The 71,206-nt window shown below is 46.3% G+C and overlaps 5 protein-coding genes and 1 pseudogene across 5 annotated transcripts in view; 4 read left to right on the top strand and 2 right to left on the bottom strand.

Annotated features, from left to right (window-relative positions):
- The window catches only part of LOC121270344 (zinc finger protein 271-like), an 18,351-nt gene extending 16,807 nt beyond the window's left edge, over window positions 1–1,544 (top strand). Inside the window, exon 3 of the mRNA XM_041175636.1 lies at window positions 672–1,544. Within this exon, the coding sequence (XP_041031570.1) occupies window positions 672–1,382 (711 nt within the window). The 3' untranslated portion in view covers window positions 1,383–1,544. The remainder of the gene's footprint in view (window positions 1–671) is intronic.
- Window positions 1,545–9,640: 8,096 nt separating this feature from the next.
- LOC121270343 (gastrula zinc finger protein XlCGF7.1-like) lies at window positions 9,641–12,337 on the top strand. Its single transcript, XM_041175635.1, has 2 exons — window positions 9,641–9,656; window positions 10,933–12,337. Exons 1-2 carry the CDS (start codon window positions 9,641–9,643, stop codon window positions 11,559–11,561), a joined length of 645 nt encoding a protein of 214 aa, XP_041031569.1. The 3' UTR covers window positions 11,562–12,337.
- A 7,475-nt stretch (window positions 12,338–19,812) lies between these two features.
- LOC121270533 lies at window positions 19,813–36,953 on the bottom strand (annotated as a pseudogene).
- Window positions 36,954–40,483: 3,530 nt separating this feature from the next.
- Window positions 40,484–55,913, bottom strand: LOC121270532 (gastrula zinc finger protein XlCGF26.1-like). Its single transcript, XM_041175899.1, has 2 exons — window positions 54,275–55,913; window positions 40,484–41,558 (listed from the first exon to the last, which is right to left on the bottom strand). Exons 1-2 carry the CDS (start codon window positions 55,187–55,189, stop codon window positions 40,704–40,706), a joined length of 1,770 nt encoding a protein of 589 aa, XP_041031833.1. The 5' UTR covers window positions 55,190–55,913; the 3' UTR covers window positions 40,484–40,703.
- A 1,189-nt stretch (window positions 55,914–57,102) lies between these two features.
- LOC121270531 (gastrula zinc finger protein XlCGF49.1-like) lies at window positions 57,103–60,593 on the top strand (the record flags this gene model as incomplete). The annotated part of the gene is made up of 2 exons (XM_041175898.1): window positions 57,103–57,734; window positions 60,481–60,593. A coding segment is annotated over one exon (624 nt), but the record flags the coding sequence as incomplete, so codon positions are not given.
- A 244-nt stretch (window positions 60,594–60,837) lies between these two features.
- Window positions 60,838–70,808, top strand: LOC121270341 (zinc finger protein 271-like). Its single transcript, XM_041175634.1, has 4 exons — window positions 60,838–61,513; window positions 62,444–62,514; window positions 68,795–68,861; window positions 69,867–70,808. The coding sequence occupies exons 1-4, from the start codon at window positions 60,845–60,847 to the stop codon at window positions 70,437–70,439; spliced, it is 1,380 nt and encodes a 459-aa protein (XP_041031568.1). The 5' UTR covers window positions 60,838–60,844; the 3' UTR covers window positions 70,440–70,808.
- The last annotated feature ends 398 nt before the right edge of the window (window positions 70,809–71,206 follow it).

The raw sequence follows: 71,206 nt of genomic DNA, 5'->3' as shown, positions 1-71,206 counted from the left end.
GGTTATTCTGACCGCTGGCCTCCCTCCCATGGTCTTATCCGTGTCTGGGTGGCTCTGGAGAGGGAGCATGTGGTGTCCACCCGTACGGTTGATGCCTTCCACCACCAATGGGTACCTCAGGGTACAGAGTGTCTCACAGACACTGGAAACAACATTCTGGTTTAGTTAGGAAGGTTCTCTAAACTCTTGTTTGGACTTTGATGCTGATTTTGGCTTCTTTCAGTTTGACTGGATGACGTGTTTGGGGAAAACAAGAGAGTTGAAAGAATGTTCCATAGAAACTAGAATTGTCCATTCTGAATTTCTATCCTGTTCTTGCTGAACTTTGTAAACTCCTCTTACAGGATATTAGAAGACAAGGATTTACGGACCGGGAACTCAAACCAAACATCATAATCAGTATCTGATCGAGATACTTGATTCATCAGAACCTGAATATCATCGGCCTTTGAATGTGGAAGGAGGAACATTTGCCTGTTCTGTCTGTGGGAAAAGATTTCAAACATCAGTGTGACTGGAAAATCACCGAGACACACACACCCAAGTGAGAGTGGTCCAGTGAACTGACTGTGGAAAGAGCTTTCACCAGTTACACAGCCTGAAAAAAAATCACACCATTCACAGCGGGGAGAAACCGCACACTTGTTCTATGTGAAAGAGCCTTCAACTGATTGTCCAACCTGGAGAGAAGCAATGACACCCACACCATGGAGAAACCATGGAAATGTGGGGACTGTGGGAAGGGATTCAATTATCCGTACCAGCTGGAAATCCATCGACGCAGTCACACCGGGGAGAGGCCGTTCACCTGCTCCATCTGTGGGAAGGGATTCGCAGAGACATCCAAGCTCCATATCCACATGCGAGTTCACACCGGGGAGAGGCCATTCCCCTGCTCGGTGTGTGGGAAGGAATTCGCACAGTTATCTAGTCTGCTGACACACCAACGTGTTCACACTGATAAGAGACCTTTCAAATGTTCGGAATGTGAGAAGAGTTTCAAAAGCAGAAGTGAGGTGGTCACACACCAGCGCACACACACCGGGGAGAGGCCGTTCACCTGCTCCGAGTGTGGGAAGGGATTCACACAGTCATCCACCCTGCGGAAACACCAGAGAACTCACACCGGGGAGAGGCCGTTCACCTGCTCAGTGTGTGGGAAGGGATTCGCTCAGTCATCCAGTCTGGTGGAGCACCAAAGAGTTCACACTGGGGAGAGACCGTTCATCTGCTCCGTGTGTGGGAAGGGATTCACCCATTCTTTCAACTTGCTGAGACACCAGCGAGTTCACACTGGGGAGAGACCGTTCACCTGCTCTGTGTGCGGGAAAGAGTTCACTCGTTCATCCAACTTTGTGACTCACCAGCGAATTCACAAGTGACTTCAGGTGCTGGTTTCTGCTGTTATTGCTGTTGTTAATCATCCAAACTGAACTGCGTTTGTTCAGACCATTGGAGTTTATTTTTCTGATGTTCGTAGCCCAATAACTGAGCCGGTGTTTAATATTCAGGATAAATGTCAAATGAATTTGATTTGTTTTAAACACGTTGTTGTTGATTTTTGTCTTTCCCACCTGAGTGTTTAACATCACCAGGCTGGAGCTCAGAAAGGACAATCTTGGGGAGGATCATACGGCAGGAACAGAACTTCAGCCTAGACACAGCCCTTCAGGGTCACACTGAGAGGGACAAATGGCACTTTGGTCTTTCTCATCTCTCTTCACTGACAGCAAAGTCAGTGGATTAATCCTGAAGGATTTTCCACTCAAGCTAAATGTTTTCAAAGCTAAGTTTTCAATCTGCTCTGGCAGGATTTAAGCCTCACATCTCCAGGGTCTGGATTACTGATCCAGTAACATAACCACGAGGCTACCATACCCTAATTTATTTGGAGATCAAATGTCTGTTGTTTAATTGTAGCAGCAGTTAACAAGCTCCTGTAAACTCCTCCTCATTTAATTACAGACTTTAATCAATTTATTTCTCAGAAGGTTTATTTTAAACAAAAAAAAACCTGCCTTAAAATGATAGATTTGAGACTGCCACACAAACATGTTAACCCATCACAGAATAATTACCGCAGTCATTTTCAGACTGGAAACTTAAACCTGCCGTTTCGTTCTCAGTCAGGAACAGATCACAGTTTTACACCAATCTCTGCTTTGACAGCACGTTTCCAGCATTCACTGTTGTTCTTCCTGACTCTAAACTCAGTTGGGAAGGAGCCTTCTGTTCCGTGTCTAGGAGCTCTGAAACATTGAAGAGAGTGGCTGGGACACATTTCTGAATCCTGAAATGTTTTGTCTCCTTTGGTTGGGTGTCAGTTTTTGACTGATTACACTCGTGTGCGACACATTGGAACATTAAAGGTGCTATGTAAAAACAAGTTGTTGTTGATGTGCTCCCATTGGCCTCAGTGTTACCAGACAGAATCAGCCAGGGACGATGGCTATGCTGCTCTGCATGGTTGAAATGCTGGCACCTCATCCTGTAGGATCACAATCCCAGAATTCCCACGTGTGAAGGCACTGGAGGGTAATCAGTAACTGGGACTGAACCCCACCATCACACGGCATTTTCAGTACAGGATCACAATCCCAGAATTCCCACTTGTGAAGGTATTGGAGGGTAATCAGTAACTGACTGAACCCCACTATCACACAGGAACCTCAGTATAGGGTCACAATCCCAGAATTCCCACTTGTGAAGGTACTGGAGGGTAATCAGTAACTGACTGAATCCCACCATCACACGGCTTTTTCAGTATAGGATCACAATCCCAGAATTAGCAGTTGTGAAGGTACTGGAGGGTAATCAGTGACTGGGAATGAACCCCACTAATACACAGCATCTACAAGACAGAAAGGGAGAATAATCGGAGACTGCATATTGTGTCCGTGCCAATGGGGATGGGTCGTTTTGTACCATGTGGAGATTCCTGGGTATGATCATCCGCCCTTGTCTTCTGCTGGTTCGGCAGCTGAAGGAAACCATTTGGCTCATTGTGCCTGTGCCAGCTCTTTAGTATAGCGATCGAATTCGCCTCACTCCCCTCTTTACACATAGCCTTGGACATTTCTTCCCCTTATCCATTGCTCTCTTGAATGCTGCTGTCGAGCCTGCTTCCATTACCCATACTGGCCTGTAAGTGTGACGGAAGCAGACTCTATGCAAAGCTCCCGGTCACAACAACTCACTGGATTAAAAAAATATTATTTTGGCAATCTCCTCACTCTTTGGTCTTGTGTTTGCTTCTGCCCCGGACACACTTTCTCCTTATTTAGTCTGTCAAAACTGTTCATGATTTTGAACGCCTCGATCGTATCTCCTCTTAAACCCTTTTTACTCCAGGGAAAACAAACCCAGTGCTCTCATCTCTCCATAGAACATTCTGGTAAACCTCGCCTTCACCTTCTCTAAAGCCTTGACTTCCTTCCCAAAGCGTGATTCCAGAATTGAATGCCCGACCCCAGCAGAGGTCTAAATCCATGCGCTATAAAATTGTGCGTTAACTCACTTAACATAAAAGTTTAAAACCAATTGGTTAAAGTCTGTGTTAAAATACCAGCTGGACGATTCACAAGAGCCTGTAAATTGCTAACACAATTACACAACAGTCAATTTGAGCCATTTTGCAGTAATCCCCTCTTGTGTCATTCCACTCTGGAGGGGTTTCCTGCACAGGCTCCTGCTGCGCGCCCCCCCACTTCCTTGCCCTCACGCCATGGCGTTCCGACCTGCTGTCTGGGGTGGGCAGGGAATCCCATCGGGAGGCCCTCTGCATGGGAGTCCTCCCCTTTTCCATCAGGGATTTGGCCTGGAGGGTGTTGCACGCAGCGGTCCCCCGAAATAGAAGGGTTACGTAGGTTCACTGACTTCCAGGTCTGCCTGTAATTTTCGCAACCTTGCATCCATGTTCCACGTATGTGCAGGATGAGTGAGGTCGCAGCCCCTGTTTCACTACCTAAAGGGGCTGCTCCTCAAGTTTTGCTTGCCCTTCAGCCCCACACTCCTGAACTTTGGTCACTTGGTGTGCAGGGTGGGGGTGCAAACATGATAGATGACCTCTTCCTGGGCCTCGCCAAGCTGGCCTCAACATGCCCAGGCACTTGAGGGGGGGTCGTTCGACCTGACTGCCTATGCTTCTCTTCCATGATTAAATCCATGGCTGGCTGTCCCTGCAGAGGGAGTACGCAGTGTCCGCTGATAGGCTTGAGGCCTTCTGTGAGCAGTAGGGTGCCGCAGTGACTGGAGTGCATCATCAGCCCTGGAAATAATATTTCCATTTCATTGTAGAGGTTTCTGTTCAAGTTTATGGTTTCTTGTTTGTCTCAGGACCTCTCTAAGGGCTGGTTCTTCAGTTGATTGACTTATTTGTTTATTTGATTTACTCAAAAGAGTTTACAACAGTCACCTGATCTCCAGGCAGAGAAGTTTCTGGTAGCCGAGTGGTTAAATTATTGGATTAGTCATCCAGAAGCTGGAATATTCCACAAGAGCAGTTGAGCAATTTAAATGCAGTTAATTGAAAAGATCTGGAATTAAATGCTGCCGGGAAACTACTGGATTGTTAGCAACATCCATCTGGTCCAGTCAGATCCTTCAGGAAAGGAAACCTGCCACCTGAACTTCATCTGACCTCCAGCCGACTCCAGAACCAGAGCAAACTCATTGACTCTTAATTGCCCTCAAATAGTCATGTAAGCCACTCAATTATATCAAAACCAATAGGATAATCCAGACAGATGGCCAAAGTGGACTGGGAGCAGCTATTTGTAGGAAAGTCTACATCAGACCGGTGGGAGTCATTCAAAAAGGAAATAGTGAGAGCTCAGGGCCAATATGTTCTTGTAAAGGTGAAGGGTGGGACCAGCAAGTCCAGGGAACCCGGGATGTGAAGGGATATAGAGGATTGGTTAAGGAAAAAGTGGAGGCTTATGGCAGATACAGAGAGCTGAAAACAGCGGAAGCCCTGGCGGAGTATAGAAAGCGTAGGGGAATACTTAGAAATGTAATTAGGAGAGTGAAGTGGGAGCATGAAAAAACACTGGCAGGCAATGTAAAGGAAAATCTCAAGGCATTTTATAAACATATTAAGGGCAAGAGGATAACCAGGGGAAGAGTAGGGCCCATTAGAGACCAAAGTGGCAACCTGTGGAGCCGAAGGATGTATGTGAGGTTTTAAATGATTCCTTTTCATCTGTGATCACTATGGAGAAGGACGATGTAGGTGTAGAAATCAGGGAGGGGGGACTGTGATATACTTGAACAAATTAGCATTGAAAGGGAGGAAGTATTAGCGGTTTTATAAGTGGATAAATCCCCAGGCCCAGATGAGATGTATCCCAGGCTGCTATGTGAGGCAAGGGAGGAGATTGCAGGGGCTCTGACGCTAATTTTCAAATCCTCCCTGGCCACAGGAGAGGTGCCAGAGGACTGGAGGTCAGCAAATGCGGTACCATTATTCAAGAAGGGCAGTAGGGATAAACCAGGTAATTACAGGCCAGTGAGTCTAACATCAGTGGTCGGGAAACTATTGGAAAAAGGTCTGAGGGACAGGATTAATCTCCACTTGGAGAGGCAGGGATTAATCAGAGATAGTCAACATGGCTTTGTCAGGGGGAGATCATGTCCAACAAATTGTAGATGAGGGTAGTTCAGTTGATGTAGTCTACATGGACTTCAGGAAGGCTTTTGACAAGGTCCCTCGTGGGAGAATGTTCAAGAAGGTATGGGATCCAGGGCAATTTGGCAAATTGGACCCAAGATTGGTTTAGTGGCAGGAGGCAGAGGGGATTGGTCGAAGGTTGTTTTTGCGACTGGAAGTCTGTGGCGAGTGGTGTACCGCCGGGAGTGGTTCTGGGACCCTTGCTGTTTGTAGTTTACATTAATGAGTTAGGCGTGAATATAGGAGGTATGATCAGTAGGTTCGCAGATGACACAAAAAATTGGTGGTGATGCACTTTGGGAGGACTGACACGGCAAGGGAATACACAATGAATGGTAGGACCCCAGGGAGTACAGAGGGTCAGAGGGACCTTGGTGTACATGTCCATAGAGCCCCGAAGGCAGTAGAACAGGTAGAAAAGGTGGTTAAAAACAAAAAAACTGCGGATGCTGGAAATCCAAAACAAAAAAAAGAATTACCTGGAAAAACTCAGCAGGTCTGACAGCATCGGCGGAGAAGAAAAGAGTTGACGTTTCGAGTCCTCATGACCCTTCGACAGAACTTGAGTTCTGTTGAAGGGTCATGAGGACTCGAAACGTCAACTCTTCTCCGCCGATGCTGCCAGAAAAGGTGGTTAAGAAGGCATATGGGATATCTGCCTTTATTAGCCAAGGCATTGAATACAAGAGCAGGGAGGTTATGTTGGGGCTGTATAAAATGCTAGGCCACAGCTGGAGTATTATGTGCAGTTCTGGTCGCCACACCATAGGAAGGATGTGATTGCACTGGAGAGGGTGCAGAGGAAATTCACCAGGATGTCGCCTGGGCTGGAGCGTTTCAGCTATGAAGAGAGACTTGATAGTCTAAGGTTGTTTTCCTTAGAGCAGAGAGGGCTGAAGGGGGACCTGATAAGAAGTATACAAAATTATGAAGGGCATAGGTAGGAAGAAACTTTTCCACTTAGCCAAGGTGTCAATAACCAGGGGGCATAGATTTAAGGTAAGGAAGTTTAGAGGGGATTTGAGGAAAAGATTTTTCACCCAGAGGTTGGTCGGAATCTGGAACACACTGCCTGAGGGGGATGGTAGAGGCAGGAACCCTCGCAACATTTAAGAAGTATTTAGAGGAGCACTTGAAACGTCATAGCATACAGGGCTACAGGCCAAGTACCAGGAATTGGGATTAGAATTGATAGGTGCTTAATGGCTGGCATGGACACAATGGTTTCATGCTGTATGACTCTGTAGCTTTTGGAGGGAAAATTCACACGCTGCCCTGTGTATTTTGAGCCACGGTTTTGAAATACTGTCATTCTGATTTTAAGGCTTCCTGGAATAATTCACTGAACCAAATTTGCCCATCAAAAAGCAACAACAAACCATATCCTCATCTGAATGAATGTGATTATACAAACAAGAATGCTTATATCATTTCACCCCTTTAAACCTGATTCAGCACATCCCCTCTGCTCATACTACAAGAGATTGTCTTTGAGATCAGTTGTTCCTTTACAGTCTGTGCAGTTCTGAATGATGACAGCATTTATCTTCTCCCTAATCTTTTTTTTTTGAAAAATATACTTTATTCATACAATATCTGGGAGAAAATTCCAAACCATTTCAAAATCACCATCACATAAGTACAATCAGATTCAACTTTTACACATGGATCACAAGGTGCATCAATACAATCAATGAATATTACAATCATTTCAATATGGTCAATGCAGACAATCAGACAATGTTATTGGAGTTATCAACATACATCATGTTGCACTCTGAGCTGCTTCGATACACTTATAATACAATTAGTATTCAACGCATACATTCATTTTGAGCTGTACAGCCTGAGGGGCTCTATACAGTTCCCAGTCCCTCGGTGCACTGTGGCAGAAAGGTCTTAGACAGCGACCTTTCCCCATTGGGCCTTTGTGGCGGCTGCCCCAAGCTTCAGTGCATCCCTCAGCACGTAGTTCTGGACCTTGGAATGTGCCAGTCTGCAGCACTCGGTCGGGGACAACACTTTGCGCTGGAAGACCAAGTTTCGGTCAGACCAAAGAGCGTCTTTCACCGATTTGATGATCCTCCAGCTGCAGTTGATGTTTGTCTCGGTGTGTGTCCCTGGGAACAGCCCATAGAGCACAGAGTCCTGTGTCGGAACTGCTCGGGATGAACCTCGACAGAAACCATTGCATCTCTCTCCAGACCTTCTTTGCAAAGCACAATCCACAAGGAGGTGAACAATGGTCTCTTCCCCACCATAGCCACCTCGAGGGCAATGTGCAGAGGGGCTAAGACTCCTGGCATGTTGGAAGGATCTGACAGGGACGGCCTTTCTCACCACCAGCCAAGCTACGTCTTGGTGCTTGTTGGAAAGTTCTGGCGATGAGGCATTCTGCCAAATGACTTTGACAGTCTGCTCAATGAACCATCCCACCAGGTCCACCCTCTCCTTTTCCCGCAGGGCCAACCACCGCCTGATGGACTTGTGGTCAAAGGTGTTTCTGTGCATAAGTTTTTCCACCAGGGACAGGTGGTACGGCACGATCCAACTACTTGGAGCGTTCCGCGGCAGCGTGGCCAGACCCATCCTTCGTAACACTGGGGACAGGTAGAACCTCAGCATGTAGTGACACTTGGTGTTTGCATACTGAGGGTCTACGCACCGCTTGATGCAGCCGCACACAAAGGTGGCCATCAGTATGAGGGCGATGTTGGGCACGTTTTTTCCCCCTTTATCTAGAGGCTTGTACATCGCATCCCTGCGGACAAGATCCATTTTCGACCTCCAGATAAAGCGAAAATTGGCTCGGGTGATCGCCATCACGCAGGAGTCTGGAATGGGCCAGCAATGGGTACAGCAACAGCGAGAGAGCCTCACACCTGATGACCAGGTTCTTACCCGCAATGGAGAGGGAGTGTCGCTCCCACACGCCCAGTTTTCTTTGCACCATAGACACTCGCTCCTTCCAGTTTCTAACACATGCCCTGGTCCCTCTGAACCATATCCCCAGCACCTTCAGTTCGTCAGTCCTGACAGTGAAGGGGACAAAGGATCGGTCAGCCCAGTCCCCAAAGAACATGGCCTCGCTCTTTCTACGATTTACCTTGGCTCCCGAGGCCAGTTCAAAATGTGGATCAGTCTGCGCACCAACAGCGGATCCGAGCAGACGACGGCGACATCTGAACCTTTCTGTTGTCCATTTATTGAAAACAGGGACTCTCTTTGTTCTAATGGTGACATTCCTTGTTTGCCCAGTTATTCCTTGAAGTCAGCCCTTGAATTGTTTGTGCATTGTTTCATCATGTTCCCACATTTCACTAACAAATGTTGAAATGTTTGCTCCACACCCACAGGGTTTCATCTGTTTAAAGCCACAAACAGAAAGGTCCAGTTTTCTCCTGGAGTTTGAGACAAATCAGCTTCCAAAATGATGCAGAGTTTCAGCCAATGAGATTGATCCGGGCTCAGCCCCGCCCCCATTCATTCCGATTGGTTGGAGGACCGGCCGCTCCCGCTCGGTCCTCCAGCCCCGCCCCCTAATCCTATTGGTCCGGACCTGCCGCCCATCACTCCCCGGGCATTGTGAGCTGGAGCAAGCGCAGTCCATCCTTACGGACGGTAAGAGAGCTCAAGCGAGCGGGTTTAAAATTGAGGTTTTACAAAGATCGAATGCGGATCCAGAGCCCAAAACAAACCCGTTAGCATAAACTGAGGCGGCGGGTGTGTTGCGAGGCTTCATAAACGTCCGATATCGGCCCCAGAACTCTCTGTAAGAAGCCAACCCGGCTCCGCGTTTGAACGGAGCGGGGCGTCTGTGCTCGGGCCTTCCTGAGGGGGACAGGCCCGGGTTTACCTCCGCCATCTTTATAGGGGGCGATGAGCAAGGGGGCGCATGCGTGATCGCCATTTTTTTAGGGGGCAATCAGGAACAAGACGTACGCGCGGCCACCATCTTGAAGCCTAACCCGGATGAATAAGTGTCAAGGTGTGAAATGAATGGGTGGCTGGATATAAGCGGGTCAGGGTTACAGTCAGCAACAACAACAACTCCTATTTACATAGCACCTTTAACATCATAAATCATCCAAGTGCACTTCACAGAAAAATAAAACCAAGTGTGACACAGACACATGAGGAGACATTAGGGCAGATGATGAAAAGCTTGACCAATGAGGTAGATTTTTAGCATTATTATAATGGTCGGTTGAACTGAACTTAAGTGTTGCTGAAAAAAGGTACACGATGTCGAAGCTTTTCGTCTTGCACTCATCAGGACAGACACAAGAATTCCAAATTTCAAAGGGAACAATAACTTATGCTGCTCGGTTGGCCAGTCAGCTCTGATTGGTCAGGGTGTTGCCATGGAGGATGCACCAGGGAGCTACTGTCCCCCATCCTTTTGATTAATTAGCAAAAAAAGGTGCCATGTCTGGACATGTACCTCTTGCCTGCAGAGGACAGGCCCCTGTGTGTGAATATATGGAGCTTCTAGTGTGAGGAAGTGAGGCACATTACGAGCCCGACTGATAATCTTTGGAATTTGCCAATCTGTCCCTGATGAGTGCAAGACAAAAGGTTTTGGCAGTATTTCTCTTTTTACAGCAATGCGCAGTGTGGTAGACAGACGGAGAGGCATAGGGAGAGAATTTCAGACATTGGGGCAGAGGGGAGTGAAGGCCTGGTCACTTATAGTGGAGCGATTAAAATAGGGAATGCACAAGAGGCCAGAATTAAAGCAGCGCAGATATCTCGAAGAGTTATGGGGGTACAGGAGATTACAGGGATTGGGAGGGACAAGACCATGGAGGGATTTGTACAAATTTGTTAAAAAGATACAGAAAAATAGTCTCCAATATTTTATCTGCATTTCAGCCCAGGGAGGAGGGGGAGTGTGTGGGACGGGGATTTACAACTTTGGAGAAACAAGAGAGGGAACAATGTGCCAGAGAAACTAGAATTTTCTGTTCAGAATATCCATCCTGCACTGACAGTGATGATCTTTGTAAACTCCTTTTACAGGATATTAGGAGGGACGGATTTGCAGACAGAAATCTCAAACCAAACATCACATCAAGATCTGACAGATTCACTCGATTCATCAGGACCTGAACATCATCGGCCTCTGTAAGTGGAAGGAAAAAGGCTTGTCTGTTTCTGTCTGTGGGAAAAGTTTTCAAACATCAGTGTGACTGGAAAAGCACCGAGAAACACATACCCAAGTGAGAGTGTTCCAGTGAACTGACTGTGGAAAGAGCTTTAACCAGTTACACAGCCTGAAAAAACATCACAACATTCACAGTGGGGAGAAACTGTTCGTGTGTTCTGTGTTTGTACAGGGCTTCAACCGATTTCCAACCTGGAGAAACATGATGACACTGACACCACAGAGAAACCGTGGAAATGTGGGGACTGTGGAAAGGCATTCACTTGCCCTTCCAAGCTGGAGACTCATCGGCGCACCCACACCGGGGAGAGGCCGTTCACCTGCTCCGTATGTTGGAAGGAGTTCACTCAATCATCCTGTCTAGCATTACACCAGCGAGTTCACACTGGGGAGAGACCATACATCTGCTCTGTGTGTGGGAAGGGATTCATTCAGATGTATAACCTAGAATTACACCGGCGGGTTCACACTGGGGAGAGGCCATTCACCTGCTCCGTGTGTGGGAAGCGATTCATTAATTCATCCAACCTGGTGACGCACCAGCGAGTCCACACCGAGGAGAGGCCGTTCAGCTGCACTGACTGTGGAAAGAGCTTCAGGCATTCATCCACCCTCAAAGCACATCAGCGACTTCACACTGGAGAGAGGCCATTCACCTGCTCAGAGTGCGGGAAGGGATTCACTACCTCATCCCACCTGATGACACACCAGCGCGTTCACGAGTGACTGCAGGGATTGGATTCCACTGTTGTTGCTGCTGTTCATCACATTAATTGTGATTGTTCAGGTTTGTTTCTGCTAATGTTAATAATCCCTGTAACTGGGTTGGAATTTAATATTCTGAATCTATAGCTGATTGTGTTCTCGGGCCTGCAGTGTCCCTTTTAAGAACCGCTGTCCATGATCTTTCCCCAAAATTCAGGAACTCTCATCAGAAATAGTTTAGAACAAGCTCATGAACTTTTACTTCAATCCGAAATTGATCTTTGGTACAAAATCTACAGTTCAGTGTCTGAGAGGTTCCACTGATTAACATCTCCAGTCAGAAGGTGCTGATTAAATCCTGCTGACAATTCTTACTGACTTACACATTACGCACAGTGACACCTCCATTACCCACCAGAAAGAAGGGGAATGGGAATTGGAGAATTGAGAGACCCCAAATGTTAACCTTCCCGTCTGGTACAGAAATCCCCTCAGCACGGGAATGGGGACAAGTCCAATCCAATGAACAGACTGTAAGAAATCGCTGTCTAATAATCTTATAAAATCTTCAGCGGTTTATGGAACATTATTGGTATAGCTCACTCTCTTGCTCTTGTGAAGAAAGCTTCCTTAGCAGCTTGCTGGTTGACAAACACAGGACATATGGAACATATATGAACATACGAATTAGGAGCAGGAGTAGGCCACTCGGCCCCTCAAACCTGCTCTGCCGTTAAATAAGATCATGGATGATCAGAATATAACCTCAACCTCACATTCCTGCCTATCCCCAATAACCTTTCAGCCCCTTGTTAATCAAGAATCTATCTAGCTCTGCCTTAAAAATATTCCAAGACTCTGCTTCCACCGCCTTTTGAGGAAGAGAGTTCCAAAGACTAACCACCCTCTGAGAGAAAAAAACTTCTCATCTGTCTTAAATTAGTTACCCCTTATTTTTAAACAGTGACCCCCTAGTTCTAGATTCTCCCACAAGAGGAAACATCCTCTGCACATCCGCCCTGTCAAGACCCCTCAGGATCTTAAAGATTTCAATTAAGTCGCCTCTTACTCTTCTAAACTCCAGCGGATACAAGCCTAACCTTTCCAGCCTTTCCTCATAAGACAGCTTGCCTATTGCTGATATTAAAGCAAAATACTGCGGATACTGGAATTCTGAAATAAAAACAGAAAATGCTGGATAAACGCTAACTCTGTTTCTCTCTCCACAGATGCTGTCAGACCTGCTGAGTTTTTCCAGCATTTTCTGTTTTCATTCCTGATATTAGTCTAGTAAACTTTCTCTGAACTGCTTCTAACACTTTGACATCTTTCTTTAAATAAGGTGACCAATACTGTACACAGTACTTCAGATGTGGTCTCACCAGTGCCCTGTACAACTGAAGCATCACCCCCCTACTTTTGTATTCAATTCTGCTTGCAATAAAGGATAACATTCTATTCGCTTTCCTAATTACCTGCTGTACCTGCATGTTAACCTTTTGTGATTTATCCTCTGAATCTCAAAGCTCTGCAATCTCTCACCATTTAGATAATAAGCTTTTTTATTCTTTCTGTCAAACTGAACGATTTCACATTTGCCCACGTTATACTCCATTTGCTAGATCTTTGCCCACTCACTTAACTATTTATGTCACTTTGTAGCCTCCTTATGTCTGCTTCACAATTTACTTTCCAACCTATATTTGTGTTTTCAGCAAATTTAGCAACTATTCCTTTGGCCCCTTCATCCAACTCATGAATAGAAATTGTAAAAAGTTGAGGCCTCAGCACTGATCCCTGTGGCACACCACTCATCACATCCTGCCAACCAGAAAATGACCCATTTATGCCAACTCTCTGCTTCCTGTTAGCTAACCAATCTCTTATCCATGCCAATATGTCACCCCCTACCCCATGAACTTTTATTTTCTGCAGTAACCTTTGATGTGGCACTTTATCAAATGCCTTCTGGAAGTCTAAGTATAGTACATCCACCGGTTCCCCTTTATCTACAGCACATGTGACTCCTTCAAAGGACAGGCCTGTTATCTCTGCCAAGAAGATGACTCTAACACAGGCCCTGAAACAAGACATTTGTAACACTGACACGATTGGAGCTCATGACCCATACGCAAACAAACTGTCTGTGTAAAGGTTAAAACAGGCTCTTGAGAGCAAGAAGATTTAAAAGTGATCCATACTGGCTTCAGCCCAGCACCCACACTCTGGCTCACATCAGTTAACCGTTGAGAGGAGACATCGGCCACCAGCTACAGAGACCAGCACTCAATCTGCATCATCTGTCCGTTTGTCCTCAGGGATCGGTAGACTGTTCTCACTTGTCGTGGGTCATGTATTTCTTTCTGTCCATTATGTATCATTTTTAATCTGTTGCTTCTTAATAAACTAATTTAAAATCATTTATGAGCGCGATCCCTTTTTTTGGGTAATGTGATTCCCGGGTCAAAATGCTTCTGTGCAGTTCTGGTCACCATCTTATAGAAAAGATATCGAGACACTGGAGAGGGAGCAGCGAAGATTTATAATGATGATACCAGGAATGTGTAAGTTTATATATCAGGTAAGGATTGACAGGCTGGGTCTCTTCTCTCTTGAGAAATGAAGGCTCCAGGTGACCTAATTGAAGTCCTTCAAATGATGAAAAGTTTTGATAGAGAGGCTACAGAGAGAATGTTTCCTCTTGTGGGGAAGAGCATAACTCGAGACCATCAACGTAAGATAGTCACCAAGAAATCCAATAGGGAATTCAGAAGAAACTTCTTCATCCAGAGAGTGGTGAGAATGCGGAACTCACTACCACAGGGAGTGGGTGAAGTGAATGGTACAGATGTATTTAAGGGGAAACTAGACAAGCACAAGAGGGAGAAGGGAGTTGAGGGTTACAATGGTAGATTTAAGTGAGGAGTGATGGGAGGAGGCTCCTTTGGAGCATAAACACTGACCTGGACTGGTTGTGTCAAGTGGCCTGTTTCTGTGTCATGTGTCCAATGTAATTTCATTCCTGAACGGTCTGGTTCTAACTTTTAGACTATGCCACCTATTCCTTGACTGGCAAACCAGCGGAAATAATTTATTTTTACCCTCTCTTCCTCATCACAGTGACATCACAGGAAAGCTGTGACCTGATTGGTTGGTAGGAAATCTGCAACAAATTTGAAAAAAAAAACTCTGCAAAGCTAATTAATAAATTAATTATCTAAGTAGAGGTGGCTGGGCAGGTGATGGGCTGTAGCTGTATGATGTGGGAGCTGGCAGATCCCATTGCGAGCCACAGTGACCACATCTGCAGCAAGTGTTGGTTGCTGGAGGAACTCTGGCTCAGAATTGATGAGCTGGAGTCCGAGATCTGGACGCTGCAGCACATCCGGGAGGGGGAGGAGTTACCTGGACACTTTGTATCAGGAGGCGGTCACACCCAGTAGATTACGTATCTCGAGTCCAGTCAGTGGTCAGGGTCAGCAGCGTGTGACTGCAAGTGAGGCAGGTAGAGGGATCCTGTGTTCAGGAACAGAGGAGCCTCAGCTCTTGACCTTGTCCAAAAGGTACGAGGTATTTGCTCCCTGTGTGGATGAGGAAGAGGGCTGTAGGGAGGATGAGCCAGCTGACCATGGCACAGGAGGCCATTCAAGAGGGGGGAGCGAAAGGGCAAGTGGTAGTTGTAGGGGATTCTATAATTAGGGGAATTGATAACTTCCTTTGTAAGCAGGATCGAGTCCCGCATGGTATGTTGCCTGCCCGATGCCAAGTTGAGGGACATCTCTGGCTGGCTTGAAAGGATATTGGAGAGGGAGGGGGAGGATCCATTACTAAGGAGAAGGTGTTAGGAAAACTGAAAGGTCTGAAGGTGGATAAATCAGCTGGACCAGATGGATTACACCCCAGAGTTCTGAAGGAGATAGCTGAAGAGATAGTGGAGGTGTTAGTGGCGATCTTTCAGGGATCACTGGAGTCAGGGAGGGTCCCAGAGGACTGGAAAATTGCTAATGTAACCCCCCTGTTCAAGAAGGGAGTGAGGCAAAAGACGGGAAATTACAGGCTGATTAGCCTGACCTCGGTCGTTGGTAAGATCTTAGAGTCCATTATTAAGGATGAGATTTCAGAATACTTGGAAGTGCATGGTAAAATAGGGCAAAGTCAGCATGATTTAATCAAGATGAGGTCATGCCTGACAAATCTGTTAGAATTCTTGAGGAGGTAACGAGTAGGTTAGACAAAGGAGAGCCAATGGATGTTATTTACTTGGACTTCCAGAAGGCCTTTGACAAGGTGCCCACACAGGAGGCTGCTCCGTAAGACGAGAGCCCATGGTGTTAGAGGCAAGGTACTAGCATGGATAGAAGATTGGCTGTCTGGCAGGAGGCGGAGTGGGGATAAGGGGGTCCTTCTCAGGATGGCAGCCTGTGACTAGTGGAGTTCCGCAGGGGTCAGTATTGGGACCACAACTTTTCACTTCATACATTAATGATCTAGATGAAGGAACTGAGGGCATCCTGGCTAAGTTTGCAGATGATACAAAGATAGGTGGAGGGACAGGTAGTATTGAGGAGGTGAGAAGTCTGCAGAAGGATTTGGAGAATGGGCAAAGAAATGGCAGATGGAATACAACGTGGGGAAGTGTGAGGTCATGCACTTTGGTAGGAAGAATAGAGGCATAGATTATTTTCTAAATGGGGAGAGAATTCAGAAGTCTGGAGTGCAAAGGGACTTGGGAGTCCTAGTCCAGGATTCTCTTAAGGTTAACTTGCAGGTTGTGTCGGTAGTTAGGAAGGCAAATGAAATGTTGGCATTTATTTCGAGAGGAATAGAATATAAAAGCAGAGATGTGCTGCTGAGGCTTTATAAGGCTCTGATCAGACCACATTTAGAATATTGTGAGCAATGTTGGGCCCAATATCTCAGGAAGGATGTGCTGGCCCTGGAGAGGGTCCAGAGGAGGTTCAGGAGAATGATCCCAGGAATGAAAGGCTTAACATATGAGAAACGTTTGAGGACTCTGGGTCTATACTCGATGGCGTTTAGAAGGATGAGGGGGGATCTGATTGAAACTTACAGAATACTGAAAGGCCTGGATAGAGTGGATGTGGGGAAGATGTTTCCATTAGTAGGAGAGACTAGGACCTGAGGGTACAGCTTCAGAGTAAAGGGAAGACCTTTTAGAACAGAGATGAGGAGAAACTTCTTTAGCCAGAGAGTGGTGAATCTATGGAATTCATTGCCACAGAAGGCTGTGGAGGCCAGGTCATTGAGTGTATTTAAGACCGAGATAGATAGGTTCTTGATTGGTAAGGGGATCAAAGGTTACGGGGAGAAGGCGGGAGAATGGGGTTGAGAAACTTATCAGCCATGATTGAATGGCGGAGCAGACTTGATGGGCCGAGTGGCCTAATTTCTGCTCCTATATCTCATGGTCTTAATATGTTTGATTCTGTTGGTACTGCCAGTGTTAATCACACGGAACTGAACCATGTTTATTCTGATAATTGTGGTTTATTTCTACTGATGTTAATCTCTGTAACTGGGCTGGAGTTTCTTTCAGACACACAGTATGTCAAGTCTTTGATTTCTCCAGGATAAGAGGGTGTTATTGATGTCCTGTTACCGACTATTCTTTTTTTGGATCTTCTCTCCTTTTGAACTCCCAATTATTTCAGCTCTCGTACCTTTAGTTACCATCATGGGCAAGTCCCAGCTCCCACAGAATCACACAGTGCAGAAGAGGCCCTTCGAGTCTGCACCGACAGGTGAGAAACACCTGACCTACCTAACCCCATTTACCAGCACTTGGCCCATAGCCATGAATGTTATGACATGCCAAATGATCATCCAGGTACTTTTTAAAGGATGTGAGGCAAACCGCTTCCACCACCCTCCCAGGCAGCGCATTCCAGACCGTCACCACCCTCTGAGTAAAAAAAGCTTTTCCTCACATTGCCCCCCCCCTTAAACCTCCCCATTCCTCTTAGAGTGTCTCTCCGCACCTCAAGATCCAGGGAAGTTTTCAGTATTAAAAACAGAAAATTTTGGAAATAATAATCCATACTTTTCCAAGATTTTGTCCTGGATTATTGGCTTCAACTTTTTCCCCATTGCTGATTTTGACTGTTTTCGCTGTGTTTTTGAACAGGGATGTAACATTTATAATCTCTCAGCCCTTTGGCACCATTACCATACAAGGAGGATTGGAAGATTGTGGCCAGAGCCTCCACAAGTTCCATCTGAAGGACACTGTCTCTCACGGTGCAGCAGTCCCTCAATGGCACACTGGAGTGTCAGCCTAGATAATGTGCTCAGGTTTATTAATATTTCCTGTTGTTATCGATGTGGATCATTATGAAACAATGGACTCTTATGATGTCATCCAGTCCTGGTGCGATGATGTCATGAAGACTATTAAATAAGAGCAGAACCAAAAGTGCCCAAAGGTGCTTCTGAGGAGTTGCATAAGGAAAAAAAATTGACATGGGGCTACATAGGGCAATATTCGATCAGATGGCCAAAAGCTTGATTGGAGAGGGAGATTTTTAACAAGATTTTTAATCAGGAGAGAGATGAATAGTTTAGGGAGGGAATTTCAGAGTTTCACGCCTAGGCCCTGCCACCAATGGGGGGAGTAATTAAAATCAGGGATGTTCAAGTGGCCAGAATGAGAAGCGCAGATATCTCAGAGGCTGTGAAACTGGAGATTACAGAGATAGGGAAGGACGAGGCCATGGAGGAATTTGAAAACAAGGATGTGAATTTTAAACCTGATGTATTTGCTTGACCTGGAGGTGATGTCGGGCGGTCAGCACATGGGGTGATGGGCGAATGGGACTTGGCATGAGAAAGAACATGGGCAGCAGAGCTCTGGATAATCTCATGTTTCTGTATGGTGGGGGCGGTGGGTGACAGGGTGAATGTGAGAGTCTGGTCAGGAATGTATTGGAATCGTCAAGTCTAAAGGTAACACGGGTATGGTTGAGGGTTTCAGCAGCAGATGAGCTGGGGTGGGTTGGAGACAGATGACATTATGGAAATTGAAATATCTGGTATAGTGATGGTGTGGATGTGTGGTCAGAAAATTATTTTGGGGTCAAATATGACACCAAGATTGTGAAGAGTGTGGTTCAGCCTCAGACAGTTCCCAGGGAGAGGGATGGACTCGGTAGTTAGGGAACGGAATTTGTAGCGGTGACTGAAGACAATGGCTTTGGTCTTCCCAATTTTTAATTGGAGGAAATTTCTGCTCATCCAGTGGAGGAATGGAGAGGGATGGTGGGGAGGTAGAGCTGGGCTAGTCTACATGTGTAAACTAACACGGTGCTTTTGGATGATGTCGCCTAGTGGCAGCATGTAGATGAGAAATAGGAGGGACCAAGGATAGATCCTTGGGGGACACCAAGTACAAGGACTTTGGAGAGGAAATGGAGGTTGGAGATGGGGGCAGTTATTTGCAAAGACCGTGGGGGGTCAAAGGTTTTTTTTTAGGATGGGAGATGACAGTGGATTTAAAGGTGAGAGGGACAGTGTCAGAAGAGAGAGAGAACTGTTTATAGTATCAGCTAACATGCAGAAACTGGATGGTCAGCAGTTTGGTGAGAATGGGGTCAAGGGAGCAGAAGGCGGGCCTTATGGCCGAGATGAGCTCTGACAGGGCTTGACAGGAGATAAGAGGGAAACTGGGCAAAGGTGTGAGTTCAGAACTTGGTAAAAAGGGATTTTAGAGGCAACAGAAAATGCTGGAAAAACTCAGCAGGTCTGACAGCATCTGTGAAGAGAGAAACAGAGCCAACGAATTGAGTCTGTATGTCTCTTCTTCTGAGCTGTTTTACTCTCTTCACAGATGCTGTCAAACCTGCTGAGTTTTTCCAGCATTTCCTGTTACTTCAGATTTCCAGCGTCCACAGTATTTTGCTTTGACTTTAGAGACAGTTTGTCCCAGTGGGCTAGCGGACGGGAGGGAAGCAGCAGAGGCAACTGATCAGATTGACTCAATCTCAGTGACAAAGAAGCTCCATGAGCTCCTCACACTTCTGGTTGGAGCTGTGGATGGAGGAGACAGGAAAGATGGTGAGCTCTTCGAAGGGAACTAACTTGTGTTGGAGATATTTAAAAAAAGACTCAACACAGTACGTTTAACACAAAGTCGATTTACTTGATTTTTATCCAGAATATTCTCCCTTATAACTGGGCTGGAGTTTACAAACATCAGCAGCAACTGACCCCAACGAACACGGCTCAGCCCCGGATGCGATTTAACAGCAGGAACCAATCACTGTCGTTACTTGTGAACCCGCTGGTGCGTCAGCAGGTTGAAAAACTGAGTGAATCCCTTTCCGCACTCTGAGCAGATGAACAGCCTTTCCCCAGTGTGAGTGCGCTGGTGCCTATGCATGGTGGATGACTGAGCGAATCTCTTCCCACACTCGGGACAGGTGAACGGCCTCTCCCCCGTGTGAACCCTCTGGTGGCTCAGCAGGGTGGACGACTGAGTGAACCCCTTCCCGCACTCGGAGCAGGTGAACGGCCTCTCCCCCGTGTGAACCCGCTGGTGCGTAAGCAGGGTGGACGACTGGTTGAATCCCTCCCCGCACTCGGGGCAGGTGAACGGCTTCTCTCCGCTGTGAGTGCGCTGGTGGGCAGCGAGTTGAGATGATCGCCTGAACCCAGTCCCGCAGTGCGAGCACCTGAACAGACCCTCGTCGGTGTGAACGTGCTGGTGGCGCATCAGCTCCCTGGAACCTTTAAAGCACTTCCCGCAGTCTGGGCACTTGAAGGGCCTCTCGTCGGTGTGAACCCGCTGGTGGGTCAGCAGGTTGGCCGAGAAAATGAACCCCTTCCCGCACTCGGAGCAGGTGAACGGCCTCTCCCGGGTGTGAACCCGCTGGTGCGTCAGCAGATTCGTCGACTGAGTGAACCCCTTCCCACAGTCGGGGCAGGTGAAGGGCCTCTCCCCGGTGTGAGTGCGCTGGTGGGCCAGCAGGGTGGACGACTTACTAAACCCCTTCCCGCAGTCAGAGCAGATGAAGGGCCTCTCCCCGGTGTGAGTGCGCTGATGGATTTCCAGCTCTGACGGGTAGTCAAATCCCTTCCCACAGTCCCCGCACTTCCACGGCTTCTCCCTGCTCTGACCGCACTTATGCTCTGACAGGTCAGATGATCGGCCGAAGCCTCGTCCACACGCGGAACACGTGCACGGTGTCTCCTCGCCTTCCATGCTCAAGTTCCACTGACGCCCGGGCCGCGATAAATTCGGTGGCTCCGTCAGATTTTGATGGGACGTCTTTGTTTCCCCGTTTCCCGACTGCAAAATCCTCCCCCTTCTAATACCCTGTGAAATTGTTTTGAAACAGAGAAAAGGGGAGTGAGAGAGAACCCACAAAAACACAGAGAGGCAAGGTTGTGAGATTGAGCTGAATGAATCTGGTCATTTGTAGGGATGGCACAAGGCAAAAGTGACCACGAAAACTGCTGGATTGTCGTAAACCGGTTCACTGACGTCCTTCAGGGAAGGGAACCTGCTTCCCGGCCTGGGCCTACACAAGACTCTGGGCCTACACAAGACTCTGGGCCTACACAAGACTCTGGGCCTACACAAGACTTTGGGCCTACACAAGACTCTGGGCCTACACAAGACTCTGGGCCTACACAAGACTCTGGGCCTACACAAGACTCTGGGCTCTAAAGGAGGAGAAGGATGGAGAGAGGGAGAGAGAAGCGGGAAAGGCGGGAGATGAAAGAGGAATTTTACGTTTCTACAATTCAACCGTAACTTTGACAGAATACTCCAAACCCTTAACAACCACCACCTAGAAGGATCAGGGGAGCAGGTGCATGTGGACACTCTCACCTCCAAATTACCCTCCCCAAGTCACACACCGTCCCTGACTTCTGTGACATCCAGTACTGGATGAGCAGAAATTTCCTCCATTTGAATATTGGGAGGCCAAAGCCATTGTCTTCAGTCCCCGCTACAAACTCCACTCCCCAGTCGCCGACTCCATCTCTCTCCCTGGTAACTGTCTGGGGCTGAACCAGACTGGTCACAACCACAAAGGCACGCGTGCACAGCCGAGACGAGCTTCCAACCGCCTATCAGCATCATCACCAAGACCGCCTATTTCCACCTCAGTAACATCGCCCCCGACTCTACCCCCATCTCAGCTTACCTGCTGCTGAAACTCTCACCCATCCCTTTGTTACTTCAAGATTTAACTGTCCTAATGCACTCCCAAACAACCTCCTGAATTCAACCTCCCTGTGATCTTGAGGTCACCCAAAACTCTAGAGCCCGCCTGCTTATTCACCGCATGATGTGTTCACCCATCACCCCGTGCTCGCTGACCTGCAAAGGTTCCCAGTTAATAAGCAATTAAATTTTTAAAATTCCTCCCTGGCCCCTTCCTGTCTCTGTAACCTCCTTGAGACTCACAACCCTCCAAGGTCTTTGCGCTCCCCTCATTCTGACCTCCTGAGCATTCCCGATTTTAACTGTTTGACCTTTGGAGGCTGCGCCTTCAGCTGCCAAAGGCATAAACTGTGGAACTTCTTTCCTAAACCTCTCCGCCTCTCTATCTCACTTTCCTTCTTTAAGATACTCCTCAAAACCTACCTCTTTGACCAAACCTTTGGACACCTGCCCTAATATCTCTTCATGGGGCTCAGTGTCACATGTTGCTTTAGAACACACCTGTGTAACACCTTGAAATGTTCTGTTACACAAAAGGCGCTATATAAATGCAAATTGGTGTTTGTTTTAAAAAAAATTCATTTACAGGTTGCAGGTGTTGCTGGCGAGGCCATTATTTATTGCCCACCCCTAATTGCCCCTTGAGAAGGTGGTGATGAGCTGCCTTCTTGAACCACTGCAATCCATGTGGTGTAGGTACACCCACTGTGCTGTTAGGGAAGGAGTTCCAGGAGTTTGACCTGGCGACAGTGAAGGAACAGTGATATATTTCCAAGTCAGGACGGTAAGTGGCTTGGAGGGGGACTTCCAGGTGGTGGTGTTCCCATCCATCTGCTGTGCTTGTCCTTCTCTAGATGGTAGCAATCGTGGGTATGGAAGGTGCTGCCTAAGGAGCCTTGGTGAATTTCCGCAGTGAATCTTGTAGATGGTACACCCTGCTGTCACTGTGCGTTGGAGGTGGAGAGAGTGGGTGTTAGAGGTTGTGGATGGGGTGCCCATAAAGCTGGCTGCTTTGGCCTGGATGGTGTCAATCTTCCTGAGTGTTGTGGGAGCTGCACTCATTCAGGCAAGCAGAGTATTCCATCACACTCTTGACTTGTGCTTGTCGATGGTGGACAGCTTTGGGAGTCAGGAGGTGAATTACTCATTGCACAATTCCTAGCCTCTGACCTGCTCTTGTAGCCACAGTATTTATATGGCTAGTCCAGTTCAGTTTCTGGTCAATGGTAACACCCAGGATGTTGATACTGGGGGGGATTCAGTGATGGTAATGCCATTGAATGTCATGGGGCGATGGTTAGTTTCTCTCTTGTTGGAGATGGTCATTGCCTGGCACTTGTGTGGCGCGCATGTTACTTGTCACTTGTCAGCCCAAAGCCTGGATATTCTCCAGGTCTTGCTGCATTTGGACATGGACTGCTTCAGTATCTGATGAGCAGCAAATGGTGCTGAACATGGTGCAACCATCAGCGAACATCCTCACTTCTGACTTTATGATGGAAGGAAGATCATTGATGAAGATGGTTGGGCCTAGGACACTATCCTGACTACCTACTCCTGCAGTGATGTCCTGGAACTGAGATGATTGACCTCCAACAACCACAACCACCTTCCTTTGCACTCAGTATGACTCCAAACAGTGGAGAGTTTTCCCCTGATTCCCATTTTGACTCCAGTTTTGCAAGGGCTCCTTGATGCCACACTCAGTCAAATGAGGCCTTGATATCAAGGGCAGTCACTCTCACCTCACCTCTGGAGTTCAGCTCTTTTGTCATTGTTTGAGCCAAGGCTGTAATGTGGTCACGGAACCCAAACTGAGCGTCAGTGAGCAGGTTATTGCTAAGCAAGTGTCGCTTGACAGTACTGTTGATGACCCCCTTCCATCACTTTACTGATGATTGAGAGTAGACTGATGGGGTGGTAATTGGCCGGGGTTGGATTTGTCCTGCTTTTTGTGTACAGGACATACCTGGGCAATTTTCCACATAGCTGGGTAGATGCCAGTGTTGTAGCTGTACTGGAACAGCTTGGCTAGGGGCACACCAAGTTCTGGAGCACAAGTCTTCAGTACTATTGCCGGAATATTGTCAGGGCCCATAGCGTTAGCAGTGTCCAGTGTCTTCAGCTGTTCCTTGATTTCACATGGAGTGAATCGAATTGGCTGAAGAATGGCATCTGTGATGCTGGGGACCTCCAGAAGAGGCCGAGATGGATCATTCACTCGGGCTGAAGATTATTGCAAATGTTTCAGTCTTATCTTTTGCACTGATGTGCTGGGCTCCCCCAGCATTGAGTATGGGGATATTTGTGGAGCCTCCTCCTCCAGTGACTCGTTTAATTGCCCACCACCATTCACGACTGGATGTGGCAGGACTGCAGAGCTTAGATCTGATCCGTTGGCTGTGGAACCACCTACCTCTGCCTATCGCTTGTGGCTTATGCTGTCTGGCACACAAGTAGTCCTGTGTTGTAGCTTCACCAAGTTCACACCTAATTTTTACGTGTGCCTGGAGCTGCTCCTGGCACACGCTGCTGCATTCTTCATTGAACATATATCACCGTTCCTTCATTATAACTGGGTGAAAATCCTGTAACGCCTCATCTAACATCACTGAGAGCAGCTTCAGCACACGAACTGCAGAGGTTCAAGGTCAAACATCACCTTCTGCCCCAGTAACAGGGGATTGGCAATATCTGCAGCTGGTCTTGTTGGTGACCCCAAATGCCAAAAATACGTGTTAAAAATATGTATCTGTAAAACAGATAAAAAGTATCTGCTGAAATACTTATTCCTCTCACAATATCCTTTTCCATTATAGAGAAAGTGTCCCTTTAACAACCTGATCTCTCTTGGAATCTACCTCCCTTTGACAATTTCACATTGGAAATTGTTAGGTCTGACCGGGTTCCAAGGTCCTCGGGATTAAACCCAGCAGCTTCTCCTCCAGCTCAAACTGACTCAACAATGGAAAGGGAATTGGACAAGCACCTGAAGAGAAAGAAAATGCTGGGCTACGAGGAAAGAGCAGGGGAATGGGGCTAACTGATTTGCCCTTGCAGAGAACACAGGTGAAAGGACTCCTTTTGTATTATAATCATTCAACGATTCTATGATTCAACGAAAAAGGAGCAACACAGAAGGCCAGGGACCAACCTCTGCAGCCAACACCCACCCACCCTGACACAAATCAGTTCTTAATTGGTCCACCTCTGTTTGTAGACTCGGCTCTGTGAGAAACGCCTGCAATAAAACAAAAGAAAAATACTGCAGCTCCTGGAAATCAGAAAGAAAAAGGACAAATGCAGGAAACACTCAGAAGGTCAGGCAGTATCTGTGGAGAGAGAAACAGAGTTAAGCACGAGAGGAGCTGGGAGCTGAAGAGAAGCGCGAGAGGAGCCAGCAGTTGAAGATAAGCACGAGAGGAGTCGGGAGTTGAAGAGAAACGCGAGAGGAGTTGGGAGTTGAAGAGAAGCGCGAGAGGAGCTGGGAGTTGAAGAGAAATGCGAGAGGAGTCGGGAGTTGAAGAGAAGCGCGAGAGGAGTCGGGAGTTGAAGAGAAGCGCGAGTGGAGCTGGGAGTTGAAGAGAAGCGCGAGAGAAGTCGGGAGTTGAAGAGAAGCGCGAGAGGAGCCGGGAGTTGAAGAGAAGCGTGAGGAGCCGGGAGTAGAACAGGAGCGCGAGAGGAGTCGGGAGTTGAAGAGAAGCGCAAGAGGTGCCGGGAGTTGAAGAGAAGCGTGAGAGGAGCCGGGAATTGAAGAGAAGTGCGAGAGGAGCTGGGAGTTGAAGAGAAGCGCGAGAGGAGCCGTGAATTGAAGACAAGCACGAGTGGAGCCGGGAGTAGAACAGGAGCGCGAGAGGCGCCGGAGGTGAAGAGAAGCTGGGAGAGCAGAGGTGATTGAGGGAGTTCGGTGAGGAGGGAACAAGGTTATCCTTTGAGTGCTGTGAGTATGGTCGGTTAAGTATTTACTACTTTTGTTGCTCATAGTTTTTAAGCTCTTATTTTGTGGTTCAACCTTTGTAAGGGTTATATTCTGTAACAATGAGAAGCAGGGAATAAGAGCTCTAGAATAATTGATATTATTTTATATTAAGTATCTTCCAAAAGGTTCAATTTAATTTAAAGGGGTAAGTCAAGGCAGGAGAGCTCAAAGTTATGGTATGCTCCTCCTGCTCTATGTGGGGAACCAGGAACATTTCCAGTGCCCGCAGCCAGCATGTGTGCGGGAAGTGTCACCAGCTGCAGCTCCTGGGAACCTGGGTTTCGGAGCTGGAGCGGTGGCTGGCGACACTGTGGAGCATCCGCAAGGTGGAAAGTATATAGAGAGGTGGTTACACCGCAGGCTAAGAGTCCACAGGCAGGAAGGGAATGGGTGACCACCCCGCAAAGCAAGAAGACTAGGCAGGCAGTGCAGGAATCTCCTGTGGCTATTTCCTTGCAAAACAGATATACTGTTTTGGATACTGTTGGGGGGAATGGCCTCTCAGGGGAAAGCAGCAACAGCCAAATTTGTTGCATCATGGTTGGCTCTGATGCACAGGGGAGGGGTAAAAAGTGTGGGAATGCAATAGTTATAGGGGATTCAATTGTAAGGGGAATAGATAGGTGTTTCTATGGCTGCAAACGAGACTCCAGGATGGTACGTTGCCTCCCTGGTGCTCGGATCAAGGGTGTCTTTGAGCGGCTACAGGACATTCTGAAGGGGGCGGGTGAACACCAGTGGTCGTGGTACACATTGGTACAAACGACATAGGTAAAAAAAAAAAGGGATGAGGTCCTAAAAGCAGAATATAGGGAGTAAGGAAGTAAGTTGAAAAGTAGCACCTCAAAGGTAGTGATCTCAGGATTACTACCAGTGCCACGTGCGGGTCAGAGTAGAAATAGCAGGTTAGCAGGTTATATTGGATGAATATGTGGCTGAAGAGATGGTGTGAGGGGGAGGGTTTCACATTCCTGACATACTGGGACCAGTTCTGGGGGAGGTGGAACCTGTACAAACTGGACGGGTTACACTTGGACAGGACCGGGACTGATGTCCCAGGAGGAATATTTGCTAAAGTGGTTGGGGAGGGTTTAAACTAAAATGGCAGGGGGATGGGAACCTATGCAAGGAGTCAGGGGAAGGGGAATCAAGGACAAGAACAAAAGACAGAAAGGGGAATTAGAAAAGTGATAAGCAGAGAAATCAAGGGCAAGAATCAAACAGACCCTCAGTGAAAAATAGTGGGAACGGGACAAGTAATGTTAAAAAGACAAGTCTTAAGGCTTTCTGCCTTAACGCGAGGAGCATTCGGAATAAAGTGGATAATTAACCGCTCAAATAAATATGAACAAGTATGATATAGTCGAGATTACGGAGACATGGCTGCAGGGTGACCAGGGATGGGAACTGAACATCCAGGGGTATTCAGTGTTTGGGAAGAAGATAAAAAAGAAAAGGCAGTGGAGTTGCGTTGCTGGTTAAAGAGGAAATTAATGCAATAGTGAGGAAAGATATTAGCTCCAACAATGTGGAGTCTGTCTAGGTCGAGCTGAAAAACACCAAGGGGCAAAAAACATTAGCGGGGGTTGTATATAGACCTCCAAACTGTAGTGGTGATGCTGGTAATGGCATTAAACAGGAAATTAGAGAAGCATGCAATAAAGGAAGATCTGTAATTATGGGTGACTTTAATCTGCATATTGATTGGGCAAATCAAATTAATAACAGTACTGAAGAGGAGGAATTCCTGGAGTGTATACAGGATGGTTTTCTGGACCAATATGTTGAAGAACCAACTAGAGAACAGGCCATCCTAGATTGGGTATTGATTAATGAGAAAGGAATAATTGGCTATCTAGTTGATCAAGGCTTCTTGGGGATGAGCGACCATAATATGATAGAATTCTTCATCAAGATGGAGAGTGACGTAGTTGATTCTGAGACTAAGGTCCTGAGTCTTAATGAAGGAAACTACGATGGTATGAGGCGTGAATTGGCTATGATGGATTGGGAAACGTTACTTAAGGGGATAATGGTGGATAGGCAATGGCAAACAATCAAAGAGCAAGTGGGTGAACTACAACAATTGTTTATTCCCATCTGGCGCAAAAATAAAATAAAAAAGGTGGCTAAACCATGGCTTACAAGGGAAATTAGAGATAGTATTAGATCCAAGGAAGAAGCATACAAATTGGCCAGAAAAAGCAACAGACCTGATGATTGGCAGCAGTTTAGAATTCAGCAAAGGAGGACCAAGGGATTGATTAAGATGGGGAAAATAGAATACGAGTGTAAGCTTGCGGGGAACATAAAAACTGACTATAAAAGTCTCTGTAAGTATGTGAAGAGAAAAAGATTGGTGAATCTAAATGTAGGTCCCTTACATTCAGAAACAGGGGAATTTATAATGGGGAACAAAGAAATGGTTGAACAACTAAATACATGCTTTGGTTCTGTCTTCACAAAGGACACAAATAACATACCAGAAATGTTGGAGAACACAGGTTTAGAGAGAGGGAGGAACTGAAAGAAATCAATATTAGTAGCGAAATGGTGTTGGGGAAATTGATGGGATTGAAGGTGGATAAATACCCAGGGCCTGATAATCTACATCCCAGAATACTTAAGGAAGTGGCCCTAAAAATAGTGGATGCATTGGTGGTCATCTTCCGAGACTCTATAGACTCTGGAACAGTTCCTACAGATTGGAGGGTAGCTGATGTAACCCCACTATTTTAAAAGGGAGGTAGAGAGAAAACAGAGGATTATAGACCAGTCAGCCTGACGTCAGTAATGGGGAAAATTCTAGAGTCCATTATAAACGATTTAATAGTTGAGCACCTGGAAAACAGTGGCAGAATCGGACAGAGTCAGCATGGATCTATGAAAGGGAAATTATGCTTGACAAATCTACTGGAATTTTTCAAGGATGTAACTCGTAGAGTGGATGAGGGACAGCCGGTGGACATGGTTTATTTGGATTTTCAGAAGGCTTTCAACAAAGGCCCACATAAAAGATTGGCGAGTAAAATTAAAACGCATGGGATTGGGGGTAGTGAATTGAGATGGACAGAAAACTGGTTGGCAGTCAGGAAAGAAAGAGTAGCAATAAAAGGGTCTTTTACCAAATAGCAGGCAGTGACTAGTCGGGTACCGCAGGGATTGGTGCTGGGACCCCAGCTATTCACAAAACATATTACTGATTTAGATGAGGGAACTAAATGTAATATCTCCAAATTTGCAGAAGACACAAAGCTGGGTAGGAGGGTGAGCTGTGAGGAGGATGCAGAGATGCTTCAGTGTGATTTGGACAAGCTGGGTGAGTGGGCAAATGCATGGCAGATGCAGTATAATGTGGATGAATGTGAGGTTATTCACTTTGGTAGCAAAAGCAAGAAGGCAGATTATTATCTGAATGGCTATAAATTGAGAGAGAGAAATGTGCAACGAGACCTGGGTGTCCTCGAACAACAGTCGCTGAAGGTAAGCATGCATATGCAGCAAGTGGTAAAGAAGGCAAATGGTATGTTGGCCTTCATAGCGAGACGATTCGAGTACAGGAGCAGGGATGTCTTGCTGCACTTATACATGGACTTGGTGAGACCACCTGCACAATTGTGTGCAGTTTTGGTCTCCTTATCTGAGGAAGGATGTTCTTGTTATAGAGGGAGTGCAGCGAAGGTTTACCCGACTGATTCCTGGGATGGCGGGACTGGCATATGAGGAGAGATTGAGTCGGTTAGGATTATGTTTGCTGGGCTTCAGAAGAATGAGGGGGGATCTCATAGAAACCTATAAAATTCTAACAGGATTAGACAGGGTAGGTGCAGGAAGGATGTACCTGATGGTGGGGGAGTCCAGAACCAGGGGTCACAGTCTGAGAATATGGGGTAGACCATTTAGGACTGAAACGAGGAGAAATTTCTTCACCCAGAGAGTGGCGAGCCTGTGGAATTCACTACCACAGAAAGTAGTTGAGGCCAAAACATTGTATGTTTTCAAGAAGGAGTTAGATATAGCTCTTGGGATGAAAGGGATCAAAGGATATGGGGAGAAAATGGGAGCAGGCTATTGAGTTGGATGATCAGCCATGATCATAATGAATGGCGGAGCAGGCTCGAAGGGCCGAATGGCCTACTCCTGCCCCTATTTTCTATGTACTTTTCTACGAATGTTAACACTTCAGGGTATACAGAATGAATTATGGGGAATAAAAATGGTGCAACATTTGATGGTCAATATAAACTCAGAAACAGAAGAGAAATGGACGATAGTGCTAAAAGCAATTCCTGACTATGAAAGATACTGTGGGACGACAGAGCTGGGAAGTCAGTAGCACACGGTCGGAGGATGGGCAGCAGTAGAAATTTCATTTTGGCATGGTCTGCGGAAATAACAGTAAAATACTAAACAGAGCTAAAATACCCCCATTATTAGACACAGAGGAAGTTAGACAATGGCAGAGAGGCAATCAGCGAGGGCAAAAGCAATGGATCGACATGGATTCACATCCACAGTAAAGGAGTTGTACCAGCTCCAGGGTCATGAAGACTCTCACAGGTAACAGAGCATAGCACTAAAAGCTCTAAATTGTAGGTACAAAAGATAAATAATCAAAAATACTCACCTTTGTAACAATGCCACTGTTTTCAATTTTAAAATCTCCTGCTGGAGCCTGCAGCTGGAAAGATATCAGAAGCACTGGAATCAGAGAAAAATCTCCCAGTTGAGGAAATACCTGGGGAGCAGGGTGATGTCACTGAGCAATTGTCGGTGTGTGATGACATAACAGACACAGAATACAGAACATCTGGGTCTGTGCAAACCAGTGATCACCACACATTATGAAGGATGTGAGGGTCCTTGAGAGGGTGCAGAGGAGATTTACCAGAATGGTTCTGGGATGAAGGATTTTAGTCGCAATGTTAGGTTGGAGAAACTGGGATTGTTCTGCTTGGAGCAAAGGAGATTGATGGGAGATTTGATAGAGCTGTGCAAGTTTATAACATGCTTAGATATGGTATTAGTTAATCATAAAAGTATCACTGACACAGATTTAAGATTTTCGGTAAAATCTACAAGGGGGAATGTGAGGAGGGAATTTTACACTGTGAGTGTTCATGACCAGGAACTCAATGCTCAAACTCAAAGGTTGATAATATCCAGGTCCTGATACATCAAGTGGCTCAACTCAGACCTTAATGTGATCTTTGGTTCGAGTTTGCTGCGTGTAAATCCTCCCCTTCTAACCCCCTGGAAAAGGAGTTTGCTAACCCATCCCTGTCAGTCCAGGATAGAAATGCACAACATTCTCTCCTCCTGCTGACAGGGACAAAAATGACCGCGCATGCGCAGCCCTGCACATTGCTCCCGCTCAAAATGGCGGCCGTTAACCCGGGCCTTTCACCGGAGGCGCGATCCTGCAGCCTTGGCCCCACAGATCAAAACGCGGCACCGGTAGCTTCTTATTCTGGGTTCAGAGCCTCATCGGGCACTTACGAACCCGCCCCGTCCATCCGCCGGCTCCATCGCTCCCTCCACTCCGCCATCTCCCTTACCGCCTGAAGATGAGACAAAGAAGCGTCTTTCCATCGCCATTACCCGCACTGCGCATGCTCCAATTCACAATGCCCGGGGAGTGATGGACGGCAACTCCGGACCAATAGAAAGAGGGGGCGGGACTGGAGGAACGAGCGTGAACTTTTGGTCCTCCAACCAATCGGAGTGAATGAGGGGGCGGGGGCTGAGCCCGGATCTCCCTCATTGGCTGAAACTCTGCATCACTTTGGAAGCTGATTTGTCTCAAACTCCAGGAGAAAACTGGACCTTTCTGTTTGCGGCTTTAAACAGATGAAACCCAGTGGGTGTGGAGCAAACATTTCAACATTTGTTAGTGAAATGTGGCGAGATGATGAAACAATAATAAAAATAACATAAAATAAAAAGAAAATTTTCTGTTCTTCCTTCAGATTTCCAGCATCCACAGTATTTTGCTGTTATTTGAGTGATGAAACAATAACTAGGCAGACAGGGAAGGTCATCATTCAAACAGGAGAGTCCCTGGTTTCAATAAATGAACAACGGAAGGGTTAGGACAGGTGAGGGAGAAGGTTAAAACTGTCATCATTTGGAGCTACACAGACTATAAAGGAACAACTGATCCCAAAGACAATCTTTTCTAGTTTGTGTGGAGGGAAAGTGCTGAATCAGGTTTAAAGACCATTATACATGTTTTCTGGACTGGATAATCACATTCAAATCCAGAACTCAGATGGGGATATGGATTATTGCAGATTTGGATCAGGGCATTATGCCAGGAAGTCTTAAGATCAGACTGACAATATTTCAGAACCAGGGTTTAAAATACATAGGGGGCAGCAGGAAAATTCACCTCACAAAAGCCTGTGAAAATTCAATCACAGGGACAAGCCACTGGAAGAAGAACCTTCGTGGGAGACAGAATCAGAGAGCAGCATTGCTCCTCCAATCACAGATTCTGTCTCTCCCGATCTTGCTGCTGCTGCTGCAAAGACAGCATCTGTGATTGGAGGAGCAGCTTTGGCATCCATTTTGAGGAAGGGTGCCCACTGATGTACTGCCTAAGTCAGTGATGTATGGAGGAGCTGTTTCCCCCTGGGCCGGAACTAGAGGGTTTCATTGCAGTGTAAGCCTCGTAAGGAGTGATCCAACCATCAGTTGAAGCGTAGAACTCTCCTCATTCTGCCGAGTAAACCTTGATTATTTTTAAATACTTTTGGAGGTGGGTTGAAAGAACGCTATGATATACAGCACAGGAATTTGATTAACCAGGTATTGTGAACTCACTCGCTAATCACATATGCTAAATTGGAAGTTCAGATACATTCGTTCAAATTTACATTCTTAACTATAGTTATTTGCTAATTAACACTCAAAGACAACATACAGAACCCCTGGTCTGAGCTGATCTCAGCTGGTGTAGTGAGGTTACCGATGAGTTTTGAATGCAAATGCACACACATGAAGATCAAAATCAAGTGAGGTTTTTCCTGCCCCATTATCCGATCCAATAAACAGTCTGCACCTATTACCAAACATATAAATGCCTTTATGAAATGAGCAGTTTCTAATAAAATGAGTAAAACCAAAACCAAGGATCACAAGCAACTGGTTAACTTAATTTCAGCGAGAATGTGTTCAATCTACTTTGATGACTGCAGCAGATCCCGTTTTCATCCACAAAGGGTTTCATGTGACACAGAATATTATAAAGTGTCTTTATTTGATGGTGGGTGAACATAACTGTCAGGGGCTTTGCTATAAGTCCTGTCAAATGTTACTTTTTCAAACCAGATTCCCAAAGGGAGAAGGAACACAGACAGACCAATGGCAACAACTTCAACTTATCTACAGACAGTGAAAACAGAATATCAGTCAGTCATGCAGTGAGAACGCACTCGAGGCAGATCCTTTCTACAATATGTTTATTTTTAGAAATACATAGAAACTAGGAGCAGAAGTAGGCCATTCAGCCCTTCGAGCCTACTCTGCCATTACCACGATCATGGCCGACCATCCAACTCAATAGCCTGCTCCCGCTTTCTCCCCATATCCTTTGATCCCTTTCACCCCAAGAGCTATATCTAACTCCTTCTTGAAAACATACAATGTTTTGGCCTCAACTGCTTTCTGTGGTAGTGAATGCCACAGCTCACCACCTCTCTGGGCAAAGAAATTTCTCCCCACCTCAGTCCTAAATGGTCTGTATCCTCAAACTGTGGCCCCTGGTTCTGGACTCCCCCCACCATCAGGAACATCCTTCCTGCACCTACCCTGTCTAGTCCTGTTAGAATTTTATGGGTTTCTATATGATCTCCCCCTCATTCTTCTGAATCCAGCAAATATAATCCTAATCGACTCAATCTCTCCTCATATGTCAGTCCCACCATCCTAGGAATCCATCTGGTAAACTTTCACTGCACTCCCTCGATAGCAAGAACATCCTTCCTCAGATAAGGAGGCCAAAACTGCACACAATATTCCAAGTGTGGTCTCACCAAGTCCTTGTATAAGTACAGCAATACATCCCTGCTCCTGTACTCGAATCCTCTGACAATGAAGGCCAACATACCATTTGCCTTCTTTACTGGCTGCTGCACCTGCATGCTTACCTTCAGCAACTGCTGTACGAGGACACCCAGGTCTCGTTGCACATTCCCCTCCCTCAATTTATGGCCCTTCAGATAATAAGCTACCTTCCTGATTTTGCTACCAAAGTGAATAACCTCACATTTATCCACATTATACTGCATCTGCCTTGCATTTGCCCACTCACTCAGCTAGTCCAAATCCAACTGAAGCATCTCTGCATCCTCCTCAAAGTTCCCACACAGCTTTGTGTCATCTGCAAATTTGGAGATATTATATTCCCTCATCTAAATCATTAATATATATTGTGAATAGCTGAGGTCCCAGCACCGATCCCTGCGGTGGCCCACTAGTCACTGCCTGCCATTCGGAAAAAGACCCATTTATTCCTACTCTTTGTTTCCTATCTGCCAACCAATTTTCTATCCATCTCGATACATTACCCCCAATCCCATGTGCTTTAATTTTACATGCTAATCTCTTATGTAGGACTTGTCAAAAGACTTCTGAAAGTCCAAATAAACCACATCCACTGGCTCCCCCTCATCAACTCTACTAGTTACATTCTCAAAAAATTTCAGTAGATTTGTCAAGCATGATTTCCCTTTCATAAATCCATGCTGACTCTGTCCGATTCTGCCACTGTTTTCCAAGTGCTCAGCTATTAAATCTTTTATGATGGACTCTAGAATTTTGGCCACTACTGATGTCGATAATTCCCTGTTTTCTCTCTACCTTCCTTTTTAAATAGTGGGGTTACATTAGCTATCCTCCAACCTGTAGGACCTGTTCCAGAGTCTATAGAATCTCAGAATATGACCACCAATGCATCCATTATTTCGAGGGCCACTTCCTTAAGTACTTTGGGATGTAGATTATCAGGCCCTGGTGATTTGTCGGCCTTCAATCCCATCAATTTTCCAACACCATTTCCCTTCTAATATTGATTTCTTTCAGTTTCTAATTGGATCTTTCAGACACTGAATTACAGACATATCATCAAAGATCAATTTAGGATTGAAGTAAAAGTTCATCATTTTATTGTAAATAGGTTTCTGTTGAGAGTTCTTGAATGAAGGAGAACAGTCACATTTGGTGCTTTTAAAAAGGGACATTGCAGCCCCAGAAATCAGTGACGTCTCCAGAATATTAAACTCCAGCCAGTTACAGGGATTGGGAACATCAACAGAAACAAACTAAATAATCTCAAACAATCAACACTGAACGTGAGTAACAGCAGCAATAATGGCAGAATCCAACCCCTGCAGTCACTTTTGAACTCCCTGATGTCTCAGGAGGCATCATGACTGAGTGAATCCCTTCCCACACACCGAGCAGTTGAATTACTTCTCCCCAGCATGAGTGCGTTGGTGTGTCAGCAGATTGAACGACTTTGTGAATCCCTTTCCACAGATGGAGCAAGTGAACGGTCTCTCTCCAGTGTGAACTCGCTGGTGTGCAGTGAGGTTGGATGACCGATTGAATCCTTTCCCACACACAGAGCAGATGAACGGCCTCTCCCCGGTATGAACCCGCTGGTGTTGCAGCAGGGTGAAGGATCGAGTAAATCCCTCCCCACACTTGGAGCAGGTGAATGGTCTCTCCCCAGAATGAACTCGCTGATGTGTCAGCAGATGAGATGACTGAGTGAATCCCTTCCCACACTGGGAGCAGGTGAACGGTCTCTCTCCAGTGTGGGTGCGTTGGTGCACAGTGAGGTGAGATGATCTTCTGAACCCAATCCCACAGTGAGAGCATCTGAACGGTCTCTCATCAGTGTGAACACGTTGATGGGACCTCAGTTCCCCGGAACTTTTATAGCACTTCTCGCAATCTGGGCATTTAAAAGGTCTCTCACCAGTGTGAACTTGCTGGTGTATCAGCAGGGCAGATGAATGAATGAATCCTTTCCCACACTCAGAGCAAGTGAATGGTTTCTCTCCAGTGTGAGTTTTCTGGTGTGAATGTAAGCTGGATAACTGAGTGAATCCTTTCTCACACTCGGAGCAGGTGAACGGTCTCTCCCCAGTGTGAATGCGCTGGTGTCTGTGTAAACTGGACGACTCAGTGAATCCTTTCCCACACTTGGAGCAGGTGAATGGCTTCTCCCTGGTATGAATTCTCTGGTGCCTGTCTAAGTTGGATGACTCAGTGAATCCCTTCCCACAATCAAAGCAGGTGAACGGCCTCTCCCCAGTGTGACTGCGTCGATGAATTTCCAGCTCAGATGGGGACCTGAATCCTTTCCCACAGTCCCCACATTTCCAGGGTTTATCCATCGTGTTGGTGTCCTTTTGTCTCTCCAGGTTGGACAATCAGTTGAAGCCTCATCCAGATATAGAACATGTGTATGATTTCTCTCCGTTGTGAATAAGAGTGATGTTTTTTTCTCAGGCTGTATAACTAGTTCAAGCACTTTCACAGTCAGTGCACGGGAACAATCTCACTCGGGCGTGTGTGCCATGGTGCTTTTCCAGTAACAATGATGTTCAAACTCTTTTCCCACAGACAGAACAGGCAAACATTTCTCCTTCTACATTCAAAACAACGGTTTTCAGGACTTGATGAATTGAGAGACTCAGTCAGATCTTGATGTGATGTTTGATTTGAGTTTCCCATCTGTCAATATTCTCATCGCAACCCTGTAAAACCAGTTTTTAAAAAAAGTGATCACTGTCAGCTCAGGATAGACAATTCTAGTTTCTATGGAACCTTTCTTTCTCTCGTTTCCCCAAACCTGTAAATCCTCGTCTCACGCACTTTGCTTCCCACCAACTCTCCCTCTTCCCTGTATTAAGGGGGGATAGGTAAAGACAAACTGTTCACATTAACTGATCACAAAAAGATTTCAGATTCTGAGCGAGAGATACAGGGGGAATGTGAGGAAGGACTATTTTTTAACACAGTGAGCGTTAATGACCTGGAGCTCGATGCTCAAAGTCAAAGGCCGATAATATCCAGGTCCTGATGTGTCGGGTCTGCTCTGAATGTGATGTTTGGTTTGACTTTCCTGTCTGCAAATTTTCCCCTTCTAACCCTCTGTAAAACCCATCCCTGTCTGTCCAGGATAGAAATTGACACCATTCTCTCCTCCTGCTCCAGGATCAGTAAAGTGAGTTAAAGATAATTTCTCATTAACAAACCCATTGCTGCATTTCCTTCATTAACCCACATTTGTCCACTCGGGCCTGGCACCGGGAGAAAGCCTGCAGCTGCAGTTCGGTACTGTCTTACTGGGGGTGCTGAGGCCTCCACTGGGTATTTGTGAAGCCTCCCCACCCACCCACTGCCCCTAACGCTGCCTCCGCTTATCCGCCTCCTTCCCGCCTGAAGATGAGACAAACAAGCGCCTGTCCATGGACATCACCGGCACCGCGCATGCTCCAGAACAACAATGCCCGGGGAGTGATTGACGGCAGCTCCGGGCCAATAGGAAGAGGGGGCGTGACCGGAGGACCGAGCGGGCAGCGGCTGGTCCTCCAAGCAATCGGAGTGAATGAGGGGGCGGGGCGGGCTGAGCCCGGATCTCCCTCATTGGCTGAAACCTCTGCATCATTTTGGAAGCTGATTTGTCTCAAACTCCAGCAGAAAACTGGACCTTTCTGTTTGTGGCTTTAAACAGATGAAACCCTGTGGGTGTGGAGCAAACATTTCAACATTTGTTAGTGGACTGGATTCATTCAGGGCAGGCAGCAGGGGTTTTGAGGGAATACTGAAGGTTTGAGAACTGAAATAATCTGGAGTAAGAAACGAGAAAATGACAACAAACCGAATATGAACATTCATATGAACACACAAATTAGGAGCAGGAGTAGGCCATTCGGCCCCTCGAGCCTGGTCCTCGATTTGATCTGACTGCGGACTCAACTCTACTTTCCTGCCCTATTTACTTTTGACTCCATTTTTAATCAATAGCTATCTAACTCAGCTCTAAAGATATTTAGTGACCCTGCCACCACTGCGCTCTGGGGATGAGAATTCCATAGACCAACCACCCTCTGAGAGAAATAGTGAAATGATCACTTGGTAAAAGGCTGCAGACAGATCGAGAAGGACATGCAGGGACAGTTTACCTTTGTCACAATCACATAAGATGTCATCTGTGACTTTTAGTTTCGATACTGTGATAGAGGGGCAGAAATCTGATTGGAGGGATTGAAACGTGGAATTCTAAAAAGGATGGGAACAGATTTGGGAGGCAACAAAACGTTCTCAGACTTTGGAGACAAAAGGGAGGTTAGAGGTGGGACGGATGTTTGCCAGAATGGTGGAGTCAAGGGTTTGTTTTCTAAGGAGAGGGGTGATGATGGCAGATTTAGAGGTAACTGGCACAGTACCTGAGAGACAGAACCATTAATAATATCAGATAACCGGGGAGATTGGGCGGTCTCCAGTTTAGTGAGAATAAGATTGAGAGAAGAGGAAGTGGGCGTCATGGTCAGAATGAGCACTGAGAGGGCATAAGAGGTGGTGGGAGGGTAAGTGCAGAAAAATGCAAGTTCAGGACCAGGAAAAAGGGGGAACTTTGGAAGCAGTTCAGCCTAGTGGGCTAGTGGAAGGGAGGGAAGCAGAAGAGGCAGCTGATCAGATTGTCTCAATCTTCTTTGTCATGAGCTCCTCACATTTGTTGTTGGAGATGAGGGTGGAGGACATAGGGAGAGGGAGAGCACTTCAGAAGGAAGTAACTTGTGATAGAGATATTAAAAAGACTCAACACATTGTGTGTTTCACACAAATGTTGCAAAAATGTCTAATTTCATGAATGATATGTTTGAGGAATGTAACTTTTACTTTGTGGGATTGAAGATTTAAAAATAAGATGAAGTCATATGGACTCGAGGTGTTAACTGTGTTCCTCTCCGCAGATGCTGCCAGACCTGCTGAGTTTTTCCAGGTATTTTTATTTTTATTTTTGTTAAGGAAGCACTTGGTTTGGGAGGTCAGTAAACAAACTGAATGTGATTGTAATTCAAAAGGTGACCTGAGTTTATTTAATAAGGTTAGAGTTCGAGGTACGAGGACAATAAACAAGAGGTGGTTCTCTCTCAGCTTTGGAATAGAGTCAGTCAGTCTGGTAAGATGACAGTTGTCCTCTTTAGAGGTATAAATTCTTCATGCAATTTCCCAGATCATAGAAAGGTTGGAAAGCAACTGATAAACAAAAGGTCTTAAAGTATCCATATACCTTTCAGTTCAAAGGATAGGTTTGGGAATTATGGATGATTGGTTGAATCTCTACCTGGAACATGTGGATAGATTGAAGGAAGGCATTTTTATTTGTTTTGTTTTGGGTTTATCTGAGTATTTTCTCACAGACACAGGCAGTTTTTGTCTGGAGCTGGAACAGCTTGCAAACAGGCAGAGAGAGAAAAGCTGCCAGAGGCTGTAGACTACTAAGCAAGAAGACAGTGAAGCCCATGCTTGAGAGGGGTGTCCACAATTGTTAGGTGTTTAAACAGAATTGCAGTATAAACTAGTGGAAGGACCCGAAGGAATGTCATAACTGAGAGAATTGCAGGAACATGAAGGAGGATCAAAGTGAATTCCTTAGAGTTGTGGCACACCTTGGTTTGGTCCCAGGAAAAGTGAAAGAACCTTCAAGATCCTGGAAAGTATAAGGGAACTCAGGTGAAATATAAATAGAACATGGAGTGCTCCATTGAGATTTTCAGGCTGAAAGAATAATTGCTTACGAAATGTAGTTTTAAGTTACTAATACTTGCTTTGCTTAATTCTTGTACAGTGAAGATTTTTCTTTAAAACATGAAGCGTGGTGCTGCAATTCTTTCAGTTACTAACTGGGAGTTTGAATTTCTTTTCAAAACTTAAATGGTCTCCCTTGAGATCAGAACAGAAAGCTGATTTATTTGACTTTTCTCCAGAATATAAGGGCTGGAGTTCATTAACATCAATTGAAACCAATCTCAATGAACATCGCTCAGTCCTGGATGTGATTAACATCAAAACCCAATTGCTGTTGTTTGTGAACCGGCTGGTGTCTCAGCAGGTTGGACGAACAAGTAAACATCACCTCACAAACGGTGCAGGTGAACGACCTCTCCCTAGTGTGAACTCTCTGGTGTTGCACCAGACAGGAAGATTGAGTGAATCCCTTTCCCACACACTGAACAGGTGAACAGCCTCTCTCCAGTGTGAATTCACTGGTGTACAGTGAGTTGAGACGATCGGCGGAAACCAGTCCCACAGTGAGAGCACCTGAACGGTCTCTCGTCAGTGTGAACACGCCGACACGTCATCAGTTCCCCAAAACTTTCCACAGTCGGGATATTTAAAAGGTCTCTCATCAATGTGACTGCACTGGTGTTGCAGCAGGTTGGGTAAATTTGCAAATTCCTTCCCACACAAGGAGCAGGTGAACGGTCTCTTGTTGCTGGAGGTGAGGATGGGAGGGGACAAGGGAGAGGGACAGCACTTCGAAAGGAACAAGCTCACGTTAGAGATATTAAAAAGACACAACAGGCTGTGTTGAACACAAAGCTGTTTTATTTGACTTTTCTCCACTGTATTAAGCACAGTAACTGGGCTGCAGTTTATTAATAATAGTAATAATAATAAAAACAGAAAATGCTGGGAAAACTCAGCAGGTCTGGCAGCATCTGTGGCGAGAGAAACAGGGTTAATCTTTAGCTCTGAAGAAGAGTCATATGGGACTTGTAACGTTAACTCTGTTTCCAAAGATGCTGCCAGACCGGCTGACTTTTTTCAGCATTTTCTGTTTATCTTTTGTATTGCCAGCATCCGCAGCATCTTGCTTTTATCCTGGAGTTTATAGACATCAGCAGAAAGAGACCCCAATGAACAAAGGTCCACCCCAAATATGATTAACAGAAAATTCCAATCATTATTGTTACTTGTGAACTCGCTGGTGTAGCAGCAGGTTGGATGATTGTGTGAATCCCTTCCCACACTCAGAACAGGTGAACGGCCGCTCCCCAGAGTGAATTCGCTGATGTGTCAGCAAGTGGGATGACTGACCGAACCCCTTCCCACACACAGGGCAGATGAACGGCCTCTCCCCAGTGTGAGTGCGCTGGTGTGTCAGCAGGTGGGATGACCGAGCGAATCCCTTCCCACAGTCGGGGCAGGTGAACGGCCTCTCCCCAGTGTGAGCTCGCTGGTGTTCCAGCAGAGTGGATGACCGAGTGAATCCCTTCCCACACTCAGAGCAGGTGAATGGCCTCTCTGCAGTGTGAACGCGCTGGTGGACAATCAGATCGGATGATCGCCTGAACCCAGTCCCGCAGTGAGAGCACCTGAATGGCCTCTCGCCAGTGTGAACACGTTGATGAAACATCAGTTCGCTGGAACTTTTGCAGCATTTCCCGCAGTCTGGGCACTTAAAAGGTCTCTCCCCAGTGTGAACTCGCTGGTGTGTCAGCAGGTGGGATGAGTGAGCAAATCCCTTCCCACACTTGGTGCAGGTGAACGGCCTCTCCCCAGTGTGAATTCGCTGGTGCACAGTGAGGACAGATAATGTCTTGAACCCAGACCCACAGTGAGAGCACCTGAACGGTCTCTCGTCAGTGTGGACACGTTGATGGCCAGTCAGTTCCCGGGGACTTTTATAGCACTTCCCGCAGTCTGGACATTTGAAAGGCCTCTCGTCGGTGTGAACTTGTCGATGTTGCAGCAGGGTGGATAACTTAGTGAACCCCTTCCCACACTCAGAGCAGGTGAACGGCCTCTCCCCAGTGTGAACTCGCTGATGATTTTCCAGCTCTGATGGGTAATTAAATCCCTTCCCACAGTCCCTGCATTTCCACACTTTCTCCCCATTCTGGCTGCATTTGTGTCTCGACAGGCCAGATGATTGGCTGAAGCCTCGTCCACACACAGAACACGTGTACGGTTTCTCTCCAGAGCTAATGGTGCTTTTTTCTTCCATGTTCAAAATCCGATGGTATTCAGCTTACGATAAATTAGGCGACTCTGTCAGATTTTGATGTGATGTTTGGCTTCAGTTTCCCGACTGCAAATCCTCCCCTTTAATGCCCTGTGAAATTGAGTTAAAACAGAATCAAAGGGAGTGAGAGAGAGAGTCCACAAAAACACAAAGGCAGGTTGTGAATCTGGTACTTTGTGGGCCCGGCACTGGGGAAAAGGGATAATGAAAGCTGCTGGATTGTCGTAAAAACCCAACTAATGTCCTTCAGAGACGAGAACTGGCCACCCAGTCTGGGTCTACACAAGGCCCTGGTCTAGATGGGAGAAGAGAGCAAGAGAGAGAAGCGGTGGGGTGGGAGAGGCAAGGGGTGAAGAAGAGGGATTTTACATATCTACAACTCAACCAGAACTTGCACAGAACCTGCCAAACCCACAACCTGCACCAAATGAAGGACCAAGCAGCAGGTGTATGTGAACACCATCACCGCCAAGTTCCCCTCCAAGTCACACATTGTCCTGGCTTGTCTGACATCCAGCACCGGGTGAACAGAGAGTTCCTCTATTTAAATATTGAGAAGACCAAAGCCATTGTCTTCAGTCCCCGCTACAAACTCCACTCCCTGGCTACCGACTCTATCCCACCCCCTGCAACTGTCTGAGACTGAACCAGACCGTTCACAACCATGGTGAACTATTTCACCCCAAACTGAGCTTCCAACCACATATCCGCATCATCATCATTACTGAATGTTTTCACCTCAATAACATCGCCCAACTGGGCGCCCTGGTCTCAGCTCCTCTGCTGCTGAAACTCTCAACCATTCCTTCATTACCTCTAGACTTAACTATCCTAATGCACTCCCAGCTGGCCTCCCACATTCAACCACCCTGTAACCACGAGGTCATCCAAAACTCTGCTGCCCGTGTGTTTACTCAGACTAAGTCTCATTCACCCATCGCCCCTGTGCTCACTGACCTACAAAGGCTCCTGCTCCATAAAGCTCCTTTGAAGCATCCTGGAAAGGTCTAATACATGAAAGGCGCTATACAAATACAAATTGTTATTGTTGATTTTGGACGTATACCACTGTAACATGTAACTGCTTATCTAGCATCATTGTGGGAGCATCTTCACCACATGGACTGCAGCTGTTCAAGAAGGTCAAACATCATCTTCTCCACAGGTAACTGGGGATGGGTAATATCTGCTGCTGGTCTTGTTAGTGAAAGGGCCGGGGAGTGGGACTGGCTGATTTGCTCTTACAGAGAGCCAGCACAGGCAGGATGGGCTGAACAGCCCCCGTCTGTATTGTAATCCTTCAGTGACTGTTTGACTCAATGAAAAAGGTCCCAAACTGGAGGCCAGGAACTAACTTCTACAACCAATGCCTACCGGGCAACAAACCGGCTTTTAATTGGTCCGTCTGTGTTTCTGAACTCGGTTCCGTGAGCAACGCCTGAAATAAAATAACAGCAAAATACTGCAACTGCTAGAAATCTGAAATAAAAACAGCAAATGCTGGAAATACTCAGCAGATCAGGCAGTAACTGTGGAGAGAGAAACAGAGTTAACATTTCAGGAAGTGCGTAATGAATTACAGGGAATAAAGATGGTGCAGAATTTGATGGTCAATATAAGCTCAGAGGCAGAAGAGAAATGGATTATAGTGCAAGAAAAACAATTCCTGACTACGGTACTGTGGGAAGATAAAGCTGGTAAGCCAGCAGCACAAAGTTGGGGGATGAGCAATGGTGGAAAGATGGCAGAAGTAACAGTAGAATACTACACGTAATGAAAATACACCCATTATTAGAGGCGGAGGAAGTTAAACAATGGCAGAGGGATGACCAGGGAGGGCAGAGGTGAAACAGAGCAATGGATGGACATGGATTCAGTTCCACAGTAAAGGAGTCACACCAGCATCGGAGCCATGGAACCAGAACATAGCACTAAAAGTACTAAATTGCAGGTGAATATTCAAAAATACTAGCCTCTGAAACAATTCCGCTGTTTTCAATTTTAAAATCTCCTGCTGCAGCCTGCAGCTGGAAAGATATCAGAAGCACTGGAGCCAGAGAAAAATCTCCCAGTTGTGGAAATACCCGGGGAGCGGGGTGATGTCACCGCGCAACTGTCGGTGTGTGATGACATCACAGACACGAACACAGAACATCTGGGTCTGTGCAAACCAGTGGTCACTACACATTAGGAAGGATGTGATGGTCCTTGAGAGGGTGCAGAGGTTTGCCAGAATGGTTCCAGGGATGAGGAATATTAATTGGCAGGTTAGGCTGGGGAAACTGGGGTTATTCTCCTTGGAACAATGGAGAGCGAGGGGAGATTTGATAGAGGTGTGCAAGTTCATGATAGGTTTAGATAAGGTAGATAAAGAAAATCTGTTTCCATCAGCTGATTGTAAAAGGATTACAGGACACAGATTTAAGATTCTGAGCAACATCTACAGGAGAGATGTGAGGAAGAAACTTTACACAGTCAGTGGTAATGACCTTAAAGCTAACACTCATAAGCTGACAATATCCAGGTCCTGATGAATCAAGCGATTCTGTCAGATTTTGAAGTGACATTTGGTTTGAGTTTCCTGTCATAAATCCTCTCCTAGTACCCTTTAAAAGAGGTTTACAAAAGCCAACACTGTCAGTCCAAGATTAAAAATTCAGAAGAGACAAACATTTCTCTTGATTTGAGTTTGCTGTGTGTATATCCTCCCCTTCTAACCCCCTGTAAAAGGAGTTTCCAAAATCCATCCCTGTCAGTCCAGGATAGAAATTCACAACATTCTCTGCCCCTGCTTCCTTGCCCATGTACCCTGCTGCACATTTCCCCCCACACCCCCCCCCACCCATCGTTGTCGTCGGCAGTCTCTCGATTCGAGGATGACGTCCAATTCAGGGTCGTGAGTGTCTGCTGTTGGGGTCCATGTGACTGAACAGACCCACAGATCTTTGGGCACATGGGGCAGGACGTCCTATGAGGTTGAGTGATCTGGAGAGCAGGGTTTGCTTCCCTTTCCTGCCTTGGCTCTACTGCTGCTCTGCCTCACCAATAAGGCATCTGGGTCTGGGAAAACCAGGGTAATGGAGGATCAAATCACCAGGTCAAAGCGTGATGCAGCTTAATGGACAAGTTGTCCCCATTCTAAACAATGGTTAACAAGCTTCGCCCAGTTATTACAAAGTTGCCCCTCACAAAGATGGCGGCCGCACATGCGCACTGCTTCACGTTGCCCCCTACAAAGATGGCGGCGGTTAACCTGGGCCCCATCGCTCAAAGCTGCGGCCCAGTTCGGTGCAAATAGTGAGACCGGGATGTTCCTCTTCGGGGGTTTGCTCTTACACAGCATGTTTACACAACGTTCCCGCCCACCCTCCGGATCCATCATTGCCGCTGTGAAGCATCATCCCACTTACCGGTTGCAGATCTGACAAAGAACCGCTCCTCCGTCGCCATTATCGACACATTCCCCAATCGCAGCCCGGCCCCGCCCCTCATTCACCCTTATTGGTTGGAGGATCAACCGAGGCTCGGTCCTCCAGCCCCGCCCCCCCCTTCCTATTGGTGCAGAGCTGCCGTCAATCACCCGAGCATTGTGACCGTTTCAAACGCTGAGTGCGGGCACAGACTCAGCCTGGTAAAAGCAAAAAACTGCAGATGTTGGAAATCCAAAGCAAAAATAAAAATAGCTGGAAAAACTCAGCAGGCCTGGCAGCATCGGCGGAGAGGAACACAGTTAACGTTTCGAGTCCGTATGACTCTTCAACAGAACGAAGGAAAAATAGAAGAGAGGTGAAATATAAACTAGTTTATGATGGGGTGGGACAGGTGGAGCTGGATAGGGGGCCAGTGATAGGTGGAGATAACCAAAAGATGTCACAGACAAAAGGACAAAGAGGTGTTGACGGTGGTGATATTAGCTAAGAAATGTGCTAATAGGTGACATTAAGGGTAGAAAGCAGGGCGAACAAGGTACAGATAGCTCTAGTGGGGGTGGGGTGGGGGGGAAGGGATCGAAACAGACTAAAAGGTAGAGATAAAACAATGGATGGAAATACATTTAAAAATAATGGGAATAGCTGGGAAAAGAAAAATCTATATAAATTATTGGAGAAAAGGGGGATCGGAAAGGGGGTGGGGATGGAGGAGAGAGTTCATGATCTAAAGCTGTTGAACTCAATATTCAGTCCAGAAGGCTGTAAAGTGCCTAGTCGGAAGGTGAGGTGCATGTCCGGCCCATCTCCCGCATGTCTGCCCTCATACCTTCCTCTCCCTCCCAGAACTATGATAGGGTCACCCTTGTCCTCCCTTACCACCCCACCAGCCTCCGCATTCAAAGGATCATCCTCCGCCATTTCCGCCAACTCCAGCATGATGCCACCACCAAACACATCTTCCCTTCACCCCCATCCCATCCCTGCTGCTTTCCGCAGGGATCGTTCCCTCCGTGACACCCTGGTCCTCTCCTCCATCACCCCCTACACCTCAACCCCCTCTCACGGCACCTTCCCATGCAACCGCAGAAGGTGCAACACCTGCCCCTTTACTTCCCCTCTCCTCACCATCCAAGGGCCCAAACACTGATTTCAAGTGAAGCAGCATTTCACTTGCACTTCCCTGAATTTAATCTACTGCATTCGCTGCTCCCAATGCGGTTTCCTCTACATTGGAGAGACCAAACGCAGACAGGGTGACTGCTTTGCGGAACACCTTCGGTCTGTCCGCAAGCATTACCCAGACCTCCCTGTCGCTTGCCATTTCAACACTCCACCCTGCTCTCATGCCCACATGTCCGTCCTTGGCCTGCTGTAATGTAAGCTCAACACAAACTGGAGGAACAGCACCTCATCTTCTGACTAGGCACTTTACAGCCTTCTGGACTGAATATTGATTTCAACTACTTTAGATCATGAACTCTCTCGTCCATCCCCACCCCCTTTCCGATCCCCCTTTTTTCCAATAATTTATATAGATTTTTCTTTTCCCACCTATTTCCATTATTTTTAAATGTATCCATTGTTTTATCTCTACCTTTTAGCCTATTTCGATCCCTTCCCCCCCCCACCCCCACTAGGGCTATCTGTACCTTGCTCGTCCTGCTTTCTACCCTTAATTAGCATATTCCTTAGATAATATCACCACCTTCAACATCTCTTTGTCCTTTTGTCTGTGACCTCTTTTGGCTATCTCCACCTATCACTGGCCCTCTATCCAGCTCTACCTGTCCCACTCCCCCTTAAACCAGTTTCTATTTCACTTCTCTTCTATTTTTCCTTAGTTCTGCTGAAGAGTCATATGGACTCGAAACATTAAGTGTATTCCTCTCCGGAGATGCTGTCAGACCTGCTGAGCTTTTCCAGGTATTTTTATTTTTGTTTTTGTACAGACTCAGCCTGACTTGCTGATTCTTGACAGCATTTTCTGTTTGGGAATTAGAGCTAGAGATGGATGGTCAGTTCCTCTCTGTCCGGTGGGATTCACACTCATTTCCCCAATACAGTAATTCTCACGTTTACTTTACATGAGAAAGTCCCCGGTTCAATTCTGGCTGGAAACTTTGTATTTAACATTGTTACTGCTGAGGAATTGGCAGTGAGTTTAATTTCATGTCGAACAGAGAGACAGTTACTGTTGTCTCATTCTTTAAAAGCTCCTTCCTCTCCTTTGAACAGGTAACAATAAGTGGGAGAAAACTGATCCACAGTGACCCACAAACAAGACCTCAAAAGAGAAAATGTTTTGTGCAAACCTGGGGAATGGAGGGTCAAATTATCCAGGTCAAAGGGTGATGCAGCTTGATGGACAAGTTGTCCCCATTCTGAACAATGGGTAACAATCTCCTCCCGGTCATTACAAACCTCACAAAGATGTTGGCGGTTAACCTGGACCCATCCATCGCTCAAAGCTGTGGTCCCGTTTGGTGCAAAAGTTGGGACCGGGAAGTGGTGGGGCCCGTTTGACTCAGCAGGTCAAATAGTATGTATGGAGAGGGAGACAGAATGAATGTTTCAGGTCCGTGAACTTTTATCCAAACTGGAAGAATTTAGAGATTTAATAGTTCATAAACAAGCGAAGAGTCAGGGACGAGAGAGGCGGTGAGGAGGAAAGAAAAAATGGTCTTGTGATAGGATGGAAGGCTGGAAGAGTAAATGATCAAGGGGATGATGATGCAAGGCAAAATTGGGTGATAATGAGACAAGTAAAGAAACTAATGGGGCAAGTGAACAAATAAAAGACAGATCCAGAGGAGGTATAAATGGTGACAGCAGAAGCATTACCAGCACTCACTGTCCGAAAAAATGGGAGTGATGATTATGATCTGAAATTGTTGAAATGAATATTGAGGGTTGTAAAGTGCCTGATCAAAGATGAGCTGCTGTTACTTGAGTTTCTGTTGAGCTTCTTTTGAACAGTGCAGGAGGCCAAGGACAGAGAGGTCAGACCTGAAGTGAGGTGGAGAATTAAAATAGTAAATGACCAGAAGCACAGGATCATGATCGCAAACTGGATGGTGATGTTCCACAAAGCAGTCGGTCAAGCTGGATTTAGTCTCCTCAAGTGTAAAGGAGACCGTGAGCAGTGAAAACACAATATTAAGTTGCAAGGAGTACAAGGAAATCACTGTGTCACCTGGAAAGTGGGTTGAAGGCCTGAAACATGGGAAGAGAGGAGGTGAAAGGGCAGGGCCTGCATCTGCTGTGCTTGCATGGAAATGAGTCACAGTGATGTTCATAGGAACAGAAGAAATAGGAACAGAGGTAGCCCATACGGCTCCTTGGGTCTCTGAACCAGTAAATGACCTCAACTCCACTTTCCTGCATTCTCCCCAAATACATTGATTTCTCTCGTATGCAAAACTTCATGGATTCGCATCTGGAATATATGCAAGACAGGCAGTGAGAGAATCAATTCATTTTAATCTGGAAAATGAGCAGAGAAGGCGCACATGAATTGCAATTACTTCCTAACACTGCTTGGCAATCATATTAACTGAACTTAACCTGACCTAGTGTCGCTGCTTTAAAATCATGTCTTTCCCTGGCATGTTATTCTTAATGTTCTTAAGAGTGAAATAATATTACATAGAAAATAGGAGCAGGAGTCGGCCATTCAGTCGTTTGAGCCTGCTCCGCCATTCATTAGAATAATGGCTGATCATCCAACTCAATAGCCTGCTCCCGCTTTCTCCCCATATCCTTTGATCCCTGTTGCCCAAGAGCTATATCTAACTCCTTAAAAACATGCAATGTTTTGGTCTCAACTACTTTCTGTGGTAACAAATTCCACAGGCTCACCACTCTCTGGGTGAAAAAATTTCTCCTCATCTCAATTCTAAACGGTCTATCCCATATCCTCAGACTGTGACCCGTGGTTCTGGACTTCCCCCACCATCAGGAACATTCTTCCTGCACCTACCCTGTTTTGTCCTATTAGAATTTTATAGGTTTCTATGGGATCGCCCCTCATTCTCCTGAACTCCAGCGAATATAATCCGAACCGACTCAATCTCTCCTCATATGTCAGTCCCAGGAATCAGTCTGGTAATCCTGCACTGCACTCCCTCTATAGCAAGAACATCCATCCTCATGTAAGGAGACCAAAACTGCACACAATGTTCCAATGGTGGTCTCGCCAAGGCCCTTTATAATTGCAGCAAGCATCCCTGCTCCTGTACTCGAATCCTCTCGCTATGAAGGCCAACATACCATTTCCCTTCTTTACCGGCTGCTGCACCTGCATGCTTACCTTCAGCGACTGGTGTACGAGAGCACCCAGGCCTCATTGTGCATTCCCCTCTCTCAATTTATAGCCATTCAGATAATAATCTGCCTTCCTGTTGTTGCAACCAAAGTGGATAACCTCACATTTATCCACATTAAATTGCATCTACCATGCATTTGTCCACTCACTCAGCTTGTCCAAATCACACTGAAGCATCTCTGCACCCTCCTCACAGCTCACCCTCCCACCCAGCTTCGTATCATCTGCAAATTTGGAGATATTACATTTAGCTCCCTCATCCAAATCGTTTATATATATTGTGAATAGCTGGGGTCCCAGCACCGATCCCTGCGGAACCCCACTAGTCACTGCCTGCCATTTGGAAAAAGACCTGTTTATTCCTACTCTTTGATTCCTGTCTGCCAGCCAGTTTTCTATCCATCTCGATACACTACCCCCAATCCCATGTGCTTTAATTTTTACATGTTAATCTCTTATATGGGACTTTGTCAAAAGCCTTTTGAAAGCCCAAATAGACCACATCCACTGGCTCCCCCTCATCAACTCTACGAGTTACATTCTTGAAAAATTCCAGTAGATTTATCAAGCATGATTTCCCTTTCATTAATCCATGCTGACTCTGTCCGATTCTGCCACTGTATTCTAAGTGTTCAGTTATTAAATCTTTTATGATTGACTCTAGAATTTTCCCCACTACCAACGTCAGGCTGACTGGTCTATAATTCCCTGTTTTCTCTCTACCTCCCTTTTTAAACAGTGGAGTTACATTAGCTACCCTCCAATCTGTAGGAACTGTTGCAGAGTCTAGAATCTCGAAAGATGACCACCAATGCATCCATTATTTTGAGGGCCACATCCTTAAGTACTCTGGGGTGTAGATTATCAGGCCCTGGGAATTTATCGGCCTTCAATCCCATCAATTTCCCCAGCACCATTTCCCTACTCATACTGATTTCTTTCTGTTCCCCCCTCTCACTAAACCCTGTGTTCCCCAACATTTCTGGTATGTTAATTGGTCCTCCTTTGTGAAGACAAAACCAAAGAATGTATTTAGTTGGTCAGCCATTTCTTTGTTCCCCATTATAAATTCCCTGTTTCTGACTGTAAGGGACCTACATTTGTTTTCATCAATCTTTTTCTCTTCACATACTTACAGAAACTTTTATAGTCAGTTTTTATGTTCCCCGCAAGCTTACTCTCGTACTCTATTTTCCCCATCTTAATCAATCCCTTGGTCCTCCTTTGCTGAATTCTAAACTGCTCCCAATCCTCAGGTCTGTTGTTTTTTCTGGCCAATTTGTATGCTTCTTCCTTGGATCTAATACTATCTCCAATTTCCCCTGTAAGCCATGGTTTAGCCACCTTTCTTATTTTATTTTTGCGCCAGATGGGAATAAACAATTGTTGTAGTTCACCCACGTGCTCTTTGAATGTTTGCCATTGCCTATCCACCATTATCCCCTTAAGTAACGTTTCCCAATCAATCATCGCCAACTCATTCCTCATACCATCGTAGTTTCCTTTATTAAGATTCAGGACCCTAGTCTCAGAATCAACTATGTCACTCTCCATCTTGATGAAGAATTCTATCATATTATGGTCGCTCATCCCCAAGGCACAACTAGATTGCCAATTATTCCTTTCTCAATACACAATACCTAGTCTCAGATGGCCTGTTGTCTAGTTGGTTCCTCAACGTATTGGTCCAGAAATCCATCCCGTATACACTCCAGGAATTCCTCCTTTACGGTATTGTTACTAATTTGATTTGCCCAATCTATATGCAGATTAAAGTCACCCATAATTACTGATGTTCCTTTTTTCCATGCGTCTCTAATTTCCTGTTTAATGCCATTCCAAACATCACCGCTACAGTTTGGGGGTCTATATACAACCCCCGCTAATGTTTTTTGCCCCTTAGTGTTTCTCAGCTCTACCCATACAGATTCCACATCGTCAGAGCTGATATCTTTCCTCACTCTTGTGTTAATTTCCTCTTTAACCAGCAATGCAACTGCACCACCTTTTCTTTTTTGTCTGTCCTTCCTAAATACTGAATAACTCTGGATGTTCAGTTCCCACCCCTGGTCACCCTGCAGCCATGTCTCCATAATCCCGACTATGTCATATCTGTTTACGTCTATTTGCGCAGTTAATTCATCCACTTTATTGCAAACGCTCCTTGCGGTAATGCACAAAGCCTTAAGGCTTGTCTTTTTAACATTACTTGTTCTGTTCCCTCTATTTTTCACTGATGCCCTGTTTGATTCTTGCCTTGATTTCTCTATCACTTTTCTTATTCCCCTTTCTGTCTTTTGCTCTTGTCCTTGATTCCCTCTCCTCTGACTCCTTGCATAGGTTCCCAACCCCCTGTCATTTTAGTTTAAACCCTCTCCAACCACTCTAGCAATAACAGAGATGAGGAGAAACTCCTTTAGCCAGAGAGTGGTGAATCGATGGAATTCATTGCCACAGAAGGCTGTGGAGGCCAGGTCATTGAGTGTATTTAAGACCGAGATAGATAGGTTCTTGATTGGTAAGGAGATCAAAGGTTACGGGGAGAAGGCGGGAGAATGGGGTTGAGAAACTTATCAGCCATGATTGAATGGCGGAGCAGACTCGATGGGCCAAATGGCCTAATTTCTGCTCCTATGTCTTATGGTCTTATTCCCCTTTGGACATCTGTCCCGGTGTAATCCGTCTAGTTTCTACTGGTCCCACCTCCTACAGATCCGGTCCCAATATCCCAGGAATCTGAAACCCTCCCCCTCACACCATCTCTTCAGCCACATGTTAATCTGATATAACCTGCTATTTCTATTCTGACTAGCACATGGCACTGGTAGTAATGCTGAGATCACTACTTTTGAGGTCCTACTTTTCAACTTACTTCCTAACTCCCTATATTCTGCTTTTAGGACCTCATCCCTTTTTTTACCTATGTCATTTGTACCGTGTACCACGACCACTGGTGTTCACCAGCCCCCTTCGGAATGTCCTGTAGCCGCTCTGAGACATCCTTGATCCTAGCAGCAGGGAGACAACATACCATCCTGAAGTCTCGTTTGCGGCCACAGAAACGCCTATCTATTCCACTTACAATTGAACCCTCTATAACTATTGTATTCCCACACTTTTTAACTCCTCCCCTGTGCAACAGAGCCAACCACGGTGTAATTAATTTGGCTGTTGCTGCTTTGCCCTGAGAGGGCATTCCCCTCAACAGTATCCAAAGTGGTACATCTGTTTTGCAGGGGAATAGCCGCAGGAGATTCCTGCACTGTCTGCCTCATCCTCTTGTTCTACCTGGTGGTCACCCATTCCCTTCCTGCCTGTGGACACTTAGCCTGTGGTGTGACCACCTCTCTATACATGCTGTCCACAATACTCTCCGCCTCACAGAAGCTCCACAGTGTCCCCAACCACCGCTCCAGCTCCAAAACCCGGGCTTCCAGGAGCTGCAACTGGAGACACTTCCCGCACACATGCTGGCCCCGGGCACTGGAAATGTCCCCTCATTCCTGGGATGAAGGGCTTATCTTTTGAAGAAAGGTTGGACAGGTTCGGCCTATACCCATTGGAGTTTGGAAGAATGAGAGGTGATCTTATTGAAACATGTAAGATGCTGAGGAACTTGATAGAGTGGATACCCAAAGGATGTTTCCACTTGTGGGGGAGGCTACAATTAGGGGATATAATTTAAAAATAAGAGGTCTCTCTTTTAAGACAGAAGAGAATTTTTTCTCCCAAATGCTTGTTGATGTTTGGAATTGGGTCTCTAAATTTATTCAAGGCTGAGTTAGAAAGATCTTTGTTAGGCAAGGGAGTTAATGGGTTGTTGGGGCAGACAGGAAAGAGGAGTTGAGATGGTAACCAGATCAGCCATGATCTTACTGAATAGTGGAGCAGGATCGAAGGGTCAAATGGCCTACTGCTGTGTTCCTACGATTCCCTTTTGGGGTAATCTGTGACTCCTGGACTAAAATCTTACACTTGTCCATGAGAGTAACCGAAGGTAAGAGAACTGAATTAATCTGGAGTAATGATGACTTGTTAGTTGTGGCTCAGTGGTTGCATTCTTATCTTTGAGTCAGGAGGCTGTGTGTTCAAATCCACATCCAGAAACAAGAGTATAAAATCCAGGTTGATATTTTGATGCAATACTGAGGGACCACTGCACTGTCAGAGGTCCCATCTTCCAGATGAGACCTTCAACTATGGCCCCATCTGCCCTTTCAGTTGGGCGTAAAAGTTCCCATGATGTTATTACAAAGAGCAGGGGAGTTCGCCCTGGTGTACTGCTTCATATTTATCCCTCACCAAACATCATTGAACAGGTTATCTGGCCACAATTGCATTTCTATTAGTGGGATCTCGCTGTGCACAATTTGGCAACTGTACTTTCTACATTACAGCAGTGAGTACACTTCAAAAGAACTTCATTGGCTGTAAAGCACTTTTGGGACATCCTGCAGTTGTGAAAGGCGCTATATAAATACAGGTCTCCATTAACAATGGAGAAAAGGCTCAAAAATGGAACAGTCAGTAAAAGGACATCAAACAGTCTCCTCTTATCTTTGAGAAATCAAGGACTCAAGCACTATGTGTTTGACAGAAAGCTGATTTATTTAACACATATCCAGATTATTAAACTCCAGCCCAGTCACAGATATTTTTCACATCAACTGAAACAAATGCTATCAGAATGAAATGGTTCAGTCCTGGATATGATTAACAGCAGCAATAACAGCAGAATCCAACCCCTGCAACTTGTGAACTCGCTGGTGTGTCTGCAGGGTGGATGAACGAGAGAATCCCTTCCCACACATGGAGCAGGTGAACGGTCTCTCCCTGGTGTGAACGCGCTGGTGTTTCAGCCTGAGGGAATGCTGAGTGAATCCCTTCCCACACACGGAGCAAGTGAATGGCCTCTCTCCTGTGTGAGTGCGCTGGTGAGTCAGCAGATCCATTTTGCCTTTGAAGCTTTTCTCACAGTCGGAACATTCAAAAGGTCTCATGTCAGAGTGAACACGTTGGTGTGAAGTGAGGTGGGTAAGCTGAGTGAATCCCTTCCCACACTCAGAGCAGGTGAACGGTTTCACCCCGGTGTGAATGCGCTGGTGTCTCAGCAAGGTGGATGACTGAGCAAATCCTTTCCCACACACAGAGCAGGTGAACGGCCTCTCCCCAGTGTGAACTCTCTGATGATCCAACAGGTTGCACAACTGAGTGAATGCCATCCCACATTCAGGGCAGGCAAATGGTTTCTCCCCAGTGTGAACTCGCTGGTGGGTCAGAAGGCTGGATAACTGAGTGAATCCCTTCCCACATGCAGAGCAGGTGAACGGCCTCTCCCCAGTGTGAACTCGCTGGTGTATCAGCAGATTTTTTTTGCTTTTAAAGCTCTTCTCACAGGCAGAACATTTGAAAGGTCTCATGTCAGAGTGAACAAGTTGGTGTGTTGTGAGGTGGGTTTGTTGAGTGAATCTCTTCCCACACTCAGAGCAGGTGAACGGTCTTTTCCCGGTATGAGTTCTCTGGTGCTTGCGTAAGCTAGATGACTGAGCGAATCCTTTTCCACACTCGGAGCAGATGAACGGTTTCTCACCAGTGTGACTGCGTCGATGAATTTCCAGCACAGACGGGGACCTGAATCCCTTCCCACAGTCCCCACATTTCCACGGTTTCTCCATGATGCCGGTGTCCTTATGCCTCTCTAAGGTTGGATGATCAGTTGAAGCCTTGTCCACACACAGAACACGTGTACAGTTTCTCCCTGCTGTGAATGGTGTGATGCTTTTTTCAGGCTGTGTAACTGGTTAAAACTCTTTCCACAGTCAGTGCACTGGAACACCCTCACTCGGGTGTGTGTGTCTCAGTGTTTTTTCAATCACACTTATTTTTCTCAAATGATTTTCTACAGACAGAAGACGTCCCCTTCCACATTAAAAGGCTAATGATATTCAAGTCCTGATGAATCGGGCGACTGTCAGATTTTGATGTAATGCTGTGTTTCAGTTTCCTGCCTGCAACTCATTTTCTTATAATACCTAGAAAAGGAGTTGACAGTGTCAGTATCACTATCAGCCCAAGGTAGAAATTCAGAACGGACAATTCTAGTTTCTATGGGGCATTTTTTCTCCCCTTGTTTCCCCAAACAGATAGAGATATCAAACTGAAAGTCAGAATCAGCAAGACACTCCCAGCAAAAGCTCCTTCTCCAGGACCACCTGGATAAAGCCATGGAAGAGAGGTCGACAGTTAGAGTGACTCTCCCCTCCCCCTCCAAGGGCTCCACCCATCCTGGGATGGATCTACAAATTGCTGTTTTAACCAGGCCCACAATAACAGGTTCTGGAGAAGATCCTCTGACTTACCCAGCCCCCCACATCCACACTGGGCAGCCACAACACGCCTGCGCGGGGCGCTCCTGCGCGAGGAATCGGGCCCCGCCCCTCATTCACTCCGATTGGTTGGACGACTGGCCGCACCCGCTCGCTCCTCCAGTTTCCCCCCTCCACCCCCCCAGCTCTCCTTCCTATTGGTCCGGCTCTGCGGTCAATCAGCCGGGCATTGTGAGGTGTCAGGTGAGAGGTCACTGTCGGGAGCGGGTTAATAAACCCCGGGCGGGGTTTGCAAATCTCGAGTGCGGCCCCAGAATCGAAGATTAAACAATGAACATTCTCCACTCTCACTATCCGCCGCTTCCGGCTTCTCTCCGGAAATAACCTCAAACAAAGAGCCCTGGGGGAGACAATGGCCTAGTGGTTACGTCACTGGATTCAGAGACCCAGGGTAATGTTCTAGGTTCAAATCCATTCAATTAATACAATCTGGAATATAAAGGTAGTCTCAGTGATGGTGACTGAGGCCCCGCTGAGGAAAATCTTCACCCAGTCAGTTCTGGACACAAGGTGAAGATCTGTTATTCTGCCTGGTCGTCAGGGTGATTCAGGTTCATGTTTTGTCATGCGTTAAGTTATCTCCAGTTGTGGAATTTGTTAACAGGATGAGGAAAGAATTATCCAACACTTTATTCAGCCCAGGGAGGAGGGAGAGCGTGTGGGACGGGGATTTGAAGATTTGGTTGGGGGGGGGGGGGGGGGTGGTGTGGGGAACAAGAGAGAGAAAAAATATTCCACAAGAGCAAGAATTGTCTGCTCTGACTTTATGTCCTAGACTGACACTGGTTACTTTTGTAAACTCCATTCACAAGATATTAGGATCTGAGGATTTGCAGACAGAAAGCTCAAGCGAAGGATCACATCGGGATCAGACAGAATCATTTGTCGGGGGGGGGGGGGGGGGGATGAAAGCGGAAAATATCCCTCCAAATGAGAATTGTATGTTCTGAATTTCTGTCCTGTACTGACAATGATGACTTTTGTGAACTCTTTTATCAGGTGGTTAGAAGCAGAGGATTTGCAGATGGGAAACTTGAACCAAACATCACGTCAAGATCTGATACTCGGTGAATTGGGGTGTGAATATCATTGGCATTTGAATGTGGAAGGAGGATTGTTTTAACCCATTGCATAGCTTATAAAGACATTGGAACCAGAGAGAATCTGTTCACCTGTTCTGTGGACAAGGCTTGAACTGATCATTCAACCTGGAGAGAAACAAGGACACCAGCGCCACAGAGAAACCATGTAAATGTGGGGACTGTGGAAAGGGATTCAAGTACCCATCGCTGCTGGAAATCCATCGACGCAATCACACTGGGGAGAAGCCGTTCACCTGCTCTGTATGTGGAAGGGGATTCACTCAGTCAACCACTCTGTTGAGACACCAGCGGTTTCACACAGGGGAGAGACCGTTCACCTGTTGTGTGTGTGCAAAGGGATTCACGCAGTCATCCGAGCTACTGGTACACCAGCGAGTTCACACTGGGGAGAAACCATTCACCTGTTCTGTTTGTGGGAGGGGGTTCACTCAGTTATCCCAGCTGCTGACACACCAGCGAGTTCACACTGGAGAGAGGCCGTTCACCTGTTCCCTGTGCGGGAAGGGATTCACCAATTCATCGAACCTTCTGACACACCAGCGAGTTCACACCGGCGAGAGACCGTTCATCTGCTCCGTGTGTAAGAAGGGGTTCACAACTTCATCCAACCTCCTGACGCACCAGCGAGTTCACACCCGGGAGAGGCCATTCACCTGTTCAGTGTGTGCGAGGGGATTCAGTCAGCTAGCCCACCTGCTGACACACCAGCAAGTTCACAAGTGACAACAAGGGTTGGATTCTGCTGTTATTGCTGATGCTATTAACGATTCGACTGGTCTGGAATTTAAGATTCTGGTTATAATGCTGATTATGTTCTCGGGGCTGCAGTCTCCCTTTAAGAATAGCCGTCTCTGATCATTCCCCTGAATCCAGAGAATCTCAGTCGTAATTAGTTTGCAACAAAGATTAAACTTTTGCTTCAATCTGAAACTGACCTTTGGTACGAACTCTACAATTCAGTGTCAGAAAGGTTCTACTGATTAACATCTCCAATTAGAAAGAACATAAGAAATAGGAGCAGGAGTTGGCCATTCGGCCCCTTGAGCCAGCCCCACCATTCAATAAGATCATGGCTGGTCTTCCCCAGGCCTCAACTCCTCTTTCGTGCCAGCTTCTCAGAGCCCTCAACTCCCTGATGTTTCAGAAATCTATTTACCTCCTCTTTAAGTACTTTCAGTGAGTGATCCAGCCTCTACAACTCTCTGAGGTAGAGAATTCCAGACATTCACTATCCTCTGAGAGAAGAAATCCCTTCGCATCTCAGTTTTAAATGAGTGTCCCTTTATTCTGTAACTATATCCCCTAGCTCGAGATTTGAGATGGAAACATCTTCTCAACATCCACCCTGTCAAGCCCCCTCAGAATCTTGTACATTTCAATAAGATCACCCCTCATTCTTCTAAACTCTAATGAATAAAGGCCTAACCTGTTTAGCCATCCTGGATAAGTTAACCCCTTTGTCCCAATAATCAGCTTAGTGAGTCTATTTTGAACTGCCTCCAATGTCAGTATATCCTTTCTTAAATACGGGGACCAAAACTGTATATGGTACTCCAGGTGCAGCCTCACCAACACCCTGTACAGTTGTAACAATACTTCCCTATTTTTAAACCCCAACCCCCTAACAATACAGGCCAAAATTCCATTTGCCGTCTTAATTACTTGCTGCACCTGCTGCTAACTTTTTGTGTTTCATACACAAGAACGCCCAGATCCCTCTGTGTTGTACTTTTTTGGAGTCTCTCTCCATTTAAATAATAGTCTGCCTTTTGATTCTTCCTACCAAAGTACATGACCTCACACTTTCCTACGTTGAACTCTGTCAAGTTTTTGTCCACTCACTCAACCTATCTATGTCCCCTTGCAAATTCCTTATGTCCTCATCATAACATACCCTCCCACCCATTTTTGTATCAGCAAATTTGGATACAATACACTGTGCCCCTCCTCTAAGTCATTAATATAGATAGTAAATAATTGAGGTCCTAGGACTGATCCTTGTGGCACTCTACTAGTTTTGTCTTTCCAACCTGAAAAAGACCCATTAACTTTGATTCTCTGTCTTCAGTGTGTTAACCAATCCTCAATCCATGCCAATACATTATCCCCAAAACCGTGAGCTCCTCCTACCTTGTGCAGTAACCTTTTATATGGCACCTTATCGAATGCCTTCTGGAAATCCAAATACATTACATCTACCAGCCCCTTTTTATCAACTCTGCTCATTATCTCGTCAAAGAACTCTAGCAAGTTTGTCAAACATGATTTCCCTTTCACAAAACCCTGCTGACTCTGTTTGATTGCGTTTAGCTTTTCTAAATGTCCTGCTACTTCTTCCTTAATAATGGACTCTAGCATTTTCCCAACAATAGATGTTAGGCTGACTGGCCTATAGTTTCCTGCTTTTTGTCTCCCTCCCTTCTTGAACAGGGACATCACATTGGCGTTTTTCCAATCTGCTGGGATGCTCCCAGAATCCAGTGTATTCTGGAATATTTCGACCAACGCCTCCACTATCTCTGCAGCCACTTGCTTTAAAATCCTTGGATGCAGCCATCAGGTCCTGGCGACTTGTCTGATTAATTAAAGTACTGATTAATCCTTGCTGACAATTCTTACTGACTTGCACATTACTCACAGTGACACCTCCATTATCCACCGGAAAGAAGGGAAAATGGGAATTGGTGGGGAATCGAGATCCGAAATGTTATCCCTCCCAATCAATACAGAAATCCCCTCAGCACGGGAATGGAGTCAAGTCCAATCCAAATAACAAACTAAGTTTAATCTTTCTGGGTATGTGGTGATGCATTATAATCAGACATGAGATTGGTGTGAGTGAGTGTGGGGCTGGTTTATATCAGACAGGAGGAGATTGGTGTCAGTGACTGTGGATTTGGTTTGTATCAGACAGGAGGAGATTGGTGTGAGTGAATGTGGGGCTGGTTTATATCAGACAGGAGGAGATTGGTGTCAGTGACTGTGGATTTGGTTTTATATCAGACAGGAAGAGGTCGGTGTCAGTGACTGTGCTGTTAGGTAAGAAGTTCCAGGATTATAAGACACCAGCTATGAAGGAATGATCTCATGTGTCCACGAGAGGACAGTGTGTGACCTGGAGCTGATGGTTTCCTGTGCACACGCTGACATTGTCCTTCTTGGTGGGAGGATCTGTAAAAGTTCTTGAGGTGTAGATGTAGAAAGATCTTCTCTTTCAACATCCCACCACTCTCACCTTTTCTCCTCCAATAGAGATTCTTGTGTAGACCCAGGACAGGCAGTGGGTTCCTTTTCCCTGAAGTACATTAGTGAACCCAGTTGTGTTTGTATGACAATCTGGCAGCTTTCATGGTCACTCTTGCCTGGTGCCAGCCCCACAATTTACCAAGTTTCATTCAGCTCAGTTTCACAACCTGCCTTTGTGTTTTTGTGGGGCCTCTCTCACTCCCTTTTTTCCTGATGAAATTATTTTTACAGGGCATTACGGAGGGAGGTTTATAGATGAGAAACCCAAAACAAACATCACATCAAAATCTGACGGTCACTCGATTCATCAGGACTTGAATATCATCGGCCGGGGATGTGGAGGGTGAAATGTTTGTCTGTTTCTGTCTGTGAGAAAAGATTTCAAACATCAGTGTGACTGGAAAAGCGGCGAAACACACACACAGCCGAGTGAGAGTATTTCCAGTGAACTGACTGTGGAAAGAGCTTTAACTAGTTACACAGCCTGAAAAAACAGCACACCATTCACAGCGGGGAGAAACTGCACACGTGTTCTGTGTGTGGACAAGACTTCAACTGATCATCCAACCTGGAGAGGCACAAGCACGCCTGCACCATGGAGAAGCCGTGGAAATGTGGGGACTGTGGGAAGGGATTCAATTATCCATCTACCCTCGAAATTCATCGACGCAGTCACACTGGGGAGAGGCCGTTCACCTGTTTCATGTGTGAAAAGGGATTCACTAATTCATCTGATCTTCTCATGCACCAGCGGGTTCACACTGGGGAGAGGCCATTCACCTGTTCCTTGTGTGGGAAGGGATTCACTCGGTCACCCCACCTGCTGACACACCAGCGGGTTCACACTGGGGAGAGGCCGTTCACCTGCTCCATGTGTGGGAAGGGATTTACTCAGTCATCTGACCTGCTGACACACCAGCGGGTTCACACTGGGGAGAGGCCATTCACCTGCGCCGAGTGTGGGAAGGGATTCGCTCAGTCTTCCCGCCTCACTGAACATCAACTTGTTCACACCGAAAAGAGACCTTTTGAATGTTCTGTATGTGCGAAGATGTTTAAAAGCAGACGTGAAGTGCTGAAACACCAGCTCGTTCACACGGGGGAGAGGCCGTTCACCTGCTCGGTGTGTGGGAAAGGATTCACCCGTTCATGTAACCTCTTGCGACACCAGCGAGTTCACACTGGGGAAAAGTTGTTCACCTGCTGTGAGTGTGGGAAAGGATTCACTCAGTCATCCAACCTGGTGAGACACCAGCGAGTTCACAAGTGACAGCAGGGGTTGGATTCTGCTGTTATTGCTGTGTTTAGTCACATCCAGGACTGAAGCATGTTCCTTCTGACATTTGGTGTGTGTTTCTGCTGAGAATAATTGATCTGAAGTTTAGCATTTCAGTTATATATCAAATAAATCAATGTTGTTTTGAACACAATGTTGTTGATATTGGTCTTTCCCACCTGAGTGTTTAACATCACCTGGCTGGAGCTCAGAAAGGACAACTTGGGGGAGGATCGTACGGCAGGAACAGAACTTCAGCCTAGACACAGTCCAGGAACACGATGACCATCCACATCTTGTCCCTGTTGGATAAAATCAAACACAGTGTTTATCCTCTATCTAGTTATCTGACCTTTTTCATCTTGTACAGTTTACAATCTACATGGCAACACAGGTATTCTGCTTCCCTTCCTCATTTCCACAAAGTCAACTTACTATTTGTTTCTCCCAACTTATCCAGAACATCATATGGACCTTCCCCATTAGCCTCCCGGCCCCAGCACATTTAACAATGTTTTTAACATTAACTGCTCAATGGGAGCTGAAGTTAATGTGACGGGTGGGGTGATTCTCCCTGGATGTGTTGAGATGGGCAGAACCACCTTCACTGCTTGTAGCAGGGAGGATACTGAGGTTTGTTGGAGGTTCTGGAAAAACTGGTCCTGAGCCTGTCGGGTAGCAATGGGGCGTGGGGGCCCGGTGGGGGGGGGTGTGATTTTAATCCAAATTGGCTGACCTGTCATGAGCTAAAATGGGCTGTGACCAGGGGAATGAACAAGAGTAGAGTAAATAGTCATTAAGACACCAGGCGAGGCAGTGACACAGTCATTGGCCTTGACCAGATCGTCAGCTCCCTTCATGACAGCTTTTCTTGGTGTCATTTCTCCAGAGTAATTAAAGCCCTCGACCATCCCACAGTCTGTCGTACCGGTGCCAATGATTGAGTTCTGGGTGAATCCCAAGGAATCCCCTCTGGAGCAGCTTTCCTGGTGAGTCAGCCTGTCTAGTTATTACCATCATCCTCTTCACTAACCTCTGCTGCTGATGTACCTTCACCTTACAAATAGTAACTTGTCTCTGTCACTTACCAGCAATATTCCAAATCAGTTCGGAGGTTGGAGTGATGTGTGAGTGATCTCCTTTCCATTGTGGAGAAGCTGTGTATCGCTGCCAGGGAGGTAGGTTTTCACTGAGGGAGTTACAACCAAAGGAGCTTTCAGAATAGATGGTGATACTATCAGTAATGGTTTGAGAGGCTGCAATCACAATAATCTCAGGTTTCTAGGCTAAATATTATGGTGGGTATTTAAAGATACTAATGCTGGCATGGGGAATCAAAGATGCAGAACCGCATGAAACGGACCCTCTTCATAAAACTGAGACCTGTCCACATGAACCTTCACCTTACAAATAGTAACCTCAAAGGTAGTGATCTCAGGATTACTACCAGTGCCACGTGCTAGTCAGAGTAGAAAGATAAATACGTGGCTGAAAAGGTGTGAGGGGGAGGGTTTCAGATTCCTGGGACATTGGGACCAGTTCTAGGGAAGTTGGGATCAGTACAAACTGGACAGGTTACACATGGGCAGGACCGGGACTGATGTCCTAGGGGAAATATTTGCTAGAGTGGTTGGGGAGGGTTTAAACTAAAATAGCAGGGGGATGGGAACCTATGCAAGGAGTCAGAGGAGGGGGAATCAAGGACAAGGACAAATACAGAAAGGCATTGAGAAAAGTGATAGAGAAATCAAGGGCAAGAATCAAACAGGGCCTCAGTGAAAACTAGTGGGAATGGGACAAGTAATGTTAAAAAGTCAAGCCTTAAGCTTTGTGCCTTAATGCGAGGAGCATTCACAATAAAGTTGATGAATTAACTGCGCAAATAGATGTAAACAGGTATGATATAGTCGGGATTACGGAGACATGGCTGCAGGTTGACCAGGGATGGGAACTGAACATCCAGGGGTATTCAGTATTTAGAAAGGACAGGTAAAAAGGAAAATGCAGTGCAGTTGCATTGCTGGTTAAAGAGGAAACTAACGCAATAATGAGGAAAGATATTAGCTCTGATGATGTGGAATCTGTATGGGTAGAACTGAGAATCACTAAGGGGCAAAAAATGTTAGTGGGGGTTGTATATAGACCTCCAGACTGTAGTGGTGATGTTGGGAATGGCATTAAACAGGAAATTAGAGATGCATGCAATAAAGGAACTTCTGTAATTATGGGTGACTTTAATCTGCATATAGATTGGGCAAATCAAATTAGTAACAGTACTGTAGAGGAGGAATTCCTGGAGTGTATGGTTTTCTGGACCGATATGTTGAGAAACCAAATAGAGAACAGGCCATCTAAGACTGGGTATTGTGTAATGAGAAAGGAATAATTGGCAATCTAGTTGTGCGAGGCCCAATGGGGATGAGCGACCATAATATGATAGAATTGTTCATCAAGATGGAGAGTAACGTAGTTGATTCTGAGACCAGGGTCCTGAATCTTAATAAAGGAAACTATGATGGTATGAGATGCGAGTTGGCTATGATGGATTGGGAAACGTTACTTAAAAGGATGACAATGGATAGGCAATGGAAAGCATTCAAAGAGTGCATGGGTGAACTGCAACAATTGTTTATTCCCCTCTGGCGCAAAAGTAAAATAGAAACGGCGGCCAAGCCATGGCTTACAAGGGAAATTAGAGATAGTGTTAGATCCAAGGAAGAGGCATAAAAATTGGCCAGAAAAAACAACAGACCTGAGGATTGGGAGCACTTTAGAATTCAGCAAAGGAGGACCAAGGGATTGATTAAGAAGGAGAAAATAGAGTACGAGAGTAAGCTTGCGGGAAACGTAAAAGCTGACTGTAAAAGTTTCTATAGGTATGTGAAGAGAAAAAAATTGGTGAAGACAAATGAAGGTCCCTTACAGTCAGAAACAGGGGAAGTTGTAATGGGGAACAAAGAAATGGCTGATCAACTAAGCACTTTGGTTCTGTCTTCACAAAGGAGGACACAAATAACACCCCAGAAATGTTGGAGAACACAGGGTTTAGTGAGAGGGAGAAACTGAAAGAAATCAATATTAGAAGGGAAATGGTGTTGGAAAATTGATGGGATTGAAGGCCGACAAATCACCAGGGCCTGATAATCTACATCCTAAAGTACTTAAGGAAGTGGCCCTCGAAATAATGGATGCATTGGTGGTCATATTCCGAGATTCTATAGACTCTGGAACAGGTCCTACAGATTGGAGGATAGCTAATGTAACCCCACTATTTAAAAAGGAAGGTAGAGAGAAAACAGGGAATTATCGACATCAGTAGTGGCCAAAATTCTAGAGTCCATTATAAAAGATTTAATAACTGAGCACTTGGAAAACAGTGGCAGAATCGGACAGAGTCAGCATGGATTTATGAAAGAGAAATCATGCTTGACAAATCTACTGAAATTTTTTGAGAATGTAACTAGTAGAGTTGATGAGGGGGAGCCAGTGGATGTGGTTTATTTGGACTTTCAGAAGGCTTTTGACAAGTCCTACATAAGAGATTAGCATGTAAAATTAAAGCACATGGGATTGGGGGTAATGTATCGAGATGGATAGAAAATTGGTTGGCAGATAGGAAACGAAGAGTAGGAATAAATGGGTCTTTTTCCGAATGGCAGGCAGTGACTAGTGGGCCACCGCAGGGATCGGTGCTGGGACCCCAGCTATTCACAATATATATTAATTATTTAGATGAGGGAACTAAATGTAATTTCTCCAAATTTGCAGATGACACGAAGCTGGGTGGGAGGGTGAGCTGTGAGGAGGATGCAGAGATGCTTCAGTGTGATTTGGACAAGCTGAGTGAGTGGGCAAATGCAAGTCAGATGCAGTATAATGTGGATAAATGTGAGGTTATCCACTTTGGTAGCAAAAACAGGAAGGCAGATTATTATCTGAATGGCTATAAATTGAGAGAGGGGAATGCACAACGAGGCCTGTGTGTCTTCGTACACCAGTCGCTAAAGGTAAGCGTGCAGGTGCAGCAGGTGGTAAAGAAGGCAAATAGTATGCTGGCCTTCATAGTGAGAGGATTCGAGTACAGGAGCAGGGATGTCTTGTTGCAATTATATAGGGCCTTGGTGAGACCACACTTGGAATATTGTGTGCAGTTTTGGCCTCCTTATCTGAGGAAGGATGTTCTTGTTATAGAGGGATTGCAGCGAAGGTTTACCAGACTGATTCCTGGGATGGCGGGACTGACATATGAGGAGAGATTGAGTTAGTTAGGATTATATTCATTGGAGTTCAGAAGAATGAGGGGGCATCTCATAGAAACCAATAAAATTCTAACAGGACTAGACAGGGTAGATGCAGGAAGGATGTTCCCGATGGTGGGGGAGTCCAGAATCAGAGATCGCAGTCTGAGGATAGGGATACACCATTTAGGACTGAGATGAGGAGAAATTTCTTCACCCAGAGAGTGGTGAGCCTGTGGAATTCACTACCACAGAAAGTAGTTGAGGCCAGAACATTGTACATTTTCAAGAAGGAGTTAGATATAGCTTTTGGGGCAAAAGGGATCAAAGGATATGGGGAGAAAGCGGGAGCAGGTGATTGAGTTGGATGATTAGCCATGATCATAATGAATGGTGGAGTAGGCTTGAAGGGCCGAATGGCCTACTCCTACTCCTATTTTCTATGTTTCTATGAACCCCAGTGGAGCCCACCAGTGGTGTGGCTTTAATAGGTCCATTGGACACGGCCTCTTTCACCTGACAAGTATGTGGGGTTCTTTCATTCTGCAGTCTCCCAACAAATTGGCAACTGTGAGGTTGCAGTTCATTAATGCCTTGACTTTGTAACTCCATAATTCATTTACTCTATTACACCAGAGATACTGCCTTAACTTGGTCCTTTGTTAATAATGTCACTGCAGTATGTAAGGTGCGTAGAATTATTGACTTAAACTCTACCAGGTACTCTGTGTGTACCAGTGAATGCTTGATATCTGCTTAATACACTGGGTAAGCGATCTTCTATTGAGGGGTGATGGTGCCTGAGAAGTATCCAACTGAAAATCCTTTTCCATTTCTTTTCAGTATTACAGCGGGGGTACAATGTTTTGACAGTGCCAGCTGTGCTGTGGAATTAATTGGATAGATCTTCCAAAGAGCCAGTCCAGGCATGACGGGCCGAATGACTTCTCTCTATGCTGTATCATTCTATAAAACAGTGAATATACAATATCAGGGAACAGAGAGAGGAACCAGTGATTCTGCGATAGAACGCAGGCAGAGTCAGCTCCTTCAGGGGAAGACAGGGGAATCAGTGGGAAAAGTTTTAAAAGCTCAACGTATTTCCATAGGAGGGCATCGGTTTAAATCACTTTGGGAAATTGAACATAGCGGAGCACTCATTCATAAGTATATGTATTTTTTATTCGCTTAACTCAAATGGGTAACAAAATGATTTTCTACTTAGTGTTTGAAGTTTGAATGGCGCTGCTATTACCCAACATTCCCTAGGGGCGCAAATGTACCCTATTCACTCTACACAAACCCAGTGCGCAGGCGCGGTTCGGGACCCTCTGGAGCATGCGCACTGTCACTTTGATCAGCGTCCAGCGAGTCTGGAAGACGGTTTTGTTTCAGCCGGTGAGAGTTGGGGGCGCGGAGGGTGGAATGGAGCAGAGGGGTCGGGGTGCGGTGGGAAGGGAGGCTTCCTAAACACCCGGTGCAGGCCGCAAGTCCAGAATAAGACTCTGCAGGTCACGCATTTGCAGCTGTGGCCTTTTGCCCGGGAACAGCACCAGATTAGCGACCACCATCTTGGTTCAGCGGGGATTAGCGCGCATGCGCGGCCACGAGGCCGGTGTGGGCGGGGCTTCAGGGTTCCTGTGACTGCAATAAAAACAAAAAAAAATGCTGGAAAAACTCAGCAGCATCTGCGAAGAGAATAAAAGACGTAATGTTCCCAGTTCAACATGGCTTCTTCATAGCTGAACTGATGGTGACAGACCAAACCAATTGTGAATTTTTCAGACTGGGTGACTGCTTTGTGGAACACCTTTGGTCTGTCCACAAGCGTGACCCAGACCTCCCTGTCGCTTGCCATTTCAACACCCCACCCTGCTCTCTTGCCCACATGTCCGTCCTTTGCCTGCTGCAGTGTTCCAGTGAAGCTCAACGCAAACTGGAGGAACAGCACCTCACCTTCCGACTAGGCACTTTACAGCCTTCCGGACTGAATATTGAGTTCAACAATTTCAGATCATGATCTCTGTCCTCCATCCCCACCCCCTTTCCGATCCCCCTTTTTCCAATAATTTATATAATTTTTTTACAAATATATTTTTCTTTTCCCTCCTATTTTTAAATTTATTTCGATCTATTGTTTCATCTCCACCTTTCAGCCCATTTTGATCCTTTCCCCCTACCCCACCCCTCCCCCACTCCACCAGAGCCATCTGCCACTAGCTTGTCCTGCTTAATGTCCCCATTAGCACATCTTTTAGATAATATCAGCACCGTCAAAACCCTTTTGTTCTTTTGTCTATGACACCTTTGGCAGTCTTTTCTTGGCCTCCACCCATTACTGGCCCCCTATTGAGCTCTACCTGTCCCACCCCCCTCTACCAGTTTATATTTCATCTCATTTCTATATGTCTTAGTTCTCATGAAGGGTCCTATGGACTCGAAACGTTAACTGTATCTCTCTCCACAGATGCTGTCAGACCTGCTGAATTTTTCCAGGTATTTTTGTTTTTGTTCGTGAATTTTTCTTTCCCAAACTAGGGAATTGGAGAGATCTTCACTGCCCTGATTGGCTGGCTTTTCAGTGCCCTGATTGGCCATTCAGTCAGAAGGCTCTGATTGATTAATCCAGGATTCCAGGGACAGGCTCAGGTGGAACTCAGCCAGACTGATGTTTCCAATTTAGAAATATTCACCTGGTTAAAAAGAAACCAGCATTCACAGAACTGAATAGAAATCGTTCTGAAAAAAAAATCAGTGACTTTGATCTCCACATGAAATGTTTGCAAAAGAATCGTTGGGGGGGTTGCGGTGCTGGTGGTGGAAAGTTTTGGAGTGAGCTGGGGGAGGGGTTTGGGGAGCGGGAATCCTGAAAGCAGTGGTGGGGAGGGGTTTGGGAGAAGCACATCTGAGTGGGCAGGGGAAGGGATGGTGGAAGGGGGCTTCTGAGTGAGTGGGGGTGGCGGGCGGGCTTCTGAATATGTACATCAGGGGAGGGGAGTTGGGTAGCTTTTTGTGTTTTCGCGTTGTGCAGCAGCACGGCGCTTCAGTGGAGCAGCGTGCACAGTGTGGGCAAGGTCAAGGAGGCCGAGCGAAGTCAAGTATGGAATGTTGCGAGGGCAGAGTTTTGTTTTCACACTCTTTTCAAACCTCCCTGTAAATGCTGTGCACTTTGTACCCTGATTCACTCCCCCCCCCCCCCCCCCCCCCCCCCCCCCCCCAACCACCACCACCATCCCCACCCCTTCGCGTGAGTCTCCAGTTTCCACAGCCACCTGCCCAACCCCATAGTCCTCGGTCCCAACAGTTTTCCCCCACCTGCCAACGGTCTCACGAGCAATCCCCCCCCCCCCACCGCAATCACCTCACAAATTGGTTTTTCCTGTGGAGCTGGTCACCCTGTTAGTGGGTGAACAGGTATTAGTGCGAACCCAGACACAGGCAGCAGAGTTTGGCATGACCTTATACGGAGTTGAATCGGGGAGACAATGGCTTCCCTCTTGCCAATATTTAATTAGGGATGGGCAATAAATGCTGGCCTAACCAGCGATGCCCACATCACGTGAATGAATAAAAAAATGGTTAAATTTCTGTTCATCCAGTGTGGGAAGTCAGACAAGCCCGGACGGTGTGAGAGTTGGAGAGGAACTTGGAGGTGATGGTGTTCGCAGACACCTGCTCTCCTGGTCCTTCTAGGTTGGTGGAAGTTGAGGGTCTGGGATGTTCTGTCCTGGCTCTGGTAGAGCTGAAGATATATAAAAGACCTCTCCTTCATTCCCTGCTACTTCCATCTCTCTCTCTCTCCCCCCCAGTGCCAGAGTCTTGTGTAGGCCCAGACTGGGTGGCAGGTTCCCTTCCCTGAAGGACATTAGTGAACCAGTTGGGTTTTTATGAGAATCCGTCAAGTCTCATGGTCACTTTTTCCGAGTACCACAAATGACCAGAGTCATTCAGCTCAATTTCACAACCTGCCTTTGTGTTTCTGTGGGTTCTCTCTCATTCCCTTTTCTCTGTTTTTAATCAATTTCACAGGGTATTAGAAGGGGAGGATTTGTAGTCAGGAAACTCAAAACAGGCATCTGACAGAGTCATCCAATTCATCATAACCTCAGTATCACCGGATTTTGAACATGGAAGCAAAGAGCACCGTCCGCAATGGGGAGAAACCGTACGTGTGTTCCGTGTGCGGTCAAGGCTACAGCCGATCATCTGGCCTGTTGAAACACAAGCACAGTCACACGGGGGAGAAACCGTATAAATGTGGAGACTGTGGGAAGGGATTCAGTTACCCCTCTGAACTGGAAACCCATCGGCGCAACCACACCGGGGAGAGGCAGTTCACCTGCTCCGTGTGTGGGAAGGGATTCACTCAGTCATCCACCCTCGTGACGCATCGGCGAATTCACACCGGGGAGAGGCCGTTCGGCTGCTCCGAATGCGGGAAGCGATTCACTCATTCATACAACCTGCAGAACCACCAGAGGATTCACACTGGGGAGAGGCCGTTCCTCTGCTCTGTCTGTGGGATGGGATTCACGCATTCATCCAACCTGCTGTCGCACCAGCGAGTTCACACCGGGGAGAAGCCATTCACCTGCTCTGACTGTGGGAAAGGATTCACTCGTTTATCCAACCTGCGGAAACACCAGAGCAGTCACACTGACAAGAAACCTTTTTGAATGCTCAACTGCGTGAAATGCTGTTGAAGTGTGAGGGGAACTGATGTCCCATTAACATGCTCACACTGACGAGAGACTGTTAAGCTGCTCTCACTGCGGGACTGGGTTCAGGCGATCATCTCAACTCATTGTACACTTTCGTGCTGACATGGGAAGAGGCTGTTCACCTGCTCCATATATGGGGAGGGATTTATTCATTTGTCCAGCCTGTTGACACACCAACGAGTTCACAAGTAACTACTGTGATTAGATTCTGCTGTTAGTAACACACAGGACTGAAATGTGTTCTTTGGGTTTGTTTCTGCTGATGTTAATAAACTCCAGCTCAACTAGAGGGGTTCATATTTTGGATAAAGGACAAATAAATCAGCTTTGTGTTAAACACGGTGTGACAAGTCTTTTTAAAATCTCTGACATAAGTTAGTTCCTTTTGAAGGGCTCTCCCTCTCCCCTGTCTCCTCCATCCTCACCTCCAGCAACAAGTGCAAGAATCTGATAGAGCTTCTTTGTCATTAAGATTGAGACAATCCGATCAGCTGCCTCTGCTGCTTCCCTCCCTTCCGCTAGTCCTCCGGGCCAAACTGTGCCTAAAATCCCTCCTTGCCTGAGCCCTGAACTCGTGCCTTGCTTTAGTTTTTTTCTCCTATCTCCCTTCTTGTCCTCTCAGAGCTCACCTTGTCCACCTCCTGCCCCCTTAACCTATTTTCACTAAACTGCTGATCACCCAACTTCTCCATGTCAGCCGGATGTTTTAATTGTTCCCTTGC

This window comes from Carcharodon carcharias, chromosome 27 (assembly GCF_017639515.1).
Source record: "Carcharodon carcharias isolate sCarCar2 chromosome 27, sCarCar2.pri, whole genome shotgun sequence".
Lineage (NCBI taxonomy): Eukaryota > Metazoa > Chordata > Chondrichthyes > Lamniformes > Lamnidae > Carcharodon > Carcharodon carcharias.
Note: the sequence above shows the minus strand (reverse complement) of the source record. Positions and strands in the feature narration are given on the sequence as shown.

Excerpts from the sequence above, each read along its gene's own strand:
- LOC121270532 (XM_041175899.1), bottom strand. The coding sequence starts at position 55,189 with ATGGAGAAACCGTGGAAATGTGGGGACTGTGGGAAGGGATTCAGGTCC. Across the intron at positions 41,559-54,274 it reads CCCTGCAGACACACCAGCGA|CGAGTTCACACTGGGGAGAG; the intron begins GTTCACAAGTTG and ends GAAAATCATCAG.
- LOC121270341 (XM_041175634.1), top strand. The coding sequence starts at position 60,845 with ATGGAGAAGCCGTGGAAATGTGGGGACTGTGGGAAGGGATTCAATTAT. Across the intron at positions 61,514-62,443 it reads TGAGACACCAGCGAGTTCAC|TCTGTCGTACCGGTGCCAAT; the intron begins AAGTGACAGCAG and ends ACCATCCCACAG. Across the intron at positions 62,515-68,794 it reads CCTCTGGAGCAGCTTTCCTG|CAGCACGGCGCTTCAGTGGA; the intron begins GTGAGTCAGCCT and ends CGCGTTGTGCAG.